Below are 63,124 nucleotides of genomic sequence, written 5' to 3'. Positions count from 1 at the left end.
CCAACCTTTAAATATGTGTGGACTTCAACTCCGATAATTCCCCACCTTATAATGTGGCCTTCAACTCCCAGAATCCCCAGCGGCATACTTAAGATGTAGGACTCGATCCAGAATTCCCCAACCTTTAATATGTGAGGACTTCAACTCCCAGAATTCCCCAGCTGCATACTTTAAGATGTGACTTGATCCCAGAATTCCCCAACCTTTATATGTGTGACTTCAACTCCCAGAATTCCCCAGCCATCATGCTTTAAGATGGTGAACTTCACTCCCAGTTCCCCAACCTTTAATATGTGTGGACTTCAACTCCCAAATTCCCCAGCCAGCATGCTTTAAGATGGGTGAACTTCGACTCCCAGAATTCCCCACCTTTAATATGTGTCGACTTCAACTCCCAGAATTTCCCACCTTAAGATGTGTGGACTTCAACTCCCAGAATTCCCCAGCCAGCTGTCTTGGGTTAGGCTTAGGCTGGCTGGGGAATCCTGGAGTTGTAGTCCACCCATCTTAAAGTGGCTAAAAGAAAATCTGCAAACTGAACCGATGCACTAAAGCTACAGGAGGACCTGGAAGGCCTATTCAGCGTGATCTGAACCTGCAAATCAGTCACAAATTCTTCAGGCAGTAAATGATTGACAGACAAGGTCTCTGCGGCGCTCTTGCGTTGAAACGGTCCTCATGAAATGCTCCCTTTTCTGGAGGTGGATCCTTTCTTCCCTGTTTACATCTCCTCATGGCCGGCCGGCAGGAATGTTTGCCGATAGAGTTTATACAGCAAATGCTTTGAAGCTATTTTTAAAGTTTTGTTTTGGCTCCCGTCCCAGATTCTCCCTTCTCCGTCAGGGTCTCGATGGGCCAGGAAATACGGTGGCCCTCGACTTAACAACATTTTGTTTAGTGACCGTTTGAAGTTATAACGGAGCCCTGGTGGGGGGGAAAGGGACTTCTGGCTGTTTTTTCACACTTTACGACCGTTGCAGCATCACCGCAGTCCCCAAGATCCAAATTCAGACGCTTGGCAATGGACTCATGTTAGGGAGGTACAGCGTCCCCATGGATCCCCTTTTAGTGACCTTCGGGTAAAGTCAAAACTGGAGCCGAGGTGGCGCAGTGGTTAGGGTGCAGTACTGCAGGCCACTTTAGCTGACTGTGATCTGCAGTTCAGCGGTTCAAATCTCACCGGCTCAAGGTCGACTCAGCCTTCCATCTTTCCGAGGTGGTGAAATGAGGACCCAGACCGTGGGGACATATGCTGACTCAATTTGCTAAAAATTTGTAAACCGCTTAGAGAGGGCTGAAAGCCCTATGAAGTGCTATATAAGTCTAATAAATAAATTAATTAATTAAAAGTTTGGCGCACTCTGCACGTACTTGAAAGCACTCTGCCCAAAGCCTTCGAGGGGTTGAAAAATACACAGTGGGTCACTCCCAAGGGTTTTATGCCATGCCGTTTCTGGTTGCAATCCTGCAGACTCTCGGAGGACTCAAAAGTTGTTGTCCTTGTCGGCTGGCAAGCTGTTAACTCACGCCGCTTCCTAGCCAGGAGGGAGCAAAGAAGAAGGAAGAAGCCGCGTCATTTCCTCTCCCCCGTGATCAACGGTTTCTTCCCTTTTTAAAACTTCTTTCTGGAAGGATATATTTACCTGCCGTCCGCCCCCCCATTGCGACAGGCTGTGTGTTTTTTCCTGTCAGGGGCCCTGATCAAAAGCGTGATGGTGCAGCTTCTTTCTCTCCCTTTAGAATAGAATAACAGAGTTGGAAGGGACCTTGAAGGTCTTCTAGTCTAACCCCCCTCCCCTGCTCAGCCAGGAAACCCTCTGCCATTTCAGACAAATGGCAGTTTGATGCTTTAAGATGGCAGCACAATTGCAGTTTATTCAAATCAACCTCATTCCTCTTTAGCCACCTTCGTTGCTATTTAACCATGATTAGTCAGATGCTCTTGGTTTACACAATTACAGCATCCACCCAGCAGGTAAACCCTGGTTAGTTTTTCTGCAGTTTTTCCTCCGAGCCTTGGATTTAGCCCATTATATTGTTTTATGACTCATAGTAAGGTAAGGTTTCCTCGCACTATATGTGCTAGTCGTTCCCGGCTCTAGGGGGCGGTGCTCATCCCCATTTCAAAGCGAAGACGTCTCGTGGTCATGTGGCCGGCATGATTAAACGCCGAAGCGCACGAACGCTGTTCCCTTCCCACCAAAGGGGGTCCCTGTTTTCTACTTGCATTTTTACATGCTTCGAACTGCTCGGTTGGCAGAAGCTGGACAAGTCACGGGAGCTCACGCCGTTACGTGGCCGCGGGATTCGAACCGCTTTCTGATCGACGCTCAGTGTCTTAGCCACGGAGCCATTGCTGTTCCATTTTATGGCTCATATTAGCATGCAAATCAACCAAATGGATTAATGAGTTAATCAGGTTAAGACCGTTGTGTGAATGGACTCCTGCCCGCTTCGGAGAAGTGGGTGTTTGTTATTGTGGGGAGGAGAAGCGTTGAGTTCCATGCCTTGAGCCCAGACAGGATCTAAATTAATCAATCATAAATGTGTCTCCACTCTAAAAATATACTTCTTGTGTTACTTAGTTCGGCTTTATGCCCTGGATAAGACGAAAGGGGCTTGAGATAACAGCCTTTTAAACAGCCCCGGGAGATTAATAGTAATTATAATAATAAAGCTAAGCAGTTTTTTTTCCGCTCCCTATAAATGCATTTCCTGATCCGATTGTGAGACTCCTAAGCAACACTCCGAGAGGCGGAAAAAATTCCCCCGAGAACATCTGGCATCTCCGGCAAAAACAGCAGCCCATCAGGAGCGTCTCCATTGTGAAAGCAACACTCAGCATGCGAAACAATCACATGCATCCCAACGAAAACAAACAGCCTCCACAATTATGTTTGAACCCCCAAAATAGCTTGGCCTTCTTCCTTTGCAGACTGCAGGGAGAGAGAGAGAGGAGAGAGGAGAGAAAGAAGAAAAAGAGATAGATGATAGAGAGGTGAGAGCGAGATAGAGAGTGAAAGAGAGAAAAAGGAGATAGATTATAGGTGAGAGATGATAGATGATAGAAAGAGAAAAGAGAGAGAGATAGATGAGTGAGAGAGAGATGATATGATAGAGTGAAAGAGAGAAAAGAGAGATAGATAGAGAGGTGAGAGAGAGAGATGATAGAGTGGAGAGAAAGAAAGTGAGATGATAGAGAGGTGAGAGTAGATGATAGAGTGAAGAGAGAAAAAAGAATGATAGAGGTGAGAGAAAGATGATAGTGAAAGAGAAAAAAGAGATAGATGATAGAGAGGTGAGAGAGAGAGATGAGAGTGAAAGAGAGAAAAAGAGAGATAGATTATAGGTGAGAGAGAGAGAGTGATAGATAGAGAAAGAGAAAAGAGAGAGATGATAGGTGAGTGAGAGATGATAGGATAGAGTGAAAGAGAAAGAGAGATGATAGAGAGGTGAGAGAGATGAGAGTGGAAAGAGAGAAGAGAGAGAGATAGAGAGGTGAAGAGATGATAGATGATAGAGTGAAAGAGAGAAAAAAGATGATAGAGAGGTGAGAGAGAGATGATGATAGAGTGAAAAGAGAAAAAGAAAGATAGATGATAGAGGAAAGAGAAGAGAGAAAATTCCAGTTTTATTCTTAACGGACAGATGGCCAATGTCTGGCAGAGTTGTGTGTTTGTTCTTCTGTAAAAGAAACAAAAAAAATGCACTGTCACAAGGCTGCATTTATAGAGGGATAGAAGCAAGATTGCGTGTTAAAGTGTTAATGCCACTTTATAAGGCCTTGGTAAGGCCACACTTGGAATCCTGCATTCAGTTTTGGTCGCCACGGCAAAAGGGATGTGGACTCTAGAAAGATGCAGAGAAGAGCAACAAAGAGATTAGGGGACTGGAGGCTAAAACATAGAACGGTTTGCAGGAACTGGGTATGTCTAGTTCAAGAAAGGAAGGACTAGGGAGACATGATAACATCTTCAATATTTGAGGATCTGCCATAAAAGAGGTGGGGGGGGTTTCAACTTATTCTCCAAAGCACCGAGTACGAACAAGAAGCAACGGATGGAAACGAATCCAGGAGAGAAGCAACTGTGGAATTAAGAGAATTTCCCTGCAGTGAGAACAATTAATCAGTGGAACAACTTGCCACCAGAAGTTGTGGTGCATCATCACTGGAGGCTTGAAGAAGAGATTGGACAACCCAAACTTTGTTTGTTTACTTATTTATTTTATTTATTTATTTCATATTTCATGTACAACTTTCATCCTCAACTTTACAACAGTTCTTTAGTTTGAAGTTACATGGATACTGATTAAAAGTGCCGACAGTTGCAAAATCTCCACAGTCATGGGATCACAATTCAAATGATTCGTATTTATGACGGTTGCGGCGTCCCTGGGCTCACATGACCCCCCCCTTTCCCCTTTTGCGATCTTCAACAAGCAAAGTCACGGGAAAGCCAGATTCACTTTAACAGCCGCGTTACTCACTTAACAACCTCTGGGATTCGCTTAACCGCCATAGCAAGAACCGTTGTAAACGGGCAAACTCATTTAAGAAACGTCTCGCATCACAAGGGAAACTTGGGCTCCATTGCGGTTGCGAGGACAACCTGTTTTTATTCATTTTTTCACTCTAGGGGGGGTGCACATCTCCGTTTCGAAGCCGAAGAGCCAGCGCTGTCCGAAGACGTCTCCGTGTCATGTGGCCGGCATGACTAAACCCAAAGGCGCACGGAACGCTGTTCCCTTCCCACCAAAGGTGGTTCCTCTTTTTCTACTTGCATTTTTACATGCCTTCGAACTGCCACGTTGGCAGAACCTGGGACAAGTCACGGGAGCTCACTCCGTTACACGGCGCTAGGGATTCGAACCGCCGAACTGCCGACCTTTCTGATCGACAAGCTCAGCGTCTCGTCTTAGCCCCTGAGCCACTGTGTCCCTCCTTGCCACGTTACCCCTCCAAATTGTAATCTCAGGCTAATGGACTGTCCTGAACTTAGTTTAGACAGTGTTTCTCAACCTTAGAGACTTTAAGTCCTGTGGACTTCAACTCCCAGAATTCCCCAGCCAGCTGTGCTGGCTGGGGGATTCTGGGAGTTGAAGTCCACAGGACTTAAAGTCGCCAAGGTTGAGAAACACTGGTTTAGGATAAACAGGGACTTTGCCTTGCCAGTTGTGTGAAGCAAGCCATCACACGTGAAGCCACAATACGGTTTTATTGGTTTGGAAATTGCATGTTACATAATACAGTCCATTTATTAAGGCAAGTTTCGGATGGAGCCGATTTTGCGAAACAGTTTTGGGGGGGGTCACCGAATTTACTGCTGACACCATTAAGGTTAGAGAGAGAGAAAAAGGAAAATTGGGGCAGATCCTTCCCTTATTTTGGGAGCCCTGGGAGAAAGTCTCGTCCCCTTGAAGAGAGAACCCCGATTCTGACAAACTTTTTCTGCAAATAAGCGTCTGCAGAAACATTCAAAATCTCCTAGCTTTAGGCTCGAAAACTGCAAAAGTGATGCTTTACGGAGAATCCTCCACTTACGAACTTTCTTTTAGAGACCTTTCGAAGTGACGAGGCCACTGCAAGAAGTGACTTTCACCCTCTGTCCCCACACTTATGACGATTGCAGCATCCTTCTTCCCCCCCCCCCCCGGTCACAAGATCAAAATTCGGGCAATCAACCAGTGCAGCATCCTGGGATTACAGGGATCCCCCCCCCAACTTGGCAATCTTTGCAGCTGGATTCATTTAATGACTGCACAATTCACTCAACGGCAGCGATTTGCTTAACCAAAAGAAAAGGTCGCTCAATCGGACCGCTCTCTTTACGACTTGCAGTGGAAATTGTCCCGCTTGTTTCGTAAGTTGAGGACTTCCTGTATTGCTGCCCCAACTGGAATAGCCCATCCACCCCAGCTTTTCCGGCGTTAGATGAGCCCCGAAGAGCTCCTGACCCCGTTTTTTCCTCCATCCAATTTCTCCTCCAGCATCTTTCTAACACCAGTGGGAAGCCGGCGTTGGGGGTGGGAAGTGACAGCAGAGCCACAAGGTAGAGGGAGAGTCCTCCACCCCATGCAATTTGGGTTTTTTTTCCAAGAAGGAGGTCCGAATGTGTCTGAATGACCACATCTAAGACGAGTATAAGATGATATTAACGATATTGGGTGTACCAAGATACACCCACGTTACACCTATCCTCCGCGAGCTGCACTGGCTTCCTATTGATCTCCGATCGCAATTCAAGGTGTGGTTATTACCTTTAAAGCCCTACATGGCTTAGGACCAGGAGCCAAGGTCGCAGTGGTTAAATGCAGCATTGCAGGCTACTTCAGCTGACTGCAGTTCAGCAGTTCGGCTGTTCAAATCCCACCAGGCTCAAGGTTGACTCAGCCTTCCATCCTTCCGAGTGGGTAAAATGAACCCAGATTGTTGTTGGGGGGCAATATGCTGACTCTGTAAACCGCTTAGAGAGGGTTGAAAGCCCTATGAAGCGGTAGATAAGTCTAACTATTGCTATTGCTACCTGCAAGACCGCCTACTGCCGCATACCTCCCAACGCCGGTGAGATCGCACAGGGTGGGCCTCCTTCAGGTACCGTCAGCCAGGCAGTGTCGGCTGGGCTCCCCGGAGGAGGGCCTTCTCTGTGGCCGCTCCGGCCCTATGGAATGAACTACCCCCAGAGATCCGGACCTTGCCCATTCTCATGGCCTTCCGAAAAGCATTAAAACCTGCTATTCCGGCAGGCCTGGGGCTGTTGACCTCATTCTGAGGTCCAGCCCCGATTAGATTGGGTGCATGGTGATGTTTTAAATTGTTTTTTCTTGTATTTTTACTAATTATTTTCTTTGATTTGTAAGCCTCCGGAGTCTCCGGGATTGGGCGGCCTATAAATCCATTAAATAATATCATCATCATCATAATGAGTTTATCCGGTTTTGGGAATGCCTTCTTCCCTTCCCCACAGATCCCAAAGCAGAGAATCGGCATCATCCAGCGACCCAGGAACTCCCGCCAAAGTTTGGGCATCTGAAGAAATCCCTCTGGATCGTCTAAACAATTCTGGACTCTGTTCCAAAGTCAGCCTGGCACCCTTCTCCGTTTTATCCCCTTTTACAATCCCTGACCCCAATAACATTTAATTCCTTATTTCCCTTTTGCCGTCTCGCAGCAAATTGCTTCCTTCTGTTTGCAAGAGGAGATTTTATCTCTTCCCAGCCCGTTTTTTGGTGGCTGCATGCCTCCTTCTCTTCCTCTTCACTTCTTCTTCTTCCTCCTCTTCTTCTCTTCTCTCTCTCTCTCTCTCTCACTCACTCACTCACTCTCCTGAATAAGTCCTCTCCACCACCGAAGCCAAAGAATTGAAAAAACCGTCCTCACCACTCCCCAAAAACATAAATTTACCAATAAAATAATAATAATAATAACAACAATAACAATACAAGTTGTGTTTCCCCCCCCCCAAAAAAAACAAGAGAGAGAGAGAGAGAGATTTCTTTTTTTGTGAAGACGAAAAGGAAAGACTCGAAAGGGGAAAAAAAGGCACAGAGTTTTAGCAGAGGGGGTGGGGGGTGGGAAGCAAAGTCGGCATCCTCACAGTCCTGACTCCTTCCCCTCCCCCCCCCTTGCAGGGATCGTTCAGAATTCCCAAGTCCACCACCGATCCTTTTTCTCAGCTACACTGGCACGATTTGACAATCATGTTGGAAAGCTGCTCCACTTTGGCTTGTCGGCCGACGTAGTATACGATGCCCAGGGCTCCAGCTCGTAGGGGACACAACAGGGTGCGGCTGAGGCCGAAGGGTTGTGCAGATTGTAGAGACCGAGGACCTACGCGAAGGAGACAAGAAGAGCCTTGCTGAGAAATGCAAGATTTCTTAATAAAGAAATGATTATCCTCCACTTGTGACTATAACCGTGCTGCTTGTATTTTTACGATGCATGTTGTTCTGTTCCCCAGTTGCAATGGATGGCTGTGAAGGCTGGACCATAAGGGAGGCTGAGCGCCAAAGAATGGAGGCCTTTGAACTCTGGGGCTGGAGAAGACCCCTGCGAATCCATTGGACTACAATAGCAATAGCAATAGCAGTTAGACTTATACCGCTTCATAGGGCTTTTCAACCCTCTCTAAGCGGTTTACAGAGTCAGCATATCGCCCCCAACAACAATCCGGGTCCTCATTTCACCCACCTCGGAAGGATGGAAGGCTGAGTCAACCTTGAGCCGGTGAGATTTGAACCGCTGAACTGCAGATAGCAGTCAGCTGAAGTGGCCTGCAGTACTGCACTCTAACCACTGCGCCACCTGGCTCTCGATCCAACTGGTCGTCCTAGAGGAGATCAACCCTGACTGCTCTTTAGAAGGCCAGAGCCTGAAGAGGAAACTCAAAGACTTTGGCCACCTAATGAGAAGGAAAAGCTCCCTGGAGAAGAGCCTCATGCTGGGAATGATGGAGGGCAAAAGAAGAAGAAGGGGACGACAGAGAAGTGGCTGGATGGAGCCACTGAAGTGGTCAACATGAGCTTCAATGGACTCCAGAGGATGTAGAGGACAAGGTCTGGAGGAACTGGTCCATGTGGCCGCGATGGATCGGACACACTTCGCAACTAACAACACACCATTGTTCTGTTTGTTTCCTAGTGTGACTTTATTGCTTATTAGTAACCTATAACTATCACTAAGTGTTGTACCTTATGATTCTTAATGAACGTATTTTCCCCTCTCTTTTTTCTTTTCTTTTTTTCCTTTTATGTACACTGAAGCAAAGACAAATTCCTTGTGTGTCCAATCACACTTGGCCAATAAGAATTCTATTCTGTTCTGTTCTATTCTGTTCTATTCTGTTCTATTCTATTCTATTCTATTTCTATTCTATATTATTCTATTCCTATTCCTATTCTTTTTTATTCCTATTCCTATCCTATTCCTATTCCTATTCTTTTCTATTCTATTCCTATTCTATTCCTATTCCTATTCCTATTCCTATTCCTACTCCTATTCTTTCCAATTCCAATTCCTAGTCCTATTCCTATTCCTATTCCTATTCTTTTCTATTCTATTCCTATTCCTATTCCTATTCTTTTCTATTTTATTCCTATTCTTCTACTATTTTATTCTACTCCTATTTTATTCTATTCTGTTCTATTCTATTCTATTCTGCCGCACCTGGAGTACCACATCCAGTTTTTGGTCACGTTACAAAAAGGATGTTGAGACTTTGGAAAAAGTGCAGGGAAGAGCAACTAAAACAATTAAAGGCTGGGATAAAACATTACGACGGACAGCTGCAGGATTTGAGTTCGGCTAGTCTAGAGAAAAAAAGGACTGGGCTGGGGGGACGGACATGATAGCAGGATTCTGGTGTTTGAGGGGCTGCCACAAAGAAGAAGGAATCCCCTGTTCTGCAAAGCCCCCGAAAGCAGGAGAAGAAATGATGGATGGAGACGAATCAAGGAGAGAATCAACCTGGAATTATGGGGAAACTTCACATGAGAACCATTGCACCAGAAGTGTGGGTCCGCCCGTCCGGAGATCTTTAAGAAGCAACATTTGATTGAAATGGTTACTCAGCCTTCCGTCCTTCCGAGGTGGGTCAAATGAGGAGCCGATTGTGTGGGCAATCATCAGAGGTGGGTTCCTACCGGTTCGCACCAGTTCGGTAGAACCGGTTCGTCAAATCTACCGAACCGGTTAGAAGAGGTTCCACATGGACCCGGAAAGCAGGACACACCTACAGAAGAGGTTCCAAAATTTTTTGAAACCCACCACTGGCAGTAATGCTGGCTCTGTAAACCCCTTGTAAAAGCACTGGAAAGTGGGGTGTAAGTCTAATTGCTATTGCTATTATAGGGTCTGTTGCTTGAGTAGGGAGTTGGGCGAGAAAGCTCTCCAAGATCGCGTCCAGCTCTATTCTGAATTGAATTGATCTGGGGAGGTTTGGTGTGGTATGATTTGGCTTGAGGGCTTGCCTAGCCAAACGAAGCCTTCGGCACAAGTCTGGACCACCCATAGTTTCCTTCCCTACCCTCTTGAACCCACTGGGAAAAACAGGCCGTCAATCTTGGCTGGCCAAACGCCAGTCACTTGCTCAACTTTTAGCGAATGCTTTCTCCGTAGCGAGGCGCCAGGCTGCAAAAATTAACCAGGCTGCAAAACCATCCGTAGGCCTGGTGCCTTGTTTATTTCATCTGAAGCCAGGAAATTAATTATCCTCCTTCCTTTATCAAAACAGCCAAAGTAGAAAAACAGAAATATCCACAGTGAACGGCCATCCAGCCCCTAAAACCAACCAGGTCAATAATTTGCAAAGAGATTTAGAAGTTTAAAAATGTTAAGCCTGCTTCACAAGGGTGGGGGAATTAATATTTTGCAATATATTGATCGATATTCAACTGGAGGGGGGATCATATATGTTTACAGGCAGTCCTCGACTTACGACCACAATTGAGCCCCCCCCCCCCCGTTTTTTTTTGTTGCTGCTGCGCGCAACAAAAGTGAGTTAAGTGAGTTTTGCCCCATTTGACGACCTTCCTTGCCACGGTTGTTAAGAGAATCACTGCGGTCGTTAAGCAGGTGACACGGTTGTTAAGTGAAATCGGCTTCCCGGTTGGCTTTGCTTGTCGGAAGGCCGCATATCATGCAACCGTCATAAATGCGATCAGTTGCCAGCCGTCTGAATTTTGATCACGTGACCATGGGGAGCGCTACAACGGTCGTAAGTGTGAAACAACAGTCATCAGTCCCTTTTTCAGTGCTGGGGGGTAACTTTGAAACGGTCGCTAAATGAACTGTTGTAAGTCAAGGATTCCCTGTATATGGCTGTGCCTTTTTTTAAAAAAAATACACATTTTTAATGTATGGTTTATTTTTTTTGGCTTTTTGTAAAAAAAAAATCCTTTTTTTGGGGGGGGGAAGTTTTGAATTTTAACTTTCTAAATAAAAATTAAAAGATTGACTCCAGTACATTAAAAAAATGAACTTTCCTGATTTTTCTGACCCTGCTGGGGAGACACCTGTGAGGGGAAGAAGACTTACCTTGCTGTATTGGGTATCTGAGCTCCAGAGTAGGGACAAGCCCCATGCAGAAATTGGCATAGTAGCCTTTAGGTTCGTAGATCCACTTCCATTTTAAATCTTTTCGGAAATCGATGTAGAAACGCCGTACGCAGCAATTCTTCGCTTCCGGGGATCTAGGAAAAAGGAGCCCGAAAATACCCTTAAGTCCTTTTGCTCTGAATTTGGGGAGCTCCAATTTTCTGAATGGAACGGAATGGAATGGAACAGAAATAATGGAATGGAATGGAACGGAACGGAACGGAATGGAACAGAACAGAACAGGAACAGGAACAAGAACAAGAAAGAGAACAAGAACAGAGTAGAGTAGAATAGAGTGGAATGGAATGGAATGAAATAGAATAGAAATAATGTAATGTAACGGAATGGAACAGAACAGAATAGAACAGAAATAATATTAGAATAGAATAGAATAGAATAGATAATAGATAATAGACTAGACTAGAGAGATATTAGATGAATATAGAATAAAAAGAATAGAAAATAGAATGGAATGGAATAGAAAATGGAATGGAATGGAACGAAATAGAATAGAAATAATGTAAGTGCGGAATGGAACAGAACAGAATAGAACAGAAATAATATTAGAATAGAATAGAATAGAATAGAATAGAATAGAATAGATAATAGATAATAGATAATAGACTAGACTAGAGAGAATATTAGATTAGAATAGAATAGAATAAAATAGAATAGAAAATAAATGGAATGGAATAGAAAAAATGGAATGGAACGAAATAGAATAGAAATAATGTAATGTAGCGGAATGGAACAGAGCAGAATAGAACAGAAATAATATTAGAATAGAATAGAATAAATAGATAATAATAGACTAGACTAGAGAAAAATTAGAGAATAGAAGAATAGAATAGAAAATAGAATGGAATGGAATAGAAAATGGAATGGAATGGAACGAAATAGAATAGAAATGTGTAATGTAGCGGAATGGAACAGAACAGAATAGAACAGAAATAATATTAGAATAGAATAGAATAGAATAGAATAGAATAGATAATAGATAATAGACTAGACTAGAGAGAATATTAGATAGAATAGAATAGAATAAAATAGAATAGAAAATAGAATGGAATGGAATAGAAAATGGAATGGAATGGAACGAAATAGAATAGAAATAATGTAATGTAGCGGAATGGAACAGAACAGAATAGAACAGAAATAATATTAGAATAGAATAGAATAGAATAATAGATAATAGACTAGACTAGAGAGAATATTAGATTAGAATAGAATAGAATAAAATAGAATAGAAAATAGAATGGAATGGAATAGAAAATGGAATGGAATGGAACGAAATAGAATAGAAATAATGTAATGTAGCGGAATGGAACAGAACAGAATAGAACAGAAATAATATTAGAATAGAATAGAATAGATAATAGATAATAGACTAGAGAGAAAATTAGAATAGAATAGATTAGATAATAGATGATAATAGATAATAGATAATAGATGATAATAGATAATAGATATAGATGATAATAGATAATAGATAATAGATAATAGATAAGATATAGATAATAGACTAGACTAGAGAGAAAATTAGAATAGAATAGAATAAAATAGAATAGAAAATAAATGGATGGAATGGAATAAAAAATGGAATGGAATGGAACTGAATAGAGTGAAATAGAAAAGAATATTTTGTTTGGCCAAGTGTGATTAGGTCCACAAGGAATTTGTCTTTGGTGCAGAAGCTCTCAGTGTGCATGCAAATCACAGAGTAATCATCATCATGATACCAATAGGGAAGGGTAATAGTAATACAGCCTTGCTACTTTGGCAGTTAGGGGTTCAGCTGAGTGACGGCACAAGGGAAAAAGCTGTCCCTGTGCCTGATATTTATTTGATTGATGATCAATAAACTTGATCAATCAATCAAAGTTTCAAAACAGCCGCCGGTGGGAAGCCCCCAACCTAGCAGGAAGGTGGGGTCAAGCGCAGAGTTAGCCTGGAGTCTCTGTGATCCCAAAAGGGCTAGGAAAGACCCCCCAAAAAAATTCCTTGGAGCCTTATCTATTTGGAGGATGCCAGTCTGGGGCAGATTCCTGTATTAGAGGCAGAAGGTAATAAAAGTAGTTAGCTCGAACTCTGCCTGTTCACGCCTGACTTAGTGATGCAGTGACTTACTGGCTGCTGCAGAAATCGGCATCCGGGTTGGCTCGCTTTCTCCGCTTGTGACTCGAGGAATCAGCCCGTTCTGGCGTGGTGGCCATGATCCACAGGTACGGCCGCTGCTTTGATTTCCCGATTAATGAGCCCTGGTCTCCTCTTTTGTTCATGGTGCCTGCAAAGGGAAGTGGATGCACTGACTTGCCTTCCTCGCAGAGTGAGCCAGGATGCTCCATTGAATTGGGATCTGTTGCGAGTGCCTCAAAACTCAGCTGGTAAAACCGCGCGAACGTTTACGGTTGATGCATTGGGGAGGGAAGGAAGAACCCCGAATATAGGCACTCCTTAACTTTCAACCCTTCTTTTAAATAGAATTAGAATAACAGAGTTGGAAGGGACCTTGGAGGTCTTCTAGTCCAACCTTAGAGTAGAGCCTACACCATTTCAGACAAATGGTTGTCCAACATCTTAAAAACTTCCAGTTTAGTGGGGTAATTGGGAGGGGGACAAGTAAGGAGCAGAGTGTTGTTGTCAAAATAAAACATTCCTTTGCACCTGACCGGAACTTGGTGGGTGGAAATGCCAGCGGGGCAGAGGAAGATTGGACCATGTGATGGACTTGTGGGTATGGGGGGGGGCAAGGTTTTGAACTTTCAATGCAATACAATACAATAGCCGAGTTGGAAGGGACCTTGGAGGTCTTCTAGTCCAACCCCCTGCCTAGGCAGGAAACCCTATACCGTTTCAGACAAATGGCTATCCAACATCTTCTTAAAGACTTCCAGTGTTGGGGCATTCACAACTTCTGGAGGCAACTTCTGGTCCACTGATTCATTGTTCCAACTGTCAGGAAATTTTCTCTCAGTTCTAAGTTGCTTCTCTCCTTGATTAGTTTCCACCCATTGCTTCTTGTTCTGCCTCGGGTGCTTTGGGAGAATAGCTTGACTCCCTCTTCTTTGTGGCAAACCCCTGAGATATTGGGAAGGACTGCTATCATGTCTCCCCTAGTCCTTCTTCTATAAACTAGACCTACCCAGTTCCTGCAACCATTCTTCATATGTTTTATTTTCCAGTCCCCTCATTATCTTTGTTGCTCTTCCTCTGCACTCTTTCCAGATCTCCACATCTTTTCTACATCGTGGCAACCAAAATTGGATGGAATATTCCACGTGTGGCCTTACCAAAGTCTTATAAAGTGGTATCAACACTTCACGGGATCTTGAATCTATCCCTCTGTTTATGCAGCCTAGAACTGTGTTGGCTCTTTTGGGAAACTGCTTTCTTTCTCAAAATAAAAAAAAAAGGCAGTGGCACTATGGACAGAGACTACAGGATCGGAGGGGGACAAATATTGGGGTACCCCTTTTGTCACAATGTTGGATGCTGGCGCATGGCACGGATTGATTGATTGATTTTTACTTATTTAATTTATTATGGCACCATCTCTCCTACATGGTGACTGTGGGCGGCTTTGCGGGTTATAAAACAAGTTTTAAAAATGGTTATTAAAAGATTAAAACAACAACATTAAAATATGACTGGTAGCCCTCGACTAGACTTATATACCGCTTCATAGGGCTTTCAGCCCTCTCTAAGCGGTTTACAGAGTCAGCATATCGCCCCCACAGTCTGGGTCCTCATTTCACCCACCTCGGAAGGATGGAAGGCTGAGTCAACCCTGAGCCGGTGAGATTAGAAACCGCTGAACTGCAGATAACAGTCAGCTGAAAGTGGCCTGCAGTACTGCACCCTAACCACTGCGCCACCTCGGCTCTTTTCTGTTGCTGACAGTCGTTAAGTGAGTTTTGCCCCATTTTTGCCCACTTTCTGGCCAAGTGAAGTGTTAAGTGAGAGAGAGGGGAGAGAAAGGAGTTAGTTTCCGAGTTCAGGCATGACTCCTGCATCGTTCTGGCCATCCTTTTGACCAAAACTTTCCTCTTAACTCCACGCTCGGCTGTTACTCCATTCTGAGAGCACATGATGCAATTTTGGCAGGCAAAGCAAAGAAGCCAAAATCTTCTTTTCCTCCCTCTCCCACTCCGGGAGCAGAAGGTCAGTAACAGCTTGCAAAAACCTGACCGAAACTTCTCTGTAAGCTGGAAGTCACCCCAGAGCAGTGTTTCTCAACCTTGGCAACTTGAAGATGTCCGGATTTCAACTCCCAGAATTCCCCAGCCAGCATTCGCTGGCTGGGGAATTCTGGGAGTTGAAGTCCGGACATCTTCAAGTTGCCAAGGTTGAGAAACACTGTCCCAGAGGGTGCCTGCTGCACCCCTGCATGACTCAAAACCTACAACTCCCAGCCACAAAGTTGGCAGGAAAACGGCCGACCAGAGGCGGAAACTCTGAGACGGAAACAGGAAGGAGAAACGCTGCGTTCGCCAGCGATGCCGCCGTTCTAATTTGGGAGGGAATAAGGTGTGTTTTGAAAGCAAAGTTCTTAAGAAGGGGGTTATGCCTTGCAAGCAGAACACCTATAGTGGACGCCGTGCGTGGCCCCTTCATGATGGCCCTGGTCCCCTGCTGAATTTCGGTCACCACGATAGAAAAAAGATGTGGAGACTCTGGAAAGAGTGCGAGAAGAGCAACAAGGATGATTAGGGGACCGGAGGCTAAAACATACGAGGAACGGCAGCAGGAATGAAAAGAAGGACTAGGGGAGACATGACAGCAGTCTTCCAATATTTGAGAGGCTTTATAATGCCTTGGCAAGGCCACACTTGGAATATTGCATTCAGTTTTGGTCGCCACGATGTAAAAAAAAGATGTGAGACTCTAGAAAGAGGCAACCGAGATGATTAAGAGACTGAAGGCTAAAACATACGAAGAACGGTTGCAGGAACTGGGTATATTTAGTTTAATGGAAAGAAGGACCAGGGGAGACACGATAGAAGACTTCCAATATCTGCTTTTCAAAAGGCAACTGGATTTCCTTATTTTAAGTTTCATTTCTCATCAAGACGCTTCTTCAGTTCTACACTGAAGAAACTTCTTGGATGAGAAATGGAACTGAAAAAAAATGCAAAAGTTCTGAACTGAAGAAACTTCTTGGATGGGAAGTGAAACATTTTCAAGGGGAAAAAAAAATCAAAAAAGTCCAGTTACCTTTTGAAAAAACCTTGACCTGGGCAGTTGAGAATCCCCATAGACATTGGAGGGGCTGCCACAGAAAAGAGGCGGGGGTGGTGGTGGGTCAAGCGATTCTCCAAGGCACCAGAAGGGCAGGGCAAGAAGCAACGGATGGAAACTAACCAAGCAGAGAAGCAACGTAGAACTAAGGAGAAATCTCCCAACAGTGAGGACAATGAACCAGGGGAACGGCTTCCCTGCAGAAGTTGTCGGTGCTCCATCATCACTGGAGGTCTTCAAGAAAAGATTGGGAAGCCATTTGTCTGGAATGGAATAGTCTCCTGTTTGAGCAGGGGGTTGGACTAGAAGACCTCTGAGGTCCCCTCCAACTCTTCCTATTCCTATTCCTATTCTATTCTATTCTATTCTATTCTATTCCATTCCATTCCATTCCATCCATTCCATTCTATTCCTGTTCTGTTCTGTTCTATTTATTCTATTCTATTCCTATTCTATTCTATTCTATTCCTATTCTATTCTAATTCTATTCCTATTCCTATTCTTTCTTTTCTATTCCTATTCTTATTCTTATTCTTATTCCTATTCCTATTCCTATTCCTATTCCTATTCCTATTCCTATTCTATTCCTATTCCTATTCCTATTCCTATTCCTATTCCTATTCCTATTCCTATTCCTATTCCTATTCCGTCCTGTCCTGTTCTGTTCTGTTCTGTTCTATTCTATTCCTATTCTTATTCCTATTTCTATTCCTATTCTTTTCTATTCTATTCCTATTTTTCTACTATTCTATTCTACTCTATTCTGTTCTATTCCTATTCTTATTCCTATTTCTATTCCTATTCTTTTCTATTCTATTCCTATTCTTATTCCTATTTCTATCCTATTCTTTTCTATTCTATTCCTATTCTTATTCCTATTTCTATTCCTATTCTTTTCTATTCTATTCCTATTCTTCTACTATTCTATTCTACTCTATTCGTTCTATTCTATTCCATTCTATTCCTATTCTTATTCCTATTTCTATTCCTATTCTTTCTATTCTATTCTATTCTTCTACTTTCTATTCTACTCTACTCTATTCTGTTCTATTCTATTCTATGCTATTCAATTCTACTATACTGTTACTTTCTTTTGGCTGACATAACTCAGTCAGTGTGCATGTGTTATATTAGTGTGCACAGTTCGTGCAATTTCGTGAAGGAGATTCTTAGCCGGCTGTACCACATGGGTGTGTGTGAGAGAGAGAGACCATGCATACACTCACACACACAACTGAGTCAGTGGGCTTGATAGGGCTTGCATACACATCCCCCCCCCGGCTAGCCCCCCCACCCCAGCCCAGCAGAACAGCAGAACAGCAGAACAGCAGGCATCAGAAGAAGGAAGTCGGCTGAGCCAATTCCCAGAATAAAATTTGACTGTGTGAGTTGCAGTTGCGAAGTTTTGCAGGCAGCAGGTGTGCAAAAGGGGGAGGGGGCAGAGAGGGAGGGGCAGGGAGGCCCTCCGGTCAAGGCCTGGGTCTCAACTCCCCATTAGGGACACAGCCAAAGATTTATCTTCTGAATGCCGGTGGGTTTCCCCCCCCCCCCCCGGCTTTCAATTCCTTGCAAATTATCCTTAACCCGAAGGAGCCTTGCAAAGCCACGATGTGCTCTGCGAATACAGTGCGCGCATTGATGCGTCCCACACTGGCCCGTAAACCTCTGTTGACAAAGCAGAGGGCTGGAGTCATCTCACAGGCTGAGGAGCTGGCCTTGGCTTGGCAAGAATTTGATCCTTCCTCTCTGGGCAGCCCTGACCCTTGTGGTTTGCAGCCTCCACCACAGCTTCGCCTACGGGCTGCAATGTTACATGACCAACAGGAATGTCGTGAAGATATTTCCATCAATATTTCCATCAATATAGAGCCGGAAGGGACCTCGGAGGTCTTCTAGTCCAGCCCCCCCACTTCTGCTCAAGCAGAAGACCCTATACAATTTGACACAAGCGCTGCCTCTCTTTAAAACCTCTAGTGATGGAATACCCAGAAGTTCTGGTGGCATGCTGTTCCACTGGCTAATTGTTCTCATTGTTAGGAAGTTTCTCTTAGTTCCACGTTGCTTCTTTCCTTGATTAATTTGCAACCCTTGTTTCTTGTCTGCCTTCAAGTGCCTTGGAAAATAGGTGGACCCCCAAATCTTCTTTGGGGCAGCCCCTCAAATATTGGAAGACTGCTATCAGTCTCCCCTGGTTCTTCTTTTCTATAGACTGGCCAAATCCAGTTCCTGCAACCGTCCTTCGTATGTTTTAGTCTCCAGGCCTTTAATTATGCTAGCAGTTGCTCTCCTCTGCGCTTTTTCCAAAGTCTCAACATCTTTTGTAATGTGGTGACGAAGACTGGATGCCACTATTGCAGATTTCAGCTGACTAAGGCTTTAGAAAGCGGTACTAATATTATTATGTAATAAAATAAAAGGAAACGAAGGGGAGAAATAATACCCGTAAGCCAGCCAGCGTCGCCTGGCAAGGATGACAAGTAACGGGAGCTCGCTCCGTTATGCGGTGCTAGGGATTCGAACCGCTGGACTACCGAGCTTCTGATCGACACGCTCAGTGTCTTAGCCACCTCGTCCTTTAGACTGGATATAAGTCACTGTTTTCAACGCCGTTGCAACTTCAAACAGCCAGTAAGTGAACAGTGATAGGAGGATCTCTCCCCATAGAAGGGGTGGTGCGTGGGAGCCTATGACCCTTATTTAGAGACTTAATTAGCAAATGGGGTCAAATGAGATATTGGATGGGGCAACCCCCCCCCATCTTACGCCCACTCCCCCTTGCCCAGTTCTTACCTTCAATTTGTATCGCTAGATCATTTCGGATGCCATCACAGGAACAGTGCGTGCTAAGCCGGAATCTCCCCAGCTCGTCTGAAATACATACATTAGGATTGGGTGGGGTGGGTGAGGATTGGAGCCCTCTCCAAAGCCAGCAAGCTGTTTCAGAGAAGCCCCTCACTCACCCCCAAGGCAGAATCGAAGTGTGCTTAAAGCAAAATTTGCTCATCTCGGAAGTTTTTATCGGATGGCCCCCTTCCAGCTTTGGAGCAAGTCGGCATATATCATTTTCCCCAAGGTTTTTCAAACTTGGCAATTTTAAGATGGGGGGGGGGGACTTGACTCCCAGAATTCCCAGCCAGCATACTTTAAGATGGGCACTCAGGAGGGGGTGGGTGGGAAATCCGGCTGGGTAGCAATGTGGCCGCATGTAAAGTCAAGATAGAGAACTGATACTGTAAAATACTTTAAATACGCTCCCGTTATTTCTACTCAAAATGCAGTATTCACAACGAAATAAATTTATGGTGTGGTTCAAAAGCCTTTTTTAAAAAAATACATTTTATTTTTGATTGAACCTCCCACTGGATCTCATGAGATATCTCTGAAATCGCCTTTGTGGAGGTACTAGCAAAAGGAACTCTCTAATGCCTGTTATGTCATTGCTGGGATTTCTTCTGTTTTTTTTTTTTAAATAGTATCACTCAAATATATGCCATTTTGCAGTTTGTTTGCAAATATTTGACGACCCTTTTCCATGTTAAATTCTGCCATTAACCTTAAGTGCAAAAAGGTGACTTTGATCTATTTCTTGTTGGATCAGAATGTTGATTTAGTTGTGGATAAGTTCTGATTGTTTAAAGTAAGTTCCTGCTAAAAAAAAAACAAATATTTTTCTGCTGTATTTTTCTGTTTAAAAAGTTTTAAAAAAAGTTTTGATGATCAGCTGGGCGACAAGGAGCTGTGCCAAGCAATCCTCGAAACCTAAAAAAAAACTTTTTTAAAGCATATTTTTTTACTACCGTTCGAGTAAAGCAGCCTGAACCGCTAGCATTTCACCCCTGGGTGGACTTCAGCTCCCAGAATTTCCAGCCAGGGTGTTTAGATTGCGTAGACTTCAACTCCCAGAATTCCCCAGCTGGCAGGTTTTAAGAGGCATAGTATCAGGCCTGCAGTTATATCCTTTTAGGATCTTTGGCCTGCCACACTTTCTATTATTTTACTACGCTGTTTCTTTAATGGGGTAATTGGGAGGGAATAGTAGGAGCAGAATGTGTTGTTGTCAAAATAAAATATTCCTTGCACCTGACCGGAACTTGGTGGGTGGAAATGCCAGCGGGGCAGAGGAAGATTGGACTATGTGATGGACTTGTGGGTATGGGAGGGGGGCAAGGTTTTGAACTTTCAATGCAATACAATACAATAGCAGAGTTGGAAGGGACCTTGGAGGTCTTCTAGTCCAACCCCCTGCCTAGGCAGGAAACCCTATACCGTTTCAGACAAATGGCTATCCAACATCTTCTTAACACTTCCAGTGCTAGGGCATTCACAACTTCTACAATACAATACAATACAATAGCAGAGTTGGAAGGGACCTTGGAGGTCTTCTAGTCCACCCCCCTGCCTAGGCAGGAAACCCTATACCGTTCCAGACGAAATGGCTATCCAACTATCTTCTTAAAGACTTCCAGTGTTGGGGCATTCACAACTTCTACAATACAATACAATACAATAGCAGAGTTGGAAGGGACCTTGGAGGTCTTCTAGTCCAACCTCCTGCCTAGGCAGGAAACCCTATACCGTTCCAGACGAATGTCTATCCAACATCGTCTTAAAGACTTCCAGTGTTGGGCCTTCACAACTTCTGGAGGCAAGTTGTTCCACTGATTAATTGTTCTAACTGTCAGGAAATTTATCCTCAGTTCTAAGTTGCTTCTCTCCTTGATTAGTTTCCACCCATTGCTTCTTTTTCTACCCTCAGGTGCCTTGGAAAATAGTTTGACTCCCTCTTCTTTGTGGCAACCCCGAGATATTGGAAGGCTGCTATCATATCTCCCCTAGTCCTTCTTTCCATTAAACTAGACATACCCAGTTCCTTTCAACTGGGTGGAAACTTTCAGATTCGGGTTTCCACAGATTGCACCACGTCTCTCTTATTAAATTGAGCTTTGATGAAAGCTATGCCTTGGACTCTGATCTAATTCTGGATGATATTTGGAACGCTGTCCCATAGACTTCAACTCCCAGAATACATCGGAATTCACTAGAATTCTGGGAATTGAAGTCCGCCCATCTCAAAGCTGCTACGTTTGCAAACAGGATCCCGAGAACGAGGTCTACCTTTTCGTTGGCACAAAGAGAGCCAGTCCCCGGTGTCTCCCCCCCCTCCCCAGTCATGCCTCCCCCTCCTTCCACCTACCTCTACTTGCGAGCCACAACCGGAAACAGTGGTGACATCGAAGGACAGCCATTCTTTTTCGCCTTCCCTTTAACGACAGCCCTTGAAGGTAGTACCAAGTGGAATCATTCCCCGAGTGGTTTTTTTGCTATACAGAGAGAGGGAGAAGGCAAAACGCCTTAAAGGAACAGCTTCTGTGGACATTCACAAAGCCCATCAAACTATCCTTGCCTGCTTTGTCTCATCCAGCTTTCGAGCTTTCGGTTTTAAAAGAAAAAGGTTCTAGTCCTCAACCCCCCTTTTTTTTGTTTTGGCTTTTTTTCTGCTCTTTGGGCCAAACCAACAGGCAAAACTATCACCCGTTCCCCGGGGGGGGGGGGGAGAGAGATCAAAGCCAAAGGGTTTATAAAAGCACGTGAAAAGTATAAACCGCAGTTTCCCTCTTTTTCCTACTAAATTTACCCACTCTGGCATGAAGAGACTTTCCAGAGTAGAATATAAAAACAGAGGGAAGATCTCAGATTCCAGTCCTGTGTTCCGATCCTGTTTTTCCCTCCATCCTATTCTGGTTGCTTTTTTTTTTTTTTTTGCTGTGGTCGTTAAGTGAATCGCTTCAGTTGTTAAGTGAATCGTGCAGGCATTAAAACGAATCTGGCGTCCCTTACTGAGAATTTGCTTGTCAGAAGCCGGCTGGGAAGGTAAGAATTGGTGATCCTATGACCCTGCGGCAGTACAACAGGCGTAAAGACACGCCAGCCAAGCTCCCAAATTTTGATCACGGGACCATGACAACGGTCGTTAGTATGATAAATCAGTTCTCCAAGTTACTTTTTGTCACTTCGGTCGGTCGCTAAACAAATGGTTTACCTCAAAAGTCCCTGTGCTCTGGGAAGGTTAAGGAGGAGCTGTTTTCACTGCCTTTCTCCCACCAACTTTCCAAGCTTCACTACGTCTTGCTCCTCAAGGAATGCAGCCCCCCCTTCTGGGAATCCAGACTACAGTCCACCCCATCCTACCTGGTAAAGCTCCCTGTGCTCTGGGAACGGTTAAGGAGGATCTGACCTCACCCTCTTTCTCCCACACAACACTCCATGCTTCACTGTCTCTTGCTCTTCAAGGAATACAGCCCCTCCTTCAGGAATCCAGACTACACTCCACCCCATCCTACCTGATAAATCTCCAGTAACTTTGAAGGTTAGTAAAGGAATGGTTTACCCCAAAGGGTCCCTGTGCTCTGGGAACGGTTAAGGAGGACTGTCCTCGCCCTCTTTCTCCCACAACAGCACTCCAAGCTTCACTACCTCTTGCTCCTCAAGGAATGCAGCCCCCCCCTTCTTGGAATCCAGACTATAATCCACCCCATCCTACCTGGTAAAGCTCCCTGTGCTCTGGGAACGGTTAAGGACGATCTGACCTCACCCTCTTTCTCCCACAACCACTCTCCAAGCTTCACTACCTCTTGCTCCTCAAGGAATGCAGCCCCTCCCTTCTGGAATCCAGACTACAGTCCACCCCATCTTACGTGGTAAAGCTCCAGGCGCTGTTCTTGCCCTTTGCCAGAGGCTTGCATCCTCAGCTCTGCCCGTACACCAAGTTGGGTTACTAATGGCATTCCGGATGGTTTCGATGTTGAATCCAAAGTAGACGTTTTGGTTGTCCTTCTTGTACTGATCGCCGTATCTTTCTAGAGAGAGGAGACAGGAAGCAACAGCTGAAGGAGACGAGCAGAAGACCCATTTTATGTTGACTCTTCATGCTACAGTGGAAGTAGCGGATACCGAAGTTGTTAAGTTAGTAAGTTGTGCTTGGCAGAAGGTCGCAAAAGGGGACCGCGTGAACTCTGGGACACCGCAGCCGTCATAGATACGAGTCGGTCACCCTGAATTTTGGGTGCATAAATGCGGCACATGTATAGTGTCAAGAACGGGTCATAAGCCACTTTTTCTCAGTGGCATCGTAACTTCAAACGATCGCTAAACAATTGTTGCAATACGAGAACTACTCGTACTCAGGAAATTTCTAACCTCGGGCTCCCTTTTCATCCAGCTCAACAGAATCGGCAAATCCCTGAATTCTCCAACACTGGAAGTCTTTAAGAAGAGTTGGATAGCCTTTGTCTGAAATGGTGTAGGGTTTCCTGCCTAAGCAGGGGTTGGACTAGAAGACCTCCAAGGTCCCTTCCCACTCTGCTATTCTATTCTATTCTATTCCATTCTATTCTATTCTATTCCTATTCTATATATTCCATTCCTATTTTATTCATTCTCTATTCTATTCCATTCCATTCCATTCTATTCTCTATTCTATTCTATTTTCTATTCTATTCTATTCTCTATTCTATTTTCTATTCTATTCTCTATTCTATTCTATCTATCTATTCCATTCTATTCATTCTCTATCTATTCTATTCTCTTTCTATTATTCTATTTATTCTCTATTCTATTCATCCTTCCAGTGCCATCCATTCTATCATCTCTATTCTCTATGCTATTCTATCCCGCGATCTCTCTATTCTAGCGATCTATATCTATTCTATTCTATTCTCCATCTATCTAATCATTCTATGACCTATTCTAGTCCCTATTCCTATTCTCTATCCTATTTGTTATCATTCCCTATGCTATCATGCCAGCCAATTAGATTCTAATTCTATTCTATCTTTCAATAGACTTATATTCAGATCTGAGCCCAGCTATATGGGTCAGGCCCAGTTCTATGACCTCTGGGGCTCGCTGTTTTCAGACGACTGGTCCATCCATCCTCCATCCATCCAGGCAAACAGGAGGATTTCAAACCACATTCACCACTCAACCAACCTATTTCTCTCCTTCCCCTCCCCCCCACCTTTTTTTTTTTTGCCCATATGACTTGTCACAGCATCTATTTCGGCTACAGGAAGAGTCTATTTTTAAAGTTCTCTTCCTTGGGAGATCAAAGGAGCTTTGACTTTGGTCAAGAGACAGAGACCATGGGTTGAGTTTTTTGTTTTTGTTTTTTCAAGCTTCTCTCCAAGTCTCCAACCACAGCATTCGGTTGGTTCGTTTGTCAAAATATGCACCGTCTTCCGTTGCAAACAAACAGGACGCAGCGAATTTGGAGAAAACAAATATGGATCCAGGGCAAGGAAATTGGAAGGAAGAAAAGAACAACCTTCAGAAGGAAAAACAAAAAATATATATTCGTAGTTTTAATAAAAGAAGAAGAGAAAGCACAGAGAAGAGAAGAGAGCGAGAGAGAGAGAGAGAGAGAGAGAGAAGATAAAGAAAAAGAAGAGAAAAAGAAGATACAGAAAAAGAAGATAAAGACAAAGAAGAAAGAGGAAAGAAGAAAAAAGCAAGAAAGAAAGGATAAAGAAAGAAGATAAAGAAGGAGAAAAAGATAAAGGAAAAAGATAAAAAAAAAAGGAAATAAAAAAAAGGTAAAGCAAGAAAGGAGATAAAAAGAAAGAAAGGATAGAAAGAGAAAAATAAAAAGAAGAAAAAGGAAAAAAAGGAAAGAATGAAAGAAAAAGATAAAGAAACATTCCCCAGGTGGCCAACTGACTTAGGGAGATTGACTTGGTCAGCTCTTCTGCCCACAAACGGCAGCCAATGTAAGTTTGTGGAACTTAACCATCCAGCCCAGGAGAACTGATAAAAGAAAATATATATATTGTGTTTTTCAAGCGAGCATCCTCCCAGCTCCCATGAAATCATAGTGTGATTTCCCTCCCAGATGCCGGGAGTCTGACTCAGTCCTGGGGACATCTTTGAAGCTGCCAAATTATTATTCAACGTTTGGTGGTCCCTACCTTAAAGCACAGAAGCCCCATTTGGGGTTGGGGGGGAGGAGAGAAGCAGGAAAATTGGCTCCCCCCCTCTCCTTCTCCTCACCCCCCCCCCGACCATCACCACTAGGGACCACTTCCTTATCAGTGGTAGGACAGGGAAAATGGCCCCCAGATTGCCCACTTCCCCTCTTCAATGGATGTGGTCATCCTTTTTTCATTGTTTCCAGATGACACAGCCTGGGGGTGGGTGGGTGGGGGGACAGTGACCACAATTTCTTCCCAAAAAAGAAAAAAGGAATTTTACAGGCTGATGTTTTACAGCTGCACAGAGCCAGATAAGGTATGGGTGCCTTATCAGCCGGAGGAAATTCCCAAACTATTTTTGGGACTTTCCAACATGACAAAGTTCAGGAATAAAACAAGGAGGAGCAGGTTCGCCTTAACTCGCTCCCCGAAACTACAGGGCGAACCCAGGTTCCCTGCTGCGGGCCTCAGTTTTCCTAGCTGCAAAATGGGAAGATGTTGACGAGGGCCTTAAAGGGGCTACTAAAAGAAGAATCTTACGTGAACCTTAAAGCGTGCCCTCTGGGGAGTTCTGGGAATCGAAAGTCCATGGATCTTCATGCTGTTTGGGGTATTCGGGGAGTTAAATGTAAAGGTAAAGGCTCCCCTCGTAGTCGTTCCCGACTGTAGGGGGCGGTGCTCATCTCCATTTCAAAGCCAGAGAGCCAGCGCTGTCCGAAGACGTCTCTGTGGTCATGTGGCCGGCATGACTCAACGCCGAAGGCGCACGGAACGCTGTTCCCTTCCCACCAAAGGTGGTTCCTATTTTTCTACTTGCATTTCTTACGTGCTTTCGAACTGCTAGGTTGGCAGAAGCTGGGACAAGTCACGGGAGCTCACTCGTTACGGGCGCTAGGGATTCGAACCCCCGAACTGCCGACCTTTCTGATCGACAAGCTCAGTGTCTTAGCCACTGAGCCACCGCATCCCTTCTGGGAGTTAAGATCCTTCAATTTAAAAAAAATGTTCCCTGGGGAATTCTGGGAGTCGCAGTCCACATATGAAGAGCCGAGGTGGCGCAGTGGTTAAATGCAGCACTGCAGGCTACTTCAGCTGACTGCAGTTCTGCAGTTCGGCTGTTCAAATCTCACCGGCTCAGGGTTGACTCAGCCTTCCATCCTTCCGAGGTGGGTAAAATGAGGACCCGGATTGTTGTTGGGGCAATATGCTGACTCTGTAAACCGCTTAGAGAGGGCTGGAAGCCCTATGAAGCGGTATATAAGTCTAACTGCTATTGCTATATCTTCAACCTGCCAAGGTTGAGAAACGCTGCTTTAAGTGATTTTTTTTTATTATAAAAAACCAAAGCTGTCCCTTTGGGGGTACATACCCTCTTCCTTACTTCAGTGTAAACCCCACTGTGGACGCAGGTATGAACCGCCATGGCAGGTCTATGAATCATGGTAGGCCTATTCTCTCTCTGATCAAGCCGTTGGGGGTTGGACTAGAAGACCTCTAAGGTCCCTTCCAACTCTACTCATTCTGTGATTCTCTGCTATAGTATGGGATGTTGCAGAGGTAGCTCCCCAGACCCACAGGGTTGAGTGAAGCACCCCCACCTTGGAGATTTGGTGGAGGCACGTGGGCTACAAAATCAGCACTTGAGGATTTAGAATTAGAATAACAAGAGTTGGAAGGGACCTCGGAGGTCTTCTAGTCCAACCCCCGCTGCTTAGGCAGGAAACCCTACACCACTTCAGACCAAATGGCTGTCCAATCTCTAAAAATAAATTTAATTTATCACTCCCCCGCTCCAGGATGGGCCCAGGTGGACAGCAACTCTCCACGGTTGAGCCTTCAGATCTGGAATGGCTCCGTTTGAAGGAGGTTCCTCCTGGTTCGGGGCTGCTGTCGGAGGTCAGAAAACAGCCCCGATGGGACTTATGGGGAGAAGGACCCGAAGCCACAAATGGAAGAGGGTTGGGGGTGTGTGGTGTCCTTATCCCCGAGAAAAGGGGGCACAGGACATCCGTCTTCGGAGCTTCCAAGTTATCAGCAGCCCAAGGCTTTGCTAAGTCATGCTAAGCGGATGTGTGTGTCTCTCTCAACCTTCCCCACAACGTGTGCTTCCCCCCCAACACACAAACACACACACACACATGCATGCACTTGGGGCTGCTGTCTTTGTGACTCTTGCGTGACTTGAATCTGTGTGACTGCGGCACGCTCCAGTGGTCGCAAGTGTGAAAAACGTTTCACGCTTACCATCATAAAACAAAGGGTTGGAAGTTAAGGGAGATCCATATTCGGAGTCGAGCGATGGGAATAAAGGGGATCTCATACACACACACACACACACGCACAGACACACAAACACACCCCTGGTTCTCTCTTTCTGCAGCCCCACAACACAACATGCCTAAGGAAAAATGTTCTTCTGCCTACACAACCTTCCCCCCACTTCTCCCTCGGTTCCCGGGCTGGTTGGCACGTGCCAGGATGGTAAAGAAAAATAATTAATAAATCCATCTTACCTTCTACGAGACCACAAAAACTACCCAAGGTGCCACCCATCCCTGCAGGGCCCGTGGGTTTGTTTAAGGCGGCATGCCAGCCACACCCAGCAGGTAATTACACCTTGAACCAAGACGGAGTGGCTGCAACCTGGGTGGGAGCCCCCATCTTTACGGCAGAATCTGTCCTCTCACACACACACCCTTTGCCCCCCACCCCACCTCGTCTTGTTATCTTCTCCCCGCTCGGTTCCCCGAGAAGTCCGGGTGCTGATTTTGCAGCCCGCGTGGGGATTTTTTCTATCCAAATCTATTTTATTCTTTCTAACCGTTTCCACCTTCGTGTAGGGTGGGGCGGCCGTGGATCCCTGTCTGAAATTAGCTGAAATTTCAGTCAATCGGCTCAAATGCACAAACTTTGTCAAATAGGTTGGCCCTGGACCTAATCCGCCTATCGAAGGATAAGGTCTGCCAAACACAAATAGAGTTCATTGAATTGAAAACTGCGGAGATAAGGGAGGATGAGGGGAAGGGTAAAGGGGAGGAAGGGGAAGGAGAGAAGGGAAAGGAGAGGAGGAAGGAAGGAAGGAGAGAAGAAAGAGAAGAAAGGGGGGAAGGAAGGAGGGAAGGAAGGAGGGAGGGAAGCAGGAGGGAAGCAAGGAGGGAAGGAAGGAGAGAAGGAGAGAAGAAAGGAGGGAAGGAAGGAGAGAAGGAGAGAAGAAAGGAGGGAATGTAGGAGAGAAGGAAGGGGGAAGGAAGGAGGAAAGGAAGGGGGAAAAGGAAGGAGAGGAGGAGAGAAGAAAGGAGGGAAGGAAGGAGGGAAGGAAGCAGGGAAGGAGGAGGGAAGGAGAGAAGGAGAGAAGAAAGGGGGGAGGGAAGGGGGAAGGAGGGAGGGAAGGAAGGAGGGAAGGAGAGTAGGAGAGAAGAAAGGAGGGAAGGAAGGAGGGAGGAAGGAAGAAGAAGTAGGAATGTTGTAAGATAAGATGGAGTTATGGGATGGTAAGAAAGCAATTTCAAGTATATTGTCAACTGTAGGGGAAAAATTGTTATAAATACATATTATTAATAACAGTTATGAGATCATATAATTGTGAATGTATATATGAAATTAATAAAATTTTCAAAAAAAAAAGAAGAATTGAAAACTGCGCTTTCCCAAGAGTAAATCCCCATAGACATACCTACACACAGACGCGAAACATACACGCCCTTCGAGTGTCACCGTAGAATCAGCCTGCAGACATTTTCACACCAGGACAAGCTGCCTTTATAAAAATTGGTTTCTGTACCCCCCCCCCCCTTTTTTTTTTCCAGTTGTCCCCTAAAAGGCAAATCATTTTTGTTTTTAGGAATAAGTATTTTCTTCTTTCTTGTGTGGATCGCATTTTAAAATTTATTCTTCCGTAGCCCCTGCTCGAGTGGGGACCCAAATTATTATGTGTGGTGGACATAAAGCATGGCTTACGGAGGTTTGGCGACAGTAAACTTGGTTACCAGCTTATTTCTTGCTCCATTTTTATTTTAGCTTCAAGCCTTGATAGAGGAACAAAAACTCCCTAGTTAATTCTGTCTCCCAAGGGCTGCGGAGGGGGAACTCTACAGATAGGAGGGCCAGGATTTGGAAATGGAAGGTGCAAACTTAGGCCTGGCTGTGCCAAGTGAATTTCTACATGTATAAATCCAGAATGTTATAGGGTTTCCTGCTGGAACAGGAGGTTGGACTAGAAGACCTCTAAGGTCCCTTCCAACTCTGTTATTCTTTGAAACTCAGTTCAATTCCTCTTCGGCTGTTTTAAGAGGTATTGTTAGGCAACCAAGTGCTCATGCTGCTAGTCCTCTATGAGTCTGCCACTGGCAAGGTAGAAGAGGGAATCGGACATTTCGGAGCAATCGACCAATTTTAGCAGGGGAGAGATAAGTCCCTGACTCCAGCCATTCATTTAGTGACGGTTTGAAGTCACTAAAATATCTTACGATTGTTTTTCACACTTACGATCCATATTGAAAACCCTTGGCCACTGATTCTTATTTGCGACGGCCGGCGTGTCCCCCGGGGAGTGTCACGCGATCCCCTTTTGCGACCTTTCGGCAAGCAAAGCCACTTAACAACGGTCCTCGTTGCAAGGGATTCGCTTAAAAAACCCTGGCAAGGAAAGTTGTAAACAAAAAAATAAGTCACTGAACCCCCTGTCTCGCTAAGGCAATGTCGGGCTCTCAGTTCTGGTCGTAAGTCGAAGACCACCTGGCCAAGGGGGCCCATCGTGCCCTGAGGCGGGACAAGCCCAGCAATTTCACCGCCGGAAGCGAGACCTTGAGTTTGCCCAACCAATCTCCGTTTGCAGCCGCCACCGTTCTTCCCCCCGGCCACAGCTGACGTTGCAGAAACCGAAAGAGAGAGAGAAACGCATCCGCTTAATTTAAAGAAAGCTTTTCTCCCAAGGCCCTAATCGGGTTCATTACAAGAATTTCTACAAAGCTAGCATCGGATGCAAGCCGGGAGGGGGGGGGGGAAATGCCAAAGGAAGCCGGGAATTATAAGGATAAAGCTTCTGGAAAGTGCCCTCCAACCTCTTCTGAAAAATAAGTTTGTTTAAAAAAAAAATCTTACTCCTGAAACTACGGTTTGGGGCTGCAGAAGTGAAATCAAGGCCCACTTTATTTTTGCTTTGAGAAAACTTCCCCGCTGCCTCCCGGCAAAGCAATAAAAAGAGGATTTTCTTCTGTGGGCAGCTGGCCTCTTTCCTCTCCGCGTGTGTCCCGTTTTTGGGGCTGCCAACCTGGCTTCTTACAGGAGGAGGAGGAGGCTTAAAAACGTTAAGCCCAGTTCAGTTGTTAGATGCTGTTTCCAGTTTTGGGGGTTACCTGAGATTTGTAGCATGGCACTGCAATGCAAAGTCTCCCTAATGTGTTTTGTGTGGTGTTGTTGTTGTTGTTGTTGTTGTTTAGATGCAGGTACAAAAGATAGAACTTGCGTTGTGATGTCAGAATGCAGGTATGTGAATTTGGCATCAGGAAGGTCATAAGGGATCAGACAACTAACTGTATTGTATTGTATTGAACTGTATTGAACTGTATTGAACTGCATTGTATTCTATTGCATTGAACTGTATTGTATTCTATTGAACTGTATTCTATTCTATTCTATTCTATTGAACTGTATTCTATTCTATTGTATTGAAGTGTATTCTAATCTATTGTATTGAAGTGTATTCTATTCTATTCTATTGTATTGAACTGTATTCTATTCTATTGTATTCTATTCTATTCTATTGTATTCTATTCTGTTGAACTGTATTCTATTCTATTGTATTGAAGTGTATTCTATTCTATTCTATTCTATTCTATTGAACTGTATTCTATTCTATTCTATTCTATTCTATTCTATTGTATTCTATTCTGTTGAACTGTATTCTATTCTATTGTATTGAACTGTATTCTATTCTATTCTATTCTATTGTATTCTATTCTGTTGAACTGTATTCTATTCTATTGTATTGAACTGTATTCTATTCTATTGTGTTGAACTGTATTCTATTCTATTCTATTGAACTGTATTCTATTCTATTCTATTGAACTGTATTCTATTCTATTCTATTCTATTCTATTGAACTGTATTCTATTCTATTCTATTGAACTGTATTCTATTCTATTCTATTGAACTGTATTCTATTCTATTCTATTGAACTGTATTCTATTCTATTGTATTGTATTCTATTCTATTCTATTGAACTGAATTCTATTCTATTTTATTGAACTGTATTCTATTCTATTGTATTCTATTCTATTGTATTCTATTCTATTGTATTCTATTGTATTCTATTGTATTGAACTGCATTGTATTGTATTGCATTGTATCATATCGAACTGTATTGTATTGTATCTAATAAAATGAAATTCAATGGTGAAAAGAGTCAGGTTCTACATTCAGGCAAGAAAAGCGAAATGCACAGGTACAGTGTAGGTGGAACCTTGCACAATAGTAGTAACTGTGAGAGGGATCTTGGATTCCTAGTGGACAACCACTTAAATAGGAGCCAGCCTTGTGCAGCAGCTGCCAAAAAAGCCAACACAGTTCTAGGCTGCATCAACAGAGGGAGAGAATCAAGATCACGTGAAGGGTTAATACCACTTTATAATGCTTTGGTAAGGTCACCCTTGGAATACGGCATCCAGTTTTGGTTGCCACGATGTAAAAAAGGTGTTGAGACTCTAGAAAGAGTGCAGAGAAGAGCAAGAAAGAGGATTAGGGGACCGGAGGCTAAAACATATGAAGAACGGTTGCAGGAACTGGGAATGTCTAGTTTAATGAAAAGAAGGACTAGGGGAGACATGATAGCAGTCTTCCAATATCTCAGGGGTTGCCACAAAGAAGAGGGAGTCAAACTATTCTCCAAGGCACTTGAGGGCAGAAGAAGAAGCAATGGGTGGAAACTAATCAAGGAGAGAAGCAACTTAGAATTGAGGAGAAATTTCCTGACAGTTAGAACAATTAATCAGTGGAACAGAAGTTGCCTCCACAAGTTGTGAATGCCCCAACACTGGAAGTCTTTAAGAAGATGCTGGATAGCCATTTGTCTGAAACAGTATAGGGTTTCCTGCCTAGGCAGGGGGTTGGACTAGAAGACCTCCAAGGTCCCTTCCAACTCGGCTATTGTATTGTATTGAATTGTACTGTACTGGTAGTCCTTGACCTACAACCACAATTGAGCTAAAATTTTGTTGCTAAGCAAGACAGTTGTTAAGTGCCCCATTTTACGACCTTTCTTGCCACAGTTGTTAAGGGAATCACTGTACTTGTTGGTTAGGAACCCGGTTGTTAAGTGAATCTGGCTTCCCCGTTAATTTTGCTTGTCAGACGGTCGCAAAAGGGGATCGTGTAACCCCAGCTGCCGAACGTCTGAATTTTGTTCACGTGATGCTGAAATGGTCGTAAGTGTGAAAAAACGATTCTTTTTCAGTGCCTTGGTAACTTTGAATGGTCACTAAGTGAATTGTTTTGAGGACTCCCTGTATTTACAGGTAACCAGAATGGACTCATTCGTTTAGCGACCGTTCAAAGTTACAACAGCATTGGGCAACGTGACTTACGACCGGTTCCCACACTTACGACCACAGCAGAGTCCCTGTGGCTGCGCGATCTCCACTTGCAACTTTCCCAGCCTCCAACAAGCAAAGTCAGGGAAGGGCGCCAGATTTGCTTAAACCTGGCCAGATTCACTTTACAACGGTGGCCAAACAGGTCATAAAATGGGGCGCGACTCACTCAACGACCGCCTTGTTTAGCAACGTCTCAGAGGGGGAGGACCAGCTGTAGTGTCTGAACATACATGAGCCATCGGCCAATTGGCATGGCCGCTGCTGATTTTCGCTGCTCTTGGCTTTATCGATCGTTTCCTCGCATCGAGATTTTCCCGGCCGCCTTCAAAACTTTTTCTTTTTAGAAGAGCAGAGTCCCAAGGGACCTTGGAGGTCTTCTAGTCCAACCCCCTGCTCAAACAGCAATACTCAGTGAATAATAAATCTGAGGATCAGAAAGCCTCACCTGCTCTTGTCTCTGTGCTTGTTCAGAAGGAGGCCTTTCCTACTAAAATAATTTCCTACTTCAATCGAACAGAATAAGAGCTGGAAGGGACCTTGGAGGTCTACTAGTCCAACCTCTTGCTCGAGCAGGAGACCCCATACCATTCCTGACCAACGGCTGTCCAGAAGATCCAGTGACAGATCCAGCACAGCTGGCTGGGGAATTCTGGGAGTTGAAGTCCACACAAGTCCTAAAGTTGCCAAAAGTTGAACACCCTTGCACCATACTTGTCAAAGCCTCCAGAATCTGGAGCGCTCCTTTTCCAACTCACCAATCCGGAACAGGTTTTTCAAAAGGGGGCTCCCCAAAAAACACTTGATTCTCTTCTCGGGGGCCAATGAAGTTGCCAACAGTGAGAACTGAAGCTGGTGGAGATACTTCCTCCTATTTTATCTCCATCAATGCAGGAAGCATCATCTTCCTACCGGATCTGCTCACTCAGCCTGCACTCAGGGACACAGAGGCCGTGTCCCAGACCAACCCACTCACCAACTAACCAGCCTAGTCCCTTTGATGCAAGAGAGATCTTGGAGTCTTAGTGGACAACCACTTAATATTTGATTTGATTTGATTTGATTATATTTATATGCCGCCCTTTTCCCCCGAAGGGGACTCAGGGCGGCTCACAATTCAAATCAGGGAAGGGGGGTACAGACAAAAAAATAAAAACGAAACATAACAATGCATAATTTAAAAACACACAACAGTCATACCAATTCGAGACGGGGGCAACAGCTCTTTAGCCCCAGGCCTGTCGGAACAGCCAGGTTTTAAGGGCTTTGCGGAAGGCCTGGAGGGTGGTGAGAGTTCGAATCTCCACGGGGAGTTCGTTCCAGAGGGTCGGAGCAGCCACAGAGAAGGCTCTCCTCCGGGTAGTCGCCAGTCGACACTGGCCGGCGGATGGAATTCGGAGGAGGCCTAATCTGTGGGATCTAATCGGTCTAGTGGAGGTGATTGGCAGCAGGCGGTCTCTCAAGTACCCAGGTCCAATACCATGAAGGGCCAGCTGTGTGCGGCAGCAGCCAAAAAAGCCAATGCAATCCTAAATTGCATGAACAGAGGGATACAAGCAAGCTCAAGTGGGGTCCTAATACCACTCTGTAAAGCCTTAGTAAGACCACATCTAGAATACTGCATCCACACCATTAAAAAAGATGCTGAGACTCTGGAAAGAGTGCAGAGAAGAGCAAACAGGATGATCAGGGGACTGGAGGCTAAAACACACGATGAACAGTTGCAGGAACTGGGCATGGCCAGTCTAGGGAAGGACCAGGGGAGACAGGATAGCAGCCTTCCAATATTTGAGGGGCTGCCCCAGAGAGGAAGGGAGTCAAGCTATTTTCCAAAGCATCCGAAGGCCAAGAAAAAGAATAATGGATGGAAACTGACCAAGGAGAGATTCAACCTGGAAAGAAGGAGGAATTTTCTGATAGGGAGAACAATCGACCCATGGAACAGAAGTTGCCTTCGGAAGTTGTGGGAGCTTCATCCCTGGAGGCTTTCAAGAAGAGACTGGACTGCCATCTCTCAGAAATGGTGTAGGGTCTCCAGCTTGGGGAGGGGGGGGGGAGGAGTTGGACTAGATCAATGGTGGGATTCAAATAATTTAACACCCGGTTCTCTGCCCTAATGATTTCTTCCAACAGCCAGTTCGCTAAGCTGCTGAGAAAGTTATCAACCATTGAACAGTCGTAAAGTGAAACGTTGGAAGTTGAGGACTATGGGTATTCACAAAAACGTTGCTGCTTGTCACCTAGGCGTCAGGAAAATGAGATAAATGCAGGCCCGTGACAGCAGAAAAATGTCTCACTCGTGGCCTTTGTATGGCCCACAGGTTTCTAGTCCTCTTGAGGGGATAGAAATGCCCGAGAACCTTACAACAGGTTACCTGCTTCTCAGGGTTGTCTGAATGAGACAGAACACTTGCATTTCTCAGCTGGAACAGGGAGATGCTTGCAACAACCTTTGACATCATGGCAAGGATCGTCACCCGAACATATTAGGTTCTCTCACCTGCCCAACTCCCCAATCTCCATCTGTCAGAAATGGTGTAGGGTCCCCTGCGGGGAGGGGTTGGACTAGATGACCTATAAGATCCCTTCCCCCTCTGCTCATCTCTTAATCCGATGCCCCCGCTCCCCCATCCCCTCTGCAGACTCACCATCGCTAACGGGGATCATCATGAAGCGGTGCACTTCCTTGGCGTAGTATTCTTCGTGAACGGTCTCCTGGAGTTCCTCAGCCACCATCTCTCGGATGATTTCCCTGGTGCTGTTGTAAAGAGCCATGACCTCTTCGGTTAGGATCGGCGCGTCCAACTCCTCCACCTCGGGGGGTTTCGGGAGCTTGAGTTTGCTGAGGATCTGTCCCCGGATGGCTTCGATCCTCTTCCGTTTCATCAGGTCCATGTCCAAGGTTTTGCAAGTGGAGAAAGCCCAGACGGAGCACAGCTGCTGGAGGGCCACCAGGAGAAGGAAGACCAAGCCCATGGCTTGCTGCTGCCAGCCCAAGACCCCCGGGGGCCCAGAGAAGCCCCGGGGCCTGTCACAGCTCCTTGAGCCCATGGTGGTGCCGTTTCCTCTTGCCTTTCTGCTGGCAGGAACTCAACCTCCTCCTCCTTCCTTGCCAGCCAAGGAAGCTCTTGAAAGTGGCTGCTCAGAGACCTTCTTCTTGGCTTCTTCCCTTTGGGCCGTCCAGCCGAAGGGCTCAAAATGCCCCCTTTTCTGCTTCTCTCTGTCCGGACCAGCTCAGCTTTTCAGGCAGCCGGTTTCCAGACTCGCTCTATTGCCTGGCACCGCCGACGGACCCCATGTGTCTGGATGCTGCATCTATCCAAACTCAACCCCTGGCACCGGATCAGAGGGCTCTCGTGCCCCCTGCTCTGGAGAGAGGCTCGCTGGGGTCTTTCGGCTGGGCTTCAGGAAGGGTTGAGACCGGTTGAGAAAGCTGTCACAAGCCGGAGGCCTCGGGAACCTCACCGGAATGTGGCCAAGCTTGGCAGGCAGGCGGTGTTGGGGCAAGGAGAGAGCAGGGGCAGGCCTGGGAGATGCCACCACTTCTCCTCTTTCCCTGGAGCCAACTGGTCCGTTCCTGTCTTCTTTCACTGCTGGAAGGACTGTAATTTCACCACTCTTGTCGGGACTTGCTGACGGGCGAGCTTGGAGGTTTATAAAGCTTTTTTTTTTCTTTTTTTTTTTGCCTCTCCCCGGCACGGGCTCCACCCAGGAAGTGGAGGGAAAGCACAGTGCCGTATATAACCCAGCACGCTCAAGGGGGGGGGGGGGGAAGAGAGAGAGTGCTGGACAGTTACTCTGGAAAGAAAAGGAAAAAAAAAAGGAAAAAGGAGGGGAGGGAAGGGAGGGAAAGGAAAAAGGAAAGATGGAAAGGAAAGGAAGGAAAAGAAAAAAAAGAAAGCAAGAAGGGAGAAAGAGTGAGAGAAAGAGAAAAGGAGTGAAAGAAAAAGAGGGAGAAAGAAAAGAAAGAGGGAGAAAAAGAATGAAAAAGAGGGAGAAAGGAGAAACAGAAAGAAAAGAAAAGAAAGGAAGGAAGGAAGGAAGGAGGAAAGAAAAGACAGTAAGAAGAGAGAAAGAGTGAGAGAAAGAGAAAAGGAATGAAAGAAAAAGAGGGAGAAAGAAAAGAAAGAGGGAGAAAAAGAATGAAAAAGAGGGAGAAAGGAGAAACAGAAAGAAAAGAAAGAAAGGAAGAAAGGAAGAAAGGAAGAAAGGAAGAAAGGAAGAAAGGAAGAAAGGAAGAAAGGAAGAAAGGAAGAAAGGAAGAAAGAAAGAAAGAAAATGGAGGGAAGCAAGGAAGAAGGGAGGGAGAGAAGGAAGAAAGGGAGGGAGGGGAGGAAGGAGGGAAAGAAAGAAAAGGGAGGCAGTAAAAGAAAGAAAAAGGAAGAGGAAGGAAGGAAGAAAGGAAGAAAAGACAGCAAGAAGGGAGAAAGAGTGAGAGAAAGAGAAAAGGAATGAAAGAAAAAGAGGGAGAAAGAAAAGAAAGAGGGAGAAAAAGAATGAAAAAGAAGGAGAAAGGAGAAACAGAAAGAAAAGAAAAGGAAGGAAGGAAGGAATGAAGGAAGGAAGAAAGAAAAAGAAAGAAAGAAAGAAAGAGAAAGAAAGAGAAAGAAAGAAAGAAAGAAAGAAAGAAAGAAAGAAAGAAAGAAAGAAAGAAAGAAAGAAAGACTCAGCCATTCGTCCTGAACAGCATAGGATCTCCTATTCAAAGGGGGTTGGACTAGAAGGCCTCCAAGGTCCCTTCCAACTCTCTTATTCTATAATCCCTGATCAAGTAACGTGTGCCTTTAGAAGTTGTAGGTCCTCCATCACTGGAGGATGAGATTGGGCAGCCACCTGTCTGACAATCTATAGGGTCTCCAGTTGAGCAGGGGCTGGACTAGAAGGCCTCCAAGGTCCCCCCTTCCCACTCTGTGATTCTGCAGCCTGTATTTCCAGACTGACCTCTCGCCATACCTCCACCGTGGAAGGTGGCAGAGTCTCTTCCTCTGGGCTTTGCCACGGAAGCTGAGAACGAGGCGGGTGTAGGTAGGGTATGGGTTAAATGGCCATTGGCCCCCATGAAGTGGCCCAGGGCCACCCTCCATGCCAAGGCAGAGAGGAACAGAGCTAAAAAAAAGCAATGCTTTTTACAAATCACGATACGGGCGGGGAAAAAAAGCTCTTTATCGATTCTCGGTTCAAACGGAGTTTCCTGGCTACGATCCAAGTCGCCGGGTCAGTTTCGCAGCTTCTCCCTGTCCCTCACTCCCCTCCCCACCCCTCCATTCCGCCTATCCCAGTATAAGATGGTTCCCCACATGCCTAGCAAGGGGGCCATTCTGGCCGTGGCTGGAGCTATTTCGGAGCAGCTGCGTGGGGGAGGCGGGAAGGGGGGGGCCCTTTGGGGTTGAATTACACCCCAATGCATCCCAACCATGTTTCCCCCTGGTGAGAGCCAATTCTGGGCTGCAGGTTTACCCTGCGTGTTGCAAGGTAACTAGCTGAGGAAGATTGGACAAGCGTTTGTCTGAAATGGCCTAGGGTTTCTTGCCGAGCAGGGGGTCAGACTAGAAGACCTCCAAGGTCCCCTACGACTCCTATTCTAGTCTGTTTTGTTCTGCTCTACTCTTATTATTTTCTTTTCTATTCTATTCTACACCATGCTACACTATAATTATATTATTTATAAATATATTATAATATAATATAGAATAGAATATGGAATATAGAATAAATATAGAATATAATAGAATAGAATAAATATAGAATAGAATAGAATAGAATAGAATAATATATATTAATTCTTTATATTATTTATAAATATATTATAATAGCATAATATAGAATAGAATATAGAATAGAATATAGAATGTAGAATATAGAATAGAATATAGAATATAGAATATAGAATATAGAATATAGAATATAGAATATAGAATATAGAATATAGAATATAGAATAAATATAGAATAGAATAGAATCATATATATTATTTATATTATTTATAAATATATTATAATAGTATAATATAGAATAGAATATAGAATGTATAATATAGAATATAGAATAGAATATAGAATATAGAGTAAATCTAGAATAGAATCATATATATTAATTATTTATATTATTTATAAATATATAATAATAGAATATAGAATATAGAATAAATATAGAATATAGAATACAATACAATACAATAATATATATTAATTCTTTCTCTGTCCCTTTCTCAAGGGACACAGGTAGTCCTCGACTTAAGACCACAATTGAGCCTGACATTTCTGTCGCTAAGAGAGACAGTTGTTGGGTGAATTTTGACCCATTTGTCTTTTCTTGCCGCTGCTAAGTGAATCACTGTAGTCGTTAAGTTAGCCACACGGTTGTTCAGCGAACCTGGCTTCCCCCAATGCTTGTCAGAAGGTCGCAAAAAAGGGATCACGCGACACACACACACCCCGGGACACTGCAACAGTCGTAAGTGTGAAAAACGGTCACTATCTCCAGTGTCGTCGTAACTTCAGTCACTAAATGAACTGTCGTAAGTTCAGAACTATCCGTATCGTTTTCGTCTTTTCCTGATCAGGTTTACCCCTTGTATTAACTCAGGCACTGGTGATGGGTGGATTTCTTTGTAATACACACAAACACACACACAAACACACACACAAACACACACACAAACACACACACAAATGCACACACAAATGCACACACAAATGCACACACACAAAACCAATATAGTAATGATGGAATATGCCTTTCTACAATCGACGTGCCCCGAAAACCTCTTCCCTCCTTTGTAAAATTTTCCCAGCGGGAGATTCCATAGAGAGTCCGGCTCGATCTGGGTTGTGTTAACTTTGCAACGCCCTTGAAGCAGGTCAGCGTAGTCCTCTTGACCTAAGGCGGCAAGGTACACAAGCACACCCCGCATTGTGTTGGGTTGCTGGGGAGGGAAACTCCTGGAGGCCAGATCGCCGGTCCAAAAAAAAACCCACACAAAACAAGGAGATAAAAATCTGCCTTTCGGGTAGAGGTGAAAAGGAGGCGATAACAGGTATCGATTTCCCGCATCCGAACAAGAGCTGGAGGCAAAATTGGAAGCAGGTTTTTATGGCCAAGTGGAAGGTCCTCGCTTAGCGACGGCCACATATCCAGCAACTCTTCATTCCCGGTCCCCGTGATGACCAAAGGAACGGGACGGCCAATCTTTTAACGTTTTTCAAACTATCGCAGATTTGCAAGGCAGTGTTTTCCCAATCTTGGCCATTTTTAAGAGACATGGACTTCAACTCCCAGAATTCCCCAGCCAGGCATGGACTTCAACTCCCAGAATTCCCCAGCCAGGCATGGACTTCAACTCCCAGAATTCCCCAGCCAGGCATGGACTTCCAACTCCCAGAATTCCCCAGCCAGGCATGGACTCCAACTCCCAGAATTCCCCAGCCAGGCATGGACTCCAACTCCCAGAATTCCCCAGCCAGGCATGGACTTCAACTCCCAGAATTCCCCAGCCAGGCATGGACTTCAACTCCCAGAATTCCCCAGCCAGGCATGGACTTCAACTCCCAGAATTCCCCAGCCAGGCATGGACTTCAACTCCCAGAATTCCCCAGCCAGGCATGGACTTCAACTCCCAGAATTCCCCAGCCAGGCATGGACTCCAACTCCCAGAATTCCCCAGCCAGGCATGGACTCCAACTCCCAGAATTCCCCAGCCAGGCATGGACTCCAACTCCCAGAATTCCCCAGCCAGGCATGGACTTCAACTCCCAGAATTCCCCAGCCAGGCATGGACTTCAACTCCCAGAATTCCCCAGCCAGGCATGGACTTCAACTCCCAGAATTCCCCAGCCAGGCATGGACTTCAACTCCCAGAATTCCCCAGCCAGGCATGGACTTCAACTCCCAGAATTCCCCAGCCAGCATAGCTGGCTGGGGAATTCTGGAAGTTGGAGTCCATGCCTCTTGAAAGTGGCCAAGATTGGGAAAACACTGCTGGAAAGGAAATTGCACTTTTAGATTTTTATCCCTTCTTTCATTTATGATTTTAAGGTGGCAAACACATCCAACATTCCTATTTCCCTCACAACAACCCTGTCAAGTGGGCTGGGCTGCTTATAACAGGCAAAACAGAAATAAAATGAAAACTTATGATTGGTTTTTGGGTTGATGGTTGGGCCTAACCTTTAGATTTTTATCCCTGGTTCCATATATCTCTAAGGTGGCAAACGTATCTAATATTCCTTTCTCCTATTTTCCTCACAGCAACCCTGTGAGGTGGGCCCAGCTGTTTATAACAGGCTGGATAGAAATCAAAACTTGTGACCAGTTTTTGGGTTACTGATTGGGCTCCACGTGGGCAATGATGCTACTGTCCGCGTTCCTCAACCCCAACTCCCATTTTCATTTTAAAACAACACCCCCCCATTTAATCTAACTTTAAGCCATCTTTAAAAACCTGCTTATTTCCCCCTTGGAAACTTGGAATTATAGTCGGTTGGCAGGATCGCTCTCTTTTTAGTAGCGAGGGACGGAGTACGTGATGTTTTGTGGTTCCCTCCACACGCCCGTTGGTGTTTTTATATGATATTGTGTTATTGTTTTATGCAGCCTGTTGCGGTTTTTGTCTTGTGAAGCTGCCCGTGTTCTTTTGAGGTCAGGGCAGGTTAGAAATTTGAGGAGAAAGGAAGAGATTTTTTTAAAAAAACAGGGGGAAGAAATGTTCGGCACTGCGTGATAATAAAGCTTATCTCTTTGTCTTGGATAAATGAGAATTACCAGATTTAATACTGAGCTGCAAGCTGTTTTAGCATAAGAAATCATAATTCTGGCAATATATTTATATCTATCTATATCTATCTATATCATCTATTTATATCTATATCTAATCTATCTATCATCCATCCATCCATCCATCTATCTATCATCTATCTATCTATCTATCCATCATTATCTATCTACATCTATCTATCTATCTATCCATCCATCCATCTATCTATCCATCATCTATCTATCTATCCATCTATCTATCTATCATCTATCTATCCATCATCTATCTATCTATCTATCTATCTATCTATCATCTATCTATCTATCTATCTATCTATCTATCTATCTATCTATCTATCTATCTATCTATCCATCTATCTATCATCTATCTATCATCTATCTATCTATCTATCTATCCATCATCTATCTATCTATCATCTATCTATCTATCTATCTATCTATCTATCTATCTATCTATCTATCATCCATCATCTATCATCTATCTATCTATCTATCTATCTATCCATCATCTATCTCTATCTATCTATCTATCTATCTATCTATCTATCTATCTATCATCTATCTATCTATCCATCATCTATCTATCTATCTATCTATCTATCATCCATCATCTATCTATCATCTATCTATCTATCTATCCATCATCCACCTATCTATCTATCTATCTATCTATCTATCTATCTATCTATCTATCTATCTATCTATCTATCTATCTATCTATCTATCTATCTATCTATCATCTATCTATAGTTTTGTCAAAACTACAGCTTTGGTGACCTCTCCTGGCTACAGCCAGAATTACAACTCTCTTATAGCATCTCAAGATAGGACCAAATTTAGGCTATTAAATCTGATAATTTTCATTTCTCCCAAATAAAAAGGTAAGCTTTCTTACCCCAGTGCGAAACTCGGCTCCTTTAAGAGGTCTGGACTGCAGTTCCCAGAATTCCCTAGCCAGCTAATGGAATTCTGGGAAATGAAAGTCCACAGACCTTTAAAGTTGCCAAATTTGAAGAAGAAAAAAATTGCACCCCCTCCTACAGCACAAAAGCAGACCCAGGATCACTGTTGACGGAAAGACTGCTGGCATTTTCATTAGGAGCGGGGTTTTTTTTTTTAAAACAAACACACACAGAAAACCAATTAAAAGTTCATGAGAAAATAGATATATATATATTTTTTCCTCCTTGAGAAAACAGAAGAACAAGCGCCCAAAAACTCCATGCAAGAAAACTGAATCAAATGGGATTGAAAGAAGCACCATCACCAAAGTTGAAAACTGCCCCTCGGAAGGGAAATCAGGAACTAGAAAAACGAGCCCGGGGCCCAACAACGAATCGCAGCTTGGGTTGCAAAAACAGAGCTCAAAGTTCAGAGTTATGGCTTGTGATTCTCGCAGGTCAAACGGGGTGGGGTGGGGGGGTGTTCTTCCTTCCCAGAGCAGGTGGGGGAGAGGGCCAGCCTCCCTTTCGCCCCAAGTCCTTCCGATTCCTGAACTTTGGGGATTCACAGACCTGTCATGCCCCCCGCATCCAGATGGAACAACATCTGACAGGGATGAAAAGGGCAGCTCCGTTGGCCTTGGAGGAAACTGGGGAAGGGAAGGGCAGAGTCGGTCCAAGAAAGGCTTTCCGGAAGAAGTAAGGATGAACAGGAGAGGCAGAGCTCAGGCGAGGAGCAAGAACCACCTCCTCCTGATCCGAGAGCCCGGAGAGTGCAGAGAAGGCGTGATCAGCGCAGACGGAGCAGGCTACTCGGGAGGAGTGTGCCGCTCCCACCTTCACAAGGCACACCTGGGGAATGAAACTTAAGGAAATGCTGTGGGGAGGGGCGTTTGTTGGGAGTTCTTGCATTTTGTTTGGCGTTCTGGACTGATTCCCTGGATCTTTTGCTCCCTGAACTCCTTGATCTGTTCTTGTTTTGCCAAATACATTTGGAGTTCCTTGCCGTGCAGCCTTGGTGCAGACAGTGCTGGGCTAATTGCAGCCAGAGGCTGCTTTGAGGTTTGTGTTGGGGATTTGTTATCAATCTGTTCTGGGACTTGCCAGAAACGCGTTTGGGGGAAATTTGGAGCAAGAAAGGGGCGGTTTGTGCTGCCTCCGTGCCGTGCCCTGGATCATCACCGGCCCAATCTTCCACCTCCAAGCCCAGCGAAGGGGCTCCGTCCCCGGCTCTCAGCATTCCACCCCATAGCGGTCGAAGTTACGGAGTAGCACAGCCAGCTGGAAGTGCACGGTGCCCATGGCGCTGGTCTGCAGGCGGTAGCGGTCGGCCCCCGTGTAGATCAGGTCGCTGCTGATGAGCTGCGGGCCCCCTCCCACAAAACACTGGGACAGCTGCTCCTGCCAAGATCCCAGCGGGCGCCAGGTGACGCAGTCCAGCTGGTGGAAGCCGGGGCTGGAGGGCACGTGGCAGAAGCCGTAGCCGTACAGTTCGGTGCGCCCAAAAGCATCCTGGTGCCACACCTGGACGTGGAGCTTGGGCCAACCTGGCGGGGAAAGAGGAAAAACAAGACTGCTTGTTGGTTTTGAATTTAATTTTTTTTCCTCAAATATGTTTCATTTTCATTTTCATTTCATACAGTCACATGTATACTGTGCATGACCGGGGCCATATAACATTGAGCAATAAACACAGCCATCCTTGTCAAAAATACTCCCCAAAATACAAACCCAATATACTACTTCAACCCTCCATACACCCTTTCTTTCACCCCCCTTCAACTTTCCTTTCTCCCCTCCAACATTCCCCTCTACCCTACTTCCCCTCCCCCTCTATCACTCCTTTCTCCCAATACACTCCCTCCCTTCCATCTCACCCTCCTTCCGATCCTCTCTCCCACCCTCTCTACCCCTCCCTCTTCTTTCCCTCTGCTCCTCCCTTCGGTGTATTTCTACTATCTATCGATATATTCAGCTTCTTATTTTTACACTAGAATTAAAAAAGACAACAGTATACAAGTGCAATCATGTTACTTTAAAATCTGGGACATACTATATTTCCCCCCTCCCCCCTATGACCCCACCTCCCTCCCCCCCCCCTGACTTCCCAGAGCCCGTACACGGTATAGCTTTTTATCAAACACAGTCTAAGATATATTAAAACCAAGGAAATTTTTAAAAAAGAAAGAAAGAAAGAAAAAAGAAAGAGAAAAAAAAAGTCAGTAAAATCTCTGCGTTGAACTCAGCTTCTTACCATTACACAAACTTTAAGCAGTTTACATTGTTCCTAATCTTAATTGTTTGATTACCTGCAGGATTTCCCCAGAAGTTATTTGTTGGTTCAACTTTTGCCTGTACTCTTCTCTAACTAGGGGCCTTATCTCTTTATCTAAGTATCTGTCTATTTCTAAACCCTTAATTTTGTCCCCTTTGTACCTCCTTCCCTCTATAACACAATTTGGATACATTTCAAATTTTTCTTTTGATTTCCTCTTCCAATTCTTTTCGTTTTTGCCCTTGTTTATGTCTATATATATTTTTTTTAATTCATCAGTACTCCTCTCATATATGCTTTACTTACATCCCCTACAAATTCCATGAATATACCCTTATTCGTATTCAGAACAAAGATGGCAATTTTTTACAATCATTAATATACTTTTCATATCTAAATAAACTCTCATTCGACCTCCAAGACCTTCTTGTCTGCACTACCCTTCCCAGTTCCGTCCAGACTGGGTTATGATCCAAGAGGACCCTCGCCGCAATCTTTGTCTTCTTCACCCTAGAAGATAAATCATTAGTGATTTGTATAAAGTCAATCCTTGAAAGGGATTGATGTCCATCAGAAATTTTTTTTAAAATTCTGGTTTTAATGGCTTTTTAAAGCTCGCTTGAACTTTTATTCTATTGTAAGTTGCTGACAATTGACAATTGGTGAGATGGGTGGCGTAGAAATTCAAGGAAGAAAGGAGGGAAGGAGGGAAGAAAGAAAGCAATAGCAATAGCAGTAGACTTATATACCGCTTCATAGGCCTTTCAGGCCTCTCTAAGCGGTTTACAGAATCAGCGTATTGCCCCCAACAATCTGGGTCCTCATTTTACCCACCTCGGAAGGATGGAAGGCTGAGTCAACCCTGAGCCGGTGAGATTTGAACCGCTGACCTGCTGATCTAGCAGTAGCCTGCAGTGCTGCATTTAACCACTGCGCCACCTTGGCTCTTTCTTTCTTAAGAAGAAAGAAAGAAAGAAAGAAAGAAAGAAAGAAGAAAGAAAGAAAGAAAATGGAGGGAAGCAAGGAAGAAGGGAGGGAGAGAAGGAAGAAAGGGAGGGAGGGGAGGAAGGAGGGAAAGAAAGAAAAGGGAGCGAGTAAAAGAAAGAAAAAGGAAGAGGAAGGAAGGAAGGAAGGAAGGAAGGAAGGAAGGAAGGAAGGAAGGAAGGAAGGAAAGAAAGAAAGCTCCATGCTGGCTGGGGAAGTCTGGGAGTTGTAGTCCACACGTCTTAAAGTTGCTAAAGTTGGACCAACAATGATCGCAATCCACGGGCCACTGAACAGCCAAATCCTTCTGTTTCTTCTGTCTATTCAGCCAAATTTCCTTGGACCCACCCCGTCCTCTCCCTTTAAGAGCCAAGGTGGCGCAGTGGTTAAATGCAGCACTGCAGGCTACTGCTAGATCAGCAGGTCAGCGGTTCAAATCTCACCGGCTCAGGGTTGACTCAGCCTTCCATCCTTCTGAGGTGGGTAAAATGAGGACCCAGATTGTTGGGGGCAATATGCTGACTCTCTGTAAACCGCTTAGAGAGGCCTGAAAGGCCTATGAAGCGGTATATAAGTCTACTGCTATTGCTATTGCTTTCCCATTTCTAGTCCAGTTCTTGTTTCATCATTAGGACCAATTTTGGTTTTTGAATCACTGGCTCGGATCGGGCACAAAATCTATCCTCTTCCTCAAGCAGGAACTAAATAAAGGGAACTCTAGAGGCCAGTTTTAATAATTGTCCATTGTCCATTCAACTAGGAAGAAAAATAGGTGGTTAATAGCAGAGTTGGAAGGGGGGGGGTGTCAAAAAGGTCATTTTTTTCCCAAGGAAAGGCCTGCCCCCCCCCTCTTTTAAACCTGCCTTGTGCCAACAAACAGCTTCAAAACCGAACTCTCCGGAAGACAAACAGCTCTGGCGTTGCTCAAGCTGAGAAACTTAATTTGGAAAGCTGCTTGCCTCCTGATTTATAACCCTTTGCAATATTTATGGCATCGGTTGTCTTTATTTTTCGCCTCTGCCGCGCTTCGTATTAAGCACCTAATAAATAAAACCATTACAAACGGCCGCTTACTAACTTCAGGGATCCGATGCTACCCGGATGGGTGGAATTAATAACGGAGTGATGGAAGGGCCCTGGAAGGGGAGGAAAAAAAGGGAGCCTCTCTGTGCCAGCGCAGTCTACCTTTGAATTCCAAAGGGAAGGGAAAAGCTTTCTGTATACCTTCTGTCTGGACTTCTTCTGAAGCCACCTGCTTAAAAAGAGCACCAAGGATCCCATACGTAGGTGATGCCATCGGGATTGTTTTAAAAAACAAATATTTGTTTGTATTCTGCTTTTGCTATTTTTACAAATAATTCAAGGCAGCAAACAGATCCCGCACACCTTCCTCCTCCTATTTTCCTCACAACAACAGCCCTGTAAAGTAGGTTAGGCTGAGGGGGAAGGACTGGCCCAAGGACTGGCTCTCCTGTCTTAAAGTGGGACTAGAACTCCCAGTCGCCTGGTGAAAGGCCCAAAGTCATCCAGAATGGCTTTCCTGCCTGGGGTGGGACTAGAACTCCCAGTCTCCTGATGAAAGGCCCAAAGTCATCCAGAATGGCTTTCCTGCCTAAGGTGGGACTAGGACTCCCAGTCTCCTGGTGAAAGGCCCAAAGTCATCCAGAATGGCTTCCCTGCCTGAGGTGGGACTAGAACTCCCAGTCTCCTGGTGAAAGGCCCAAAGTCATCCAGAATGGCTTCCCTGCCTAAGGTGGGACTAGAACTCCCAGTCTCCTGGTGAAAGGCCCAAAGTCATCCAGAATGGTTTTCCTGCCTGAGGTGGGCTAGAACTCCCAGTCTCCTGGTGAAAGGCCCAAAGTCATCCAGAATGGCTTCCCTGCCTGAGGTGGGACTAGAAACTCCCAGTCTCCTGGTGAAAGGCCCAAAGTCATCCAGAATGGCTTTCCTGCCTAAGGTGGGACTAGGACTCCCAGTCTCCTGGTGAAAGGCCCAAAGTCATCCAGAATGGCTTCCCTGCCTGAACTCCCAGTCTCCTGGTGAAAGGCCCAAAGTCATCCAGAATGGCTTCCCTGCCTAAGGGTGGGACTAGAACTCCCAGTCTCCTGGTGAAAGGCCCAAAGTCATCCAGAATGGCTTTTCCTGCCTGAGGTGGGACTAGAACTCCCAGTCTCCTGGTGAAAGGCCCAAAGTCATCCAGAATGGCTTTCCTGCCTGAGGTGGGACTAGAACTCCCAGTCTCCTGGTGAAAGGCCCAAAGTCATCCAGAATGGCTTTCCTGCCTGGGGTGGGACTAGAACTCCCAGTCTCCTGGTGAAAGGCCCAAAGTCATCCAGAATGGCTTTCCTGCCTGGGGTGGGACTAGAACTCCCAGTCGCCTGGTGAAAGGCCCAAAGTCATCCAGAATGGTTTTCATTCCTAAAGTTGGACTAGAATTCCCAGTCTCCTGGTAAAAGGCCCAAAGTCATCCAGAATGGCTTTCCTGCCTGGGGTGGGACTAGAACTCCCAGTCTCCTGGTGAAAGGCCCAAAGTCATCCAGAATGGCTTTCCTGCCTGAGGTGGCTAGAACTCCCAGTCTCCTGGTGAAAGGCCAAAGTCATCCAGAATGGCTTTCCTGCCTGAGGTGGGACTAGAACTCCAGTCTCCTGGTGAAAGGCCCAAAGTCATCCAGAATGGCTTTCCTGCCTAAGGTGGGACTAGGACTCCCAGTCTCCTGGTGAAAGGCCCAAAGTCATCCAGAATGGCTTCCCTGCCTGAACTCCCAGTCTCCTGGTGAAAGGCCCAAAGTCATCCAGAATGGCTTTCCTGCCTGGGGTGGGACTAGAACTCCCAGTCGCCTGGTGAAAGGCCCAAAGTCATCCAGAATGGTTTCATTCCTAAAGTTGGACTAGAATTCCCAGTCGCCTGGTAAAAGGCCCAAAGTCATCCAGAATGGCTTGCCTGCCTGAGGTGGGCCTAGAACTCCCAGTCTCCTGGTCAAAGGCCCAAAGTCATCCAGAATGGCTTTCCTGCCTGAGGTGGGCCTAGAACTCCCCAGTCTCCGGTGAATGGCCCAAAGTCATCCAGAATGGCTTTCCTGCCTGAGGTGGGACTAGAACTCCAGTCTCCTGGTGAAAGGCCCAAAGTCATCCAGAATGGCTTTCCTGCCTGAGGTGGGACTAGAACTCCCAGTCTCCCGGTTGAAAGGCCCAAAGTCATCCAGAATGGCTTCCCTGCCTGAGGTGGGACTAGAACTCCCAGTCTCCTGGTGAAAGGCCCAAAGTCATCCAGAATGGCTTTCCTGCTGAGGTGGGACTAGAACTCCAGTCTCCTGGTGAAAGGCCCAAAGTCATCCAGAATGGCTTCCCTGCCTAAGGTGGGACTAGAACTCCCAGTCTCCTGGTGAAAGGCCCAAAGTCATCCAGAATGGCTTCCCTGCCTAAGGTGTGGGACTAGAACTCCCAGTCTCCTGGTGAAAGGCCCAAAGTCATCCAGAATGGCTTTCCTGCCTGGGGTGGGACTAGAACTCCCAGTCGTCTGGTGAAAGGCCCAAAGTCATCCAGAATGGTTTTCATTCCTAAAGTTGGACTAGAACTCCCAGTCTTTTGGTGAAAGGCCCAAAGTCATCCAGAATGGCTTTTCCTGCCTGGGGTGGGACTAAAACTCCAGTCTCCTGGTGAAAGGCCCAAAGTCATCCAGAATGGCTTTCCTGCCTGAGGTGGGACTAGAACTCCCAGTCTCCGGTGAAAGGCCCAAAGTCATTCCAGAATGGCTTTCCTGCCTGGGGTGGGACTAGAACTCCCAGGTCTCCTGGTGAAAGGCCCAAAGTCATCCAGAATGGCTTTCCTGCCTGGGGTGGGACTAGAACTCCCAGTCTCCTGGTGAAGGCCCAAAGTCATCCAGAATGGCTTTCCTGCTGAGGTGGGACTAGAACTCCCCGTCTCCTGGTGAAAGGCCCAAAGTCATCCAGAATGGCTTTCTGCTGAGGTGGGACTAGAACTCCCAGTCTCCTGGTGAAAGGCCCAAAGTCATCCAGAATGGCTTTCCTGCCTGGGGTGGGACTAGAACTCCAGCGCCTGGTGAAAGGCCCAAAGTCATCCAGAATGGTTTTCATTCCTAAAGTGGACTAGAACTCCCAGTCTTTTGGTGAAAGGCCCAAAGTCATCCAGAATGGCTTTCCTGCCTGAGGTGGGACTCGAACTCCCACGTCTCCTGGTGAAGGCCCAAAGTCATCCAGAATGGCTTTCCTGCCTGAGGTGGGACTCGAACTCCCAGTCTCCTGGTGAAAGGCCCAAAGTCATCCAGAATGGCTTTCCTGCCTGGGGTGGGACTAGAACTCCCAGTCTCCTGGTGAAAGGCCCAAAGTCATCCAGAATGGCTTTCCTGCCTGGGGTGGGACTAGAACTCCCAGTCTCCTGGTGAAAGGCCCAAAGTCATCCAGAATGGCTTCCCTGCCTGGGGTGGGACTAGAACTCCCAGTCGTCTGGTGAAAGGCCCAAAGTCATCCAGAATGGCTTTCCTGCCTGGGGGGGACTAGAACTCCCAGTCTCCTGGTGAAAGGCCCAAAGTCATCCAGAATGGCTTTCCTGCCTGGGGTGGGACTAGAACCCAGTCTCCTGGTGAAAGGCCCAAAGTCATCCAGAATGGCTTTCCTGCCTGAGGTGGGACTAGAACTCCCAGTCTCCTGGTGAAAGGCCCAAAGTCATCCAGAATGGCTTTCCTGCCTGGGGTGGGATCTAGAACTCCGAGTCGTCTGGTGAAAGGCCCAAAGTCATCCAGAATGGCTTTTCCTGCCTGGGTGGGACTAGAACTCCCAGTCTCTGGTGAAAGGCCCAAAGTCATCCAGAATGGCTTTCCTGCCTGGGGTGGGACTAGAACTCCAGTCTCCTGGTGAAAGGCCCAAAGTCATCCAGAATGGCTTTCCTGCCTGAGGTGGGACTAGAACTCCCAGTCTCCTGGTGAAAGGCCCAAAGTCATCCAGAATGGCTTCCTGCCTGGGGTGGGACTAGAACTCCCAGTCGTCTGGTGAAAGGCCCAAAGTCATCCAGAATGGCTTTCCTGCCTGAGGTGGGACTAGAACTCCCAGTCTCCTGGTGAAAGGCCCAAAGTCATCCAGAATGGCTTTTCCTGCTGAGGTGGGACTAGAACTCCCAGTCTCCTGGTGAAAGGCCCAAAGTCATCCAGAATGGCTTTCCTGCCTGGGGTGGGACTAGAACTCCCAGTCTCCGGTGAAAGGCCCAAAGTCATCCAGAATGGCTTTCCTGCCTGAGGTGGGACTAGAACTCCCAGTCTCCTGGTGAAAGGCCCAAAGTCATCCAGAATGGCTTTCCTGCCTGAGGTGGGACTAGAACTCCCAGTCTCCTGGTGAAAGGCCCAAAGTCATCCAGAATGGCTTTCCTGCCTGGGGTGGGACTAGAACTCCCAGTCTCCTGGTTTCTAGCTTGGCGCCTTGATCTCTAGGCCAACTGGCTCTCCAGTAGTCGTGGTCAACAGGATGCCATTCACAGCTCTCCGCCACGTCCATCTCCCCCCCCAACCCGCTTCCTCCTCCTTACCTTGCAAGCCTTTGGTGGCAAAGTGGACATCGATGGGGTGGCACCAATAAGCCACGTCACCTAACTGCGGATGGTCGACCTGTGTTTGCCCCTCACGAAGCCCCGAGAGCAGCTTCCAGGCTCCACCTGAGGGAAGAACCCGGCCGTCGTTAAAGAGAGCACCAAGGATCCAGCAAGCCAACTTTGCATTCCTTTTTCTTTGGCTCCTGGCGCTCTTAACCTTTAAAGAATAACAGAGTTGGAGGGACCTCGGAGGTCTTCTAGTCCAGCCCCCCCCCCCCCCGGCTTTCATTCTTGTGATCGTAATACAAGAGTTAAGAGGCTCATTTCTTGGGGTGCCTTTCGGCTCCCCTTTCCTCGTGGCCTCCCACCCAAGTCCAGGATATCCCGCGGATCCTGCCCTGCTTCCAGCATTGGAGGGGACCTCGGAGGTCTTCTAGCCCAACCCCCCCTGCTTTCATTCATCAAGTTGTAGATTTCGTGATTGCAACACACAAGTTGTGTGTTTTATTTGCTCTTTTCTTTCTTTTTATTCTTACAGCATATTACAGTTTACTCAACAGCATTGGAGGGGACCTTGGAGGTCTGCTAGTCCAGCCCCCCTTGCTTTCATTCACCAAGTTGTGGATCTCTTGATGGCGATACAATCTCATTTCTTGGGGTGCCTTTCAGCTCCCCTTTCCTCGTGGCCTCCCGCCCAAGTCCAGGATATCTCGCAGAGACCCTGCCCTGAATGGAGCATTTCCCTTCCCCACTGAATAACCAGCCTTCCCTTTCTTGGGGGGGGGGGCTGCAAGCGGGGACCCCCCCCAACTGCCCCTTTTGCACCCCAGGATGCTCCCTCCCCACCTGTCCCCCCCCACGCAGAGAAACACCCCCGCCTCCCACCCCTCCGCGCACCCACCTGTGTGGATCCCCCATTTGCAAAACAAGGAACTGCTGGGGAATCCACTGGCTCCCACGATCTGGCCAATGACGTGCACTTCGGCCATGGCCCTTTGGCGGGCGGAGCCAGAGCGGTTGCAGAAACCAGGCTTCGATGCAGCGGCAGGGCTCGGGCTAAACCCGGGTCAGGCCCCGCCCGGGACCCGCTTCGGCCCCGGTTGCTTGCAACGATCCAGGCGGCGCAGCAACGGCCCAAGCGGGGCGCGAGGAGGAGGAGGGGCGGAGCCTTCCCGCGGTAGTCAAGACGCCTCGCCCGTCCCGCCTCCGGATTGGTGCGTGGGGGAGGGGGCGTGGCCTAGAAGTGGGGTAAATACAGGGGCCGGCAGGCGGCGATTGGACAGAAGACCGAAGCGGCTTTGGAGTTGTGGTTGTGGTTGTTTCATTTTTTTCTCCCTTTCTTCATTTCATGGGTAATTTCCCTCCTTCCTTGGGCTGAGGGAAGGAGAAATCAGATTGCAGCCTGTTTATTTGTGAAATGTTGAGGCTGCCCATCTGAAGGACTCCGGCCTGTGCGCAATTAAAACACACACAGACACAAATAAATATACAATTGAAATTCATATAGCTAGATAGATGAGAGAGAGAGAGAAAGATAGATATAGATAGATAGATAAATAGTACGATATTGATAGAGATAAAGAGAGAGAAATGAATTTCAATCTATTTCAAAAGCTTTCTCCAAGGAGAGTGCAGGAAGGTACAAATGTATACATATACATATACATATACATATACATACATACATACATACATACATACATACATACACACACACACGCATACATACATAGGTAGAATTTGTATGGAAAGGTGCCAAATCTTCCCCCCACTCCCAGCAGTGGACGGCAGTCAGTAGTAGCCAGCATAACACTAGATAGATAGTGATCGATAGATAGCAATACCAATACCAATAACCCTTATATACCCCTTCACAGTGCTTCACAGCCCTCTAAGCAGTTTACAGTGTCAACCTCATCTGGGTCCTCATTTTACCCACCTCAGAAGGACGGAAGGCTGAATCAAACTTGAGTCTGGTGTGAGATTCGAACTGCCAAATTGCAGGCAGCTGGCAGTCAGCAGAAGTAGCCGGAAGTACTGCACTCTAACCACTGTGCCAACGTGGCTCAAGATAGATAGATAGATATAGATGATTGATAGATAGATAGATAGATAGATAGATAGATAGATAGATAGATAGAGACAGATGATAGATTAGATAGATAGATAGATAGATAGATGATAGATAGATAGATAGATAGATAGATATAGATAGATAGATAATAGATAGATGATAGATAGATAATAGATAGATGATAGATAGATTAGATAGAGATGAGATGATAGATTAGATGATAGATGATAGATAGACAGACAGACGGACAGACAGACAGATAGATGAGAGAGAGAAAGAGAGATATGGATGGATGGATAGTACTTAGCAACAGCACAGACTTATATACCACTTCACAGTGCTTTTCCAGCGCTCTCTAAGCAGTTTACTGAGTCAACCTCTTGCCCCCAACAATCTGGGTCCTTATTTGACCCACCTCGGAAGGATGGAAGGCTGAGTCAACCTTGAGCCGGTCAAGATTGAACTGCCAAACTATAGGCAGCTGGCAGTCAGCAGAAGTAGCCGGAAGTACTGCACTCTAACCACTGTGCGGTGGCGGCTCTGTCCATGAAGAACGATTTTAATTTGTCCTCAGCTCCTGAGTTTTTGTGATTTTTTTTACACTTCAGACACCACCGAGAGGCGAGCTAGAAGCTTGGCTTTTATCTCACGGATTCAGTTTTATTTAGAAAAACGTGGGAGTTGATCCAGAAAAACCTAGGCATTTAAATGTCAGTGGCTTTTTTGCTGTCCTAACGCAAGGCGTTAGGCACCAGAGGCACCAAGGCGATGGATTTACTTCGATGTTGATCTGTGCCTTCATTCTGGCACAATTCAAAAAACAGGATGCATAAAATATTGGGATGTTTTTTTTTTTTGAATATCCCCAAATGCTGTTGCGTCTTGCAGGAATACCGGTTTCTAGGTGACAAGAGACTCCTGAGTTGGATGTATTTTAAGCCTCCTAAAAAAAAAAAAAACCCACGCCAAAATAAAATGTATATTTACTGTAGAAAATCGTCTGGTGTTTTTTTTTTTTAATGGTTGAAGAAGAACGGGAAGCCGAGTGCTTGATTCTGATGGGAAATCAAGATGCTCTTGATGTATGATCTCGTGTGGAGTTTATAAAGCAGCAGGAAGCCGTTCAGAGGAAGAGCTAATCGCAAACATTGACAAGACTGTTTTGTAAAAATCGGAAAGCACGCAAATCAATTCGGATTGTTACTTCAGCAGGGATGGTGTTGGCATCTCTCGCCCCATTAAAGCTCTCAGCAACATCGAGTTAAGGCTTTGCATGTCAATAGCGTTGAATTAAGATGCCGACGGATTTTAAAGCAACTCCCCCATCCTCAAAGCAAGATAAAAAAAACGAATACGGGAACTCCTCGACTTACGATCACACATTTCTGTTGCTAAGTGAGGCCGTTGTTAAGCGAGGTTGGCCCCACTTTACGACCTTCCTTGCCACACAATTGACTGCAAAACTATTAAGTTAGGTTAAGTGAATCTGCCTTCCTCATTGGCTTTGTCGGAAAACTGCAAAAGGGGGGAAATCGCGTGACTCCAGGACACTTGCAACCGTCGTAAATATGAATCAGTTGCCAAGCCTCTGAATTTTGATCACGTGACCCCCAGGGATGCTGCAACGGTCATAAGTGTGAAAAGCGGGATCAAAAGTCACTTTTTTTTTGTGCCGTTGTGAATTCAAACCGGTGGAAAAATAGTTACCCCATTCCTGATTATTTTTAATATTTCTTTCCTAGCATAGCGTTACACAGCTAGCCTTTGACAATATACACTTCCGTGGGGTCTGCAGAAGGAAAACGGAAGATTAATGCAACCTTTTTCTCAACCTCAGCAATTTTAAGACATAGGAACTTCAAAAACACGCTGGCTGGGAAATTCTGGGAGTTAAAGTCCACCGGTCTTAAAAGTTGCTGAAGTTGAGAAATTCTGACCTAACGAAGAATCAAAAGCATCTTGTCTCTGCCCCTTCAGAGGTTTTTCACAGGCTGGGAGAGCTTAAACGTCCCATGTTTGTTCTTTCTTCCCTTCCACTTTCTTTTCTTTTTTTCACTCTTTCTTCTGATTTGGAATTGCTCTGCAGGAAAGCAGAGGGGCAAGATTGAAGTGGAAGATGAGAGGGGAGGGAGTCATTTATCAAAGCACCAGGCAGCCACCCTAAGGCCAGAAAGGAAAGGAAAGTGGAAATCTTTAAGGAGGTAATTTTTAATCAACACCAGGAGTATCGGGGGTCTTTTAATGCAGAAGGAATTGCATCTTATTGTTCATTCTTCAACTCTTTGTCTTATTATTAAGTATAATAATTGAGCCAGTCTCTCCCCCCCCCACCTCTCCCTCCCTCTCTCTCTCACTAGAATTCTGCATCCAGTTTTGGTCACCACGTTATAAAAAAGATATTGAGACTCTAGAAAAAATGCAGAGAAGAGCAACGAGGATGATGAGGGGACTGGAGGCTAACCATGCAATGGACAGTTGCAGGAACTGGGGATGGCCTGTCTAGTGAAGAGAAGGACCAGGGGAGACCTGATAGCAGGGTTCCAATATTTGAAGGGCTGCCACAGAGAGGAGGGGGGGTCAAGCTATTCTCCAAAGCACCTGAAGGGCAGCAAGGAACAAGGGATGGAAACTGACCAAGGAGAGATTCAACCTAGAAATAAGGAGAAATTTCCTGACAATGAGAACAATGGAACAGAAGTTGCCTTCGGAGGTTCATCCCTGGAGGCTTTCAAGAAGAGACTGGACTGCTATCTGTCAGAAATGGTGTGGGGTCTCCTGCTTGGGCAGGGGGTTGGACTAGATGACCTCCAAGGTCCCTTCTAACTCTATTCTATTCAATCAACCCAATCCACTTCCCAGGGCTGTTCTTGTGGGGAAAAGAAAGAGGATGATTATAAAACAATTTTTTTTTAAAAACTAACTCAAATAAATAAATAAATAAATAAATAAATAAAACCCAGAATATATTTGCACTAAATCACTCATACATTCGCTGCACTCGACTGTAGAACAAAATGCTCGGTGTTTTACAAAACAACATCAAGAAAGGAAGGAAGGGGGGGATACAATTAAGGCTCGGGCCAAGAAATTTACAATTTAAATCAGCACCACCTCATTAAAACCAGGGCCTCTCTCTCTCCCCCCCCCCCCCCGGGTTTCTGATACCACCACCCCACCCACCCCCAGCCTCCGCGATGCAGCATCCGATGAATACGAAATTCAGAATTTCAGGCACGTCCGTCTTCCCAAGGGGATGGCCGGTTGGATTCAGAAAACACAGGTAACAGATCGGGGTTTCCGTCTGTCCTTATCTTGTCCTACCTGGGCAAGTAATCGTGTGTCATCACCTTGGGCGCTTGTAAAACGCGTTGAGTTTGTACCTGGGGTTTTTCTTCTCCAGCTTTTCGTTTGTGGCCCTCAATTAACCGTTACTTTTCTTGGTTCAGATCAACATGCTGTTAAAAAAATGACCCTTCTGGTGTTACGTGAAGCCTTTGGCTCCGAGCCCAGTCGACTCTGGGCTGATGGGTTTTGTTAGGTAGATTTCTTAATTGGTAAAATATCCTAATTAAATGCCAGGGGTTGCTACAAAGAAGAGGGGGGTCAGGCTATTCTCCAGAGCCCCAGAAGGCAGGACGCGAAGCAACGGATGGAAAGTAAACAAGGAGAGAAGCCACTTGCAAATTAGGGATAAATTTACTGCCAGTGAGAACAATTAACCAGTGGAACAGCTTGCCACCAGAAGTTGTGAATTCTCCAACGCTGGAAGGTTTTAAGAAGAGATTGGACAACCATTTGTCTGAAGTGGTGTAGGGGGTTGGACTAGAAGACCTCCGAGGTCCCTTCCAACTCTGTTATTCTTTTCTGTTCTGTACTGTTCTGTCCCTTGGTCGGTGGCCAAACCTTCCTGCATTTTACAACGTGTTTGTAAAGAAACGTAGGGGCGTGCATAATCGCACCAGCGTGGCTAACGTCCCCATTTATTTGTCCCCATTTCCTGTGTTCTTATTCATGTTTATTCTTATTCCTATTATCTTGTACACGAGTGACAAACTAAATAAATGAAATGAAATAAATAAAAATAAAAGAGGACCCTTTTTCAGTTTTCGACTCATTTTCAAGTTTTACCTCAGGGTAAAAAGGTGGAAGAGGGGTGGACTTCAACTCCCAGAATTCCCTAGCCAGCAAAGTTTAAGACAGATGGACCTCAACTCCCAGAATTCCCCAGCCAGCAAGGTTTAAGACAGATGGACTTCAACTGCCAGAATTCCCCAGCCAGCAAGGTTTAAGATAGAAGGACTTCCATTCCCAGAATTCCCCAGCCAGCAAGGTTTAAGACAGATGGACTTCAACTCCCAGAATTCCCCAGCCAGCAAGGTTTAAGACAGATGGACTTCAACTGCCAGAATTCCCTAGCCAGCAAGGTTTAAGATAGAAGGACTTCCATTCCCAGAATTCCCCAGCCAGCAAGGTTTAAGACAGATGGACTTCAACTCCCAGAATTCCCCAGCCAGCAAGGTTTAAGACAGATGGACTTCAACTCCCAGAATTCCCCAGCCAGCAAGGTTTAAGATAGAAGGACTTCCATTCCCAGAATTCCCCAGCCAGCAAGGTTTAAGATAGAAGGACTTCCATTCCCAGAATTCCCCAGCCAGCAAGGTTTAAGACAGACGGACTTCAACTCCCAGAATTCCCCAGCCAGCAAGGTTTAAGACAGATGGACTTCAACTCCCAGAATTCCCCAGCCAGCAAGGTTTAAGACAGATGGACTTCAACTCCCAGAATTCCCCAGCCAGCAAAGTTTTAAGATAGAAGGACTTCCATTCCCAGAATTCCCTAGCTGGCATGCTTTAACACAGTCCACTCTGATTCAAATCAACTTCAATTCTCCATTGGCCATAGCATAGCTGGCTGGGGAATTCTTGGAGTTGAAGTCCTCTTCAAGTTGATAAGGTTGAGAAATACTGTTCTGGGTAAGTGAGAATGTACGATATGTGTGCTTGTGAACTTTCACCGCAGAGTTTCGGATAAGAATGTGGTTTGTTTTTTTTTAAAAAATATTATTTTGGGGAATGGGCTAGCAAGGAAGACCCCTTTTGCAAAATTGTTAAGCTGAGGGCTCTTTCCTTGCGAGAGAAATGAACAGTCAGGATAAAAGAGGTAAAAACAGAATGGGGTTTATGCCAATGATTTTTAAAAAATAAGTACAGTATTTCTGAACCGACTCAACTGAGGAGAGAGAGAGAGAGATGCCTACTTGGTTTGTTTTTTCAGCCATAAGGCCTAGGAACTTGATACTTGTCAAATCAAAATAACTACCTGTAAGGAGATTAAGCTACTGTGGCAGGTTTTACATTGATTCTTTTAGTCACGTTTTCAAATGCCACGTGCTTAGCTAACTTTCCACGTTGATGGGGAGATAGAAAATACACCTTGTGCCTACTCAAATCTCCATTCAGTAAAGGATATTATGAATACTCAGAAAGAGCCTTTTGTGTTTAAAACAATAAAGGTAAAATTATTGAGTCAGGCTCAGATCCTGAAGAATTAATGCTATTTTTTCTTGGCAGGCTATTATATCTTCTTCATTTCCCCCCTTTTTCTCCTCTTCAACTGTGTCTAATTCTCCGAGACTGCCTGCACAAATCCTTGCAGTTTTCTTAGCAGGATTTTTCAGAAATGGTTTTTCCATTGCCTCCTTTCTAGGGCTGAGAGGATGTGGCTGGCTCAAAGTCACCCAGCCTACTTTGATGCCTAGGATGGGACTAGAACTCGCCATCTCCTGGTGATTGGCCCAAAAGTCAACCAACTAGTTTTCATGCCTAAGGCAGGATTAGAACTCCCAGTGTCCTGGTGATTGGCTCAAAGTCAACCAAATATTCATGTCTAAGGCAGGATTATAGCAATAGCAACAGCACTTAGACTTATATACCGCTTCACAGTGCTTTCCAGCCCTCTCTAAGCGGTTTACAGAATCGGCCTCTTGCCCCCAACAATCTGGGTCCTCATTTGACCCACCTCGGAAGGACGGAAGGCTGAGTCAACCTTGAGCCTAGTGAGATTCGAACTGCCAAATTGCAGGCAGCTGGCAGTCAGCAGAAGTAGCCGGAAGTACTGCACTCTAACCACTGTGCCAACGTGGCTCAAGATAGATGATAGATAGATAGATAGATAGATAGATAGATAGATAGATAGATAGAGATAGATAGATAGATAGATAGATAGATGATAGATAGATAGATAGAGATAGATAGATAGATAGATAGATAGATAGATAGATAGATAGATAGATAGATATGGTTGGTAGGTAGAGATAGATAGATAGATAGATAGATAGATAGATAGATAGATAGATAGATAGATAGATAGACAGACAGACAGACAGACAGATAGATTAAGGGGAGATTCGAACTGCTGCTAGCAGTCAGCAGAAGTAGCCTGCAACTCTAACCACTGCGCCACCTTCGGCTCTATAATTCCCAGTCACCTGGTGATTGGCCCAAAGTCACCCAGCCTAAGGCGGAACCAGAGCTCACAGTCTCCCGGTGATTGATCCAAACTCACCTATCTGGCTTTCATGCCTATGGCGAGACTAGAACTCACAGCCTCCCAGTTCCTGGCCCGATGCCTTCACCCCTTGCACATAACAGAACATCTCCACCCTCTTTAACTCCCATGAACCTGGGAATTTTGAGGGTCCCCATCCAAACTGATTCTCCTTCCCCTTGGAAGTGGCCAAAGGCAGGGAGATTTCTCACCTGGCCCAGGTAAGGTACCTGCCCTCGTGGCCTGTGGCTTCCTTGACTCCACCTAGTTTTGCACCTAGCCTCTGAAGAGATTCCGAGAGTGGCCCTCTGGAACTCATGGACCGCAGCCATGTCTCAACCTTAACTGTCCCCCCCTGTTGTGATGACTCTCCAATTTTCTGGATGACACCCTCTCTCCCTCCCCCCTTCCTCCCCCCTCCCCATATACACACTCTGACTCCTGCTTTGTTAGCCCAGCTGCCGCAGAGGCACAACACAGACAGCGGCGTCAGCACAATTTCTCCAGCAGCATCTTCACAAAAATTACTACTTTTAATTACAGCCGTGCAAATTTCTTCCAGGACGGATCCGCTCACTCTCCGGCAGCGCCTCCAGGGGGCGCTGCGTTTGCGTGTCCAAAACCTAATTGGGGAAAATTGGATTTTTTAGCATTGATTTTTCTTGCTTTCTGAACTGAGTCTTCAGGATTGAGGAAGGGGGGGGGGGGGAGACTTCAGGTCAGATTCGTACCTGCTACCGATCTTAATTTTTTCCGGCACATCTTAAGAAACGTAGTGGATCTTTCCCGTTTCTTTCACAAGAAAGAAAACAGTTTTTCCAGGTGATAGGATATAAAAAAGAAGCTAACCAAAGGATCTGATTTATTTTCAATTTCAAGGAAATCCTGGAAGCCTGTCCCTCTGTTGGGTATGGCTAGTCTGGTGAAGAGAAGCGTGACCCGTCAAAACCGCGGTCCACTAAAGCGCGCCCGATCAAAGCGCGTACGTGACGTCATCAGCAGCGCGACAAATAAAATTAAAAATAAATAAAATTAAAATAAAATTAAAGCAAGCCGATTCACGTAAAGGTAAGGGTTAGGGTTAGGGTTAGGGTTAGGGTTAGGGTTAGGTTAAGGGTTAGGGTTAGGTTTAGGGTTACGTTAAGCGTTAGGGTTAGGGTTAGGGTTAGGTTAAGGGTTAGGGTTAGGGTTAGGGTTAGGGTTAGGGTTAGGTTAAGGGTTAGCGTTAGGTTTAGCATTAGGTTAAGGGTTAGGTTAAGGGTTAGGTTTAGGGTTAGGTTTAGGGTTAGGTTTAGGGTTAGGTTAAGGGTTAGGTTAAGGGTTAGGTTAAGGGTTAGCGTTAGGTTTAGCATTAGCTTAAGGGTTAGGTTAAGGGTTAGGTTTAGGGTTAGGTTTAGGGTTAGGTTAAGGGTTAGGGTTAGGTTTAGGGTTAGGGTTAGGTTTGGGGGGGTTAGGTTTAGATTTACGCGTTAATTTTAAGTTTACCGCTCACAGCGTGCTGTTTTCGTCGTGCTGTGATGACGTCACGTAGGCGCTTTCGTCGAGCGCGCTTTAGTCTACCGCGGTTTTGTGGTGGAACCGAAGAGAAGGACCAGGGGAGACATGAGAGCAGTATTTGAGGGGCTGCCCCAGAGAGGAGGGGGTCAAGTTATCCTCCAAAGCACCCGAAGGGCAGACAAGGAATAATGGATAGAAACTGACCAAGGAGAGATTCAACCTGGAAATGGGGAGGAATTTCCTGACAGTGAGAACAATCAACCCATGGAACAGAAGTTGCCTTCGGAAGTTGTGGGAGCTTCATCACTGGAGGCTTTCAAGAAGAGACTGGACTGCCATCTCTCAGAAATGGTGTAGAGTCTCCTGCTTGGGGAGCGGGCAGGAGTTGGACTAGATCAATGGTGGGATTCAAATAATTTAACAACCGGTTCTCTGCCCTAATGATTTCTTCCAACAGTCAGTTCACTAAGCTGCTGAGAAAGTTATCAACCATTGAACAGTCGTAAAATGAAACATTGGAAGGCGAGGACTATGGGTATTCACAAAAACATTGCTGCTTGTCACCTAGGCGTCAGGAAAATGAGATAAATGCAGGCCTGTGACAGCAGAAAAAGGACTCACTCGTAGCCTTTGTATGGCCCACAGGTTTCTAGTCCTCTTGAGGGGATAGAAATGCCCGAGAACCTTACAACAGGTTACCTGCTTCTCAGGGGTTGTCTGAATGAGACAGAACACTTGCATTTCTCAGCTGGAACAGGGAGATGCTTGCAACAACCTTTGACATCATGGCAAGTATCGTCATCCGAACATATTAGGTTCTCTCACTTGCTCAACTCCCCAATCTCCATTATTACTCATTGCTGAAGGCGCCGCACACTTTTCCTACTACAAGAGTTTGTATTCCACCCAGAGCCTGCTTTTGCGTGATTTATAACCCATGACAAGGCTTGTTTCTTTCAATAAAGACAGAATATAATGGCCCTGGGTGGCCAGCATGACATCACTTGTGTTGGGTGGGGTGCTTGTGGTGGTCCGAGCACTCTGCCAATGGGCTCCCGAGCTCCGTTTTAGGCTGAGACGGCCTCCTGCAACACTCTGCCAGTGAAAATGGCCTCCCAGGCTCCGTTTTACCTTGAGACGGCCTCCTGCAACCCTCTGCCAGCGAAAACGGGCTCCCGGGCTCCGTTTTACCCTGTGACGGCCTCCTGCAACCCTCTGCTGGCGAAAATGGGCTCCCGGGCTCCGTTTTAGGCTGAGACGGCCTCCTGCAACCCTCTGCCAGTGAAAATGGGCTCCCGGGCTCCGTTTTAGGCTGAGACGGCCTACTGCAACCCTCTGCCAGTGAAAACGGAGTTCGGGAGGGCCATTTTTGCTGGCAGAGGCTCTGCGTGCCAGTCCTTCACTGTTTCCAGGGCAGCCCCACAGGCCAGATCTAAGCACCCCTAGCCCTTGAGTTTGACACCCCTGCCATAGAGGTACCATCTGAATAGCTTTATTCAGGCCTTCACAGATCAGATGGGAGCGGGGGGTGGTGGTGGGAAGAAATAGGAACTGGCAAGAAAGACATGAGTTTGAAAAGCTACCGTTTAATTTGCCCATTACGTTTAATTTGCCT

The 63,124-nt window shown here is 45.7% G+C and overlaps 2 protein-coding genes across 2 annotated transcripts; both read right to left on the bottom strand.

The window, feature by feature from the left end:
- Nucleotides 1-6,798: 6,798 nt before the first annotated feature.
- Nucleotides 6,799-36,543, bottom strand: TGFB1 (transforming growth factor beta 1). The gene is given in 12 exon segments (XM_032227088.1): nt 6,799-7,753; nt 7,756-7,828; nt 11,033-11,063; nt 11,065-11,187; nt 13,220-13,376; nt 19,121-19,198; nt 21,525-21,548; nt 21,551-21,591; nt 21,593-21,651; nt 23,026-23,098; nt 23,100-23,187; nt 35,531-36,543. Coding segments are annotated over 12 exon segments (1,233 nt in total). The 5' UTR covers nt 35,934-36,543; the 3' UTR covers nt 6,799-7,670.
- A 6,254-nt stretch (nt 36,544-42,797) lies between these two features.
- On the bottom strand, nt 42,798-52,546 carry B9D2 (B9 domain containing 2). Its single transcript, XM_032228592.1, has 3 exons — nt 52,294-52,546; nt 51,390-51,515; nt 42,798-44,142 (listed from the first exon to the last, which is right to left on the bottom strand). Exons 1-3 carry the CDS (start codon nt 52,379-52,381, stop codon nt 43,829-43,831), a joined length of 528 nt encoding a protein of 175 aa, XP_032084483.1. The 5' UTR covers nt 52,382-52,546; the 3' UTR covers nt 42,798-43,828.
- Nucleotides 52,547-63,124: the final 10,578 nt, after the last annotated feature.

The sequence above is a fragment of the Thamnophis elegans genome, chromosome 12 (genome assembly GCF_009769535.1).
Source record: "Thamnophis elegans isolate rThaEle1 chromosome 12, rThaEle1.pri, whole genome shotgun sequence".
Taxonomy (NCBI): domain Eukaryota; kingdom Metazoa; phylum Chordata; class Lepidosauria; order Squamata; family Colubridae; genus Thamnophis; species Thamnophis elegans.
The sequence above is the reverse complement of the archived record's forward strand: the minus strand, read 5'-3'. Positions and strand labels throughout refer to the sequence as shown.

Coding starts and splice junctions, on each gene's coding strand:
- B9D2 (XM_032228592.1), bottom strand. CDS start 52,381: ATGGCCGAAGTGCACGTCATTGGCCAGATCGTGGGAGCCAGTGGATTC. Junction 51,516..52,293: donor CAAATGGGGGATCCACACAG/GTGGGTGCGCGG, acceptor TTCTTCCCTCAG/GTGGAGCCTGGAAGCTGCTC. Junction 44,143..51,389: donor TGCCACCAAAGGCTTGCAAG/GTAAGGAGGAGG, acceptor TTTCCCCGCCAG/GTTGGCCCAAGCTCCACGTC.